The following is a 72,089-nucleotide window of genomic DNA, read 5'->3' on the forward strand; positions in this document are numbered from 1 at the left end:
GTCAGCAAATTCACTGTGCTACTCAGGGCAGGGAATCTAAGGGAGGGCAGTTTTGCTGCTCCCACAAAAGACTGTTAGAGCAAGGCTCTGGTACCTAACAGGTTATGCTGGTGTAAGAGCATGTTTTGTGTATTGCTCACTGATGTGTTTTGTGTTCTCACTGTGTGTTTTTGAGTTTACTCCTCACACTTTCTGTTCATGCAAGACAGTTATCTTCCTTGTGATTCTGTAGTGAACCAAGAAGCCAAGCTTTCAGTGAAATGGCTGAAACACGAGATCTGGCCCTTTGCTAGCGCTGTATAAATTCTTACCTATATTAAGAGTTCTAATTATTATCTATTTAAAATTTAAAGGTCATCTAACCCATACGGACTAATGACATTCTTTCAAGCACTGATCCTTCATCATTAGATCCTTTGTTTTCTATGACTGCTTTGTCTGTTAGCTCATTGACATTCAGGCCCAGTGACAAAGCCTGCAAAGCTAAAATCAGGTACTATGGATGTGATAAACCTCACATGGTGTTCGTGTGCATCCTCCCCGCCAAAAAAACAAATTGTGAGAAGTAGCTGGAAAAGCTGTAACAAAACTCCCAGATGCACCATCACTCACAGCCTTGGGTGAAAGAAAAGGTCAATTTAGTCCTCAAGTGAGAAATTTTAGATAAAAATATAAACAAATGAGTGAGAAATAAGTGCCAGGCTTGGAGAGCTTAAGAGACTCAATGAAAGATGAAACTTCAAAAAGTGTTTGAACCTGCTTCTTAAACTTTTAAATTCAAAGTCAGAGAAAAGTAACCTCTTAATTGTTATACACCTGTACATGCCTTCACCGCTGAGTGCAAAGGCTGCTCAAAGGCCATTTTTGTAAACAGAAAGGTAGACATCTCTCCACCATTGAGCTGTGCACACTTTCATTTAAATAAACTGTGAACTCTGTATCCAGGTATGAGAAACACAAATTGTCTCTTACAAGTATAAAGTCTCTTTTATGCTTTTGTCTTGATACCCTATTTAAATTCTTAAGGCAATGATTGTGACTTGAAGCACAAGAATCAGAGAGTGGAAATATCCATGCCAGTCTTAGATGGAAAATCTAATTATGAGAATCATTAAAGCCTGTGCAACCACATGCTTTCCTGGGAACTTTCAAATAAATGAGACTAACTACTTGGATTGCCAGAAAACTGTTGCAGCCTTCGGTGCTGCAACATTGAAGGACAAAATGTTCACTAATCCTGACTGAAATTCAGCTGGAGGGTAGAGATAGGAAAAGAGCAATGTTTTTGTCTGCACAAAGGCTTTTTATATGATGGGTCAAATAGGAAGGCCTCTGTCTGTTGGAAGACTCTTCTTTCTAAACCAGTATACCATTAATGTATTTGAAAGTCTTTTCAAACCATGGTCTGGTAGTTCAGTGGCCTATGTCAACCCTTTGGGACACAACGAAGAGCAGCTCAAAGTATGGTCTGCAGACCACAGAAAGCAACTAGCAACAAGGACACCTGTGCTTTACTTCTTGCCTTGCTATGTATTTCTGCAGAAAAATGTACACATTAGTGGTATTGCTTCAGTTTAATCCTGAAAATAGAGTTAGCAGTAATTTGTGCTGTACAGAAAAGCAGTGAGTGTTGATCTGGAAAAGTCACCTAGTCTGTTTTAGTCTTTTATTAAGTTGAATTTCTCCTGCAAATGACCTTGTAAGCTGTTGGTGCAGCAGGCAAACGAAACTAATCCGTAACTAGATGGCTTCCAGAAAGAAATAAAAATGTCTGCTGTTTCTCAGGAATGTTGGGCAGAAGATAAAGATTAATGCTGTCAGTGCAGTTGTCTCAAAGAATGTTTTTGACATTTCAGGAATTAAGCATGAAGAATTAGCAGATAAATTGCACAGTGTTGTGCATACAAAACAATCAACCCTTCACACATCCCACAAATACATGTGCATGATTTGGATGGATAGTGAAGAAGCACTAGAGAGAGGGCATTTGGCTTTCCTTTTGTCATTATAAAGGATTCATATTTGAACAAAGAATCCCAGGGAAAAATAGTTAGGTGGTGGAAAATGGTGGAAAAATTGTAAATGTTAGGGCATATGAGTGATGAAGGAAGGACTGCAGCAGTGGGCATGCTGAAAGTTTTTTTTCATGACAGGTAATGGATCAGAGGGAGTGTTAGCATATGTTTACATGCTCCAATTAACAATGAGGAGATGGAAAAGTGGCTTTCAGGCCACTACGGCAAACAGGGAGACATAATGGAACGATTATCACTGTGGTGCTGCTCGGGATTTTGCAAAAGCAGTGATGCAGCCAATCCTTGCCTTAGCTCAGGAGTTCCTCATTAATTCCTCATTAAAAAGGCCTATCAGCATTGTAAGTGGAGCCTGGGAACTATGTTCCTGGACAAAGAGGAGAGGAAGAAGACAAGTAAAGAGGTGGGGTCTGCGGAGGGTAGGTATGAAAGCATATGAGTGTAGAAATGAGGAGACAGAAAAAAGTGATAGCACACAGAGAGACTTACCTAGAAATCCTGGGAATCACTGACCCAGTCCATTCTTCTCTTTTGAGGCAGAACCTGAGAATTTTTCATCCAGCCTCCTCTTAAGACACCAGTGGAGAAGGTCCCTTGGCTTCCCTAAATAATTCCAGAAAGAAGGTGGCCAGAATACCAGTAATGTCTTCAGTCCTGTTAAAAGTGTTGTTCAAACTTTAACTTCTGCAAACAATATTCACATGAAAAAGGAGACCAATGCAGCATCCTTCATGCTCTGGGAAGCAGCTGTTCCACTTGCTTGATCAATGTGAGCCAACAGCAATCACTATTTTGCTATCTCATGTCATCATATTTGACACAGCCAGTAAGAGCTCTGAAAGGATCAAAATGTGAGACTATGTGACTATAGCTCTGCAAAAATTTGATGGAAGATAGACTGAAAATTAGGCAAGGATAAATTATCCTTGCTGAAAGGGAAGTTTAATATTATCATCTTACCCTCGAAGATTAAGCTATAGTGATTTAAGGCTACATGAGAGCACTGAATAAGAGTATTAACACAATTTACCACATGCATATCAATCTCACACACTTTAACTAATGTCCATTTTCCTGAATAGATAAATGACGGTCAAAGGTCAGCCAGAAGCTAACTAAGAGCTAACAAATGTAATGTTAGTTCCTGCAAACATTGCTATGTTTTGCTGTTTTGTTTTTTTTTTTTTTTTAATATGTATGTCAGCTAAGATTGCAACGTATTGTACACCTCCTATTACAACTTCTGTTATTTTTTCATTATGCTGTTTTACAAATCTCTCCCAGGCCAGCTTTTAGTGAAGAAGTTTAAGAAGGCAGGTCCTTCCTGCACATCCAGTTCCTTTTACAACATTGAAATACTGTCAGGTCTTAACATGCTCAGGCTGTACCAAGGCCGAGTCAGATAGCAATCAGTTGACATGTTTTGTGAATGTTTGCTGGTAATATGGCTCTGTACATTTATGTGAAGGAAGCTGCAAAAGGGGTGCCCTGGGAGGGCAGAAGAAGGGTGCAATGGGGAACTGCTGTCCTGCATGTATGCTAAACACCTAGAAAATGTAGAAAATGAGGAAAGTGTCTTTGTTCACTTTTGCTGTTGGGGTTTGCCATGGTGTTTTCAAAGCATCCGTTTTTCCTTTGGGGTTACCCCAGAGTCTGCATTAGAACAGTGTTACCTGCCCTATAGATTAGACACAACTTGTAAGAGTAGGGCACAATTGTTATCTGTTATCGCTTTTGCGATGACAGCAATGTAAGCATTACAGCTGCACAGACCACTCATCCTTCTTGCTGCTTTTTTTTTTTTCAGTTAGTAGTTCATATTAATTTTTTGTGCTTGTAGAGCTTATAGATCTTAGAATCTTATAGATTTTAACAGGTATTTCAATTTTCAAACAGGAACAATCCCTTTATTTATATATTGTGCCTGAAAGAAGTCTTTAGTGCTTAAGCTGACTGCAGTCTTCAAACCTGAGCACCTGATAGGGTAAATTTTAGAGCGTGATTCCCATTAAGATAAATCAAATCCTTCAAGATACATGTATGATTAAGGTATGGGAAGGTAGGTATCATCTAAGTGGTTCATCTATCATTACAATATTATTCTTGAAATTAATACAATAACCATCCATAACATAATTTTTAGGGGAGAGTATCAGAGAATCATAGAAACTATGATTCAATACTAAACTCTGATGCTACTGCTAGTTGTTTTCTCATTTCCAAATTACTGAATCATTGGAATTGACCTGAATTGTAACCCATCAACTTAATTCTGCTGTAAATTGCACTTAATTCTTCTGAATTTTAATGAATTAATTGTGTACCACATAGGCCCAGTGATCAGCATCTTTTTGTTGCTATGTTGTTGTTGCAGAAATACTCTGCAATTACTAGACTGAGATCCAATCATCGCAAAAAAATCAGGTGACCTAAAGGCTCACGTTTGGCCTCTATTCTTTGCAATCTTTTTTCCTAAGAAAGCTTGTGCATGTGTAACTTCATGTGCATCTTTATTGTCTGCCTCTTTGTACCTTTTAAAACTATTGGCAAGTTTTAACTGTATTTCACACATCAGTAGCAGTTCCAAGGATGCTAGAGATTCAATGGAAATGGTCAGATGAGGAAAAAGAGGGTAACTTTCATGTCCTTCAATAAACGACAACAAGTAGGAAGTGCTGCATCACCTACTAGACAGGAGAACCCAGATAAGCTGCATCTACAGCTAACAGTGCTGTTGTGGGGATCTCTCAGGCATTGCCTCACACAGGTTTTGAGAACTGCATCAAAAGGCTCAACACCACAGAAAACCAGGATTTCTTTGTCTCACTGCTTATAGTGCTAATCCTTCTGATCTTCCCCTTTTAAAGAAACCCAGTGCTTCAGCAAATGAAGATGGGAGGACTCCCCAGGCTTGGAAAGAGGATGAAGGAATAAAAATGTATGAAGACAAAGTGTCAAGGATGAATTTTTCAGAGGAAACACTAAATGTGTATGTGCTAGTATAGAATAACAAAAGTTTGAATCTAGATAATTTGTATTTTTAGAATTAAAGTAAAACCCTGATTACTTTTTTTTTTTTTTTTTTTTTTTTTAAGGCATACCTGGATCTGATTCTTCTCGGGAATTTAAATCAAAACCACCCTTAAATTCCATGTCTCTCAGACTCACGGACCCATTTTTGTGTTACGTGGTGAGTCGCACATATTGCATACATCAAGTGAGACAGATCTGATCTTCTGTGACAAGTAAGCCGTGGATTCCCAGTGCTGTGCAAAGTGAGTTAGAGGCAATAGTAACTCCATTCTTTGCAAGACGACGATAAAGATCAGAATCACTGCTTTTAATTTTGTCTTGATATCCACTAGATGGTGCTCTTTCACTTACCCAAAGGTGTTTGTTGGTCAATCCAAATCAATCCCCGGCCATATTAGCACTTCTGCATCTCTCTGTCTGTCTCTGCCCACCCTGTTCACCTGCATACATTACACTGGGTGACTGCATTTGACCAGCCTTGCTTTCACAGGTCCGACTTGTTGTTGTGCATACCTGCTATACAGGATGTTTGGAGTCTAGTTCTTCAAAACTTTATGCTTCATTGTGAAACTGATTCCAATGACAATGTGTCGATACAACCCAATGTTTTATTGCCACCATATATATTCACCTTTATGACACTGTCTGAGACAAGAAAATCAAGAAACGGGGTATCGTCTCTGCAATATCACATACCTCCATGATTCTTAGAGGTCACAATGTATTGTTCAAGTCTGAGATTATGACCTGCAGTAAAATGTGTTAGCTCTTTGGAAATCATGTGTTGGTTCCTCCAGACTAGATCTGTATCACTGTAAATAAGTGGAAGACATGCCAACTTAAAACGAAGTCTCAGTCAGTTTAAATGTTTTTTCATGAGTTATTTGCCTTATTTATATGCTGTTGTGGATATTTACTTTAGTTAAACAGCAGAAAGCATTCTATTTTCCTCACTGACAAGCAGCTGGGTCCTACAAATAGCTGCTTCACAGGCTGTCCATACGCAGGAATGGGGGACCAGTTGAACTGACCTTGAGAGCTGTTCTGAGATTAATCTTCCTTGAAAAAAATTTAAATTGGACATCATTCTTGATGTTTTAGTGACACAATAGATGATGTTATCTATTGTGAGGTCTATGCACCCTACTTGTTCAAATATCTAGGTGCTATAACCTTTATGGGTAGATTCACTGTTAAGCAAAACGATATCAAGCTGATAGAATACTTTGTACTGAGACCAAAGAAATTAATAGCCTTCTCATTACCAATCTCAGGCATGGACAGACGAAAGAAAAGGTAATGTTAAGATTTGAAAAGAGTCTAGAGATCCTACTTCCTCCCTACATCAGCCAGCTGGGGGCAGTGGAAGGATAGATCAGTTGCTAGGCCTAGTGCAGTCTATTTGGACTCCTGATGTTTATCCATTTCACTAGTGATAGTTACAAAGAGAAACTGCTTTTGTCAAGTCATAGACTCACATAATATAATTAAGAAGACAGATAGTCTTGCACGGACAGAGAGAGTGGTAGGTTGATCTAAAGCCTTAGTTTTATCTCAACTCCAAAATTAACAGGAAGGCATTAACACTGAGGAAAGAGTAGACTCTTCCTCCCAAAGGTTACCAAGGAACTGCTGTGATTCAGAGCTTATCAGAGCTGATGACAAAACAAGAATGCACTTTCCAGAAAGCTTCCAGCTATACAACTCAGATGGACATTAATCCTGGCATGGAGACATGGTATTGGTTGCCAGGCTAGCACTATATCAGGTGTCCTTGAAGTTGATGGCCCATGTGTTCTGACTTTGGCCTCTGCATTTAGATTTGGGTGCTGGATGTTAGAGGGCTCTCTTTTTTTTTTTCTTTTCCTCCATAGGCTCTATGGCAAGTACTTTAATTACCAAAATGAACTTAATGTCTAGGCCAAGATCTCAACCATCACTAAAGTTCTCAGGAAGGGTTTTCAGTGTTGGGGTTGAGGAGTATGATACAGTTGTGGCAGTAGCATTCCTTGGCACCCACTAAGATGTCATATTTTCTGTGCCTGATGCACCGTTTTCAGAAGCTATGAGCATTTCCTGAAGAAATATATCTAGCTGGAGGCCTCTCAACCACAACCCCTTTTCTCTTTAGGGCAGAAGAGCCAACAATACTGTACTGTATCCATCCTGCATATGAGTTCTCTCTCTCTGTCTCTCCCTGTCTTTCTCAAGGGAATCTGGAAGAGTGATTCAAAGAGCTTTAGTAATGTATGTTTTAATAACAACCCTGGACTATACTTGCTGGTCTTTGCATTTGGCTTAACACATTGTTTACTATAGTGTTTATGAAATAGGCACAAGCCATAAACATCCATCTAGCTGCACCTCTGCAATGACATGCTTTGACATGCACAAGTATTTTCAGTGGAAGTATTCCAGCAGTCATCTTAGATCTTTGTGGGTTCTAGAGTCATCCAGTTAGGGAGAAAAAGAGACAACATTACTGACATCACAGAATGAATAAGACATTATGAATACTCATACTGGAAACAAAAACTTCAGTGGCTACTCAGTGAGAACTGTGAAGGTTGACAAAAGTTTGCAGAGCAGTTCAAAATAATGAAGCACATGGAAAAATGTGGATAGCTGAGTTTCTGAAGAAGCTGGTCAATGTGGGGATTTCACTCACCCTTATTTTCATCTGAGCTGTGAATCATCCAGTCATAGTCTTGAAGGTAAATAATTAAGTAAAAAATTTAACAGGGGGAAATCAATGTGGCGTGTTTACCCTATGTTCCAGAGCAGTGCTTTGTGTTGCTGTAGCAACTGATGGCTTAATCCCCTTAGCTTAAACTTCACTCTAACAGTGTCAGATCTTCTGAGTGGGTCATAAATAAATGTGAATGTGTATTCTTTGCAATTTTGCCAGCAGATAAAGTACCTTTCTTTCCTATGCCCTTTAAATGAGAGCCTATACAAACATGTCTACACAAATGGCTTGTCCATTTGTGACAAGCTTTTTTCCATATAATGTCTTGGTGTTGATTCACAACTTCCTTCGCAAGCTGCTGAGATTTTATCCGGAAGGTTCAACCAGATGTGTATCTATAAGCTTTTCTCAAAAATAGATTGTGAACCTCTATACATTTATTCTCTCAGCAACTGCACAAAATGATATAATATTTCACAGGTCTGAACCTGAAAGACAGGTATCATATGACTTACCCGTAGTCTTGTAGAAAGTCTATGGTGGAAAGAGAAATAAACTCCAGATTTCCTAAGATAAACCCCAGAGCTTTAAATACACAATCACCCAAGCTAAACATCAACTTAGCAATCATGAGTCCAGGCATATATGTCCCTAATATGATAAATGGCAGAAATATACCAGCACAAAATGATGGGGTAAGGTTAAGTGTTAGAATATTTTCTTTCCTCAGTTTTACAAAATCCTTGTATGTTGACCTGGTTTTCCTCCCTCTGAGATGACTTTTTCTTAGATGGTGCATTGCACTTCAAGTTCACATCGGTCCTTCAGTCCATATTTTCCCTTTCTTCCACAAAATATACAGAGGTTTGCTACCTCTCAGAAAGAACAGAGTTGGTAGCAGCAATCAGCTGAAAGGATGAACGTGGTTATTACACAGAAGTATATGCTTAGCAATTAAAATATTCTGAAAAAAAATATTGGTTTTGTGCTTTACATAGTGTCTTAAAAATAAAATAGTTTACCACAGGTAATTTATGAAAGCAACTAATAATGAGTTCACTATTGCATAGCAAGCCAATGTTGCAGTCGTGGTTATAGGCTTAGCCAGCGTCTTTGATCTTCTGGTTCATTAATGTATAAATGAAAAGACTTTAGCTTTCATCTTGCATTCATTGGCTAATTATCTCAGTGGCTGGTCTCAGTTAGTTCTTATTCAAGGACTTACCCTTTCATTTTCTGTCCTCTACACCATGAGTGAGTCACCAGAGTTATAATTTATTGTCCTTTTGTATATAAGATTTGTTATTTTCACAACTCTATCCAAGGGACTCATCTGTCTAAAATTTACAGTTAAAACAATTTGAAAAATATCATGTGATGTAGCCATATGCAATGCCATCATTGGATATTAGTTAGGAGGAATTGATTTTGAAAAGGTAAATGCACCATTTGTGTTCAACCAAATGTAGGGCTGAACTAAGTGTCATCAGAGCACTACCACACTCTTTGAACTTCTGCTCCCTATCAGGACATGAAACTCACAACTGTGAATAAGATTTTGTTAAGAAGGTATTTAAAAAAACCAATGAAGTTGAATTCTTGGATATGCTAGCCTAAATATCAGAGTGCACTCTGTCATAAGTGATCAGCACATAATTTTCTCTTGGAAAACTTTGTATTAGTTTAAAATTTCCTATTAACTTTAGGATCTACACATAAGAACAATGTACAGTTTAGGTCTTTCATTTGCTCCCGAACATTGCAAATGACCACTTCTATTCAGATCAATTTCAGTCAAAAATTTATATACAATATTCATTCTCAGTTCTAAATGAATGAAATCTGATCTGGATGATGAATTTAAAGTGTGGTCTTTGTTTTACACACAGATTGTCATTTTCACCTTACATCTCACAGAATAGCTAACAAAGACAAATAAATTGTATTGAAGAGATGATTGCCAGTCTCTCTACCTACCCATCTTTTAAGATATTTTAATAATAATAGTAATAATAATTCTATGTCAGTAAATACGAAGATTAAGACTTAGAACTTGCACACCAAATACTAAGATGCTAAGACATACATCCTGTGTTTCTTATTACTGTAATGAAAACACATTTCTTGAAGAGTTGTCATTAGAAACTCACATTAAAATGTGTTACTCTATTAAGATGACAAATGCTTGAAATTATCAGATTGCTGATATGCCTGCAAGTCCTACTATCATTTCTTTTTCATTGTGTCTTTCAATGAGTGATGAATCCATGTAGGAATATATCTAGACTGCCATTGATTTTCCAGGGATGAAAGCTGATTCTGGGAATGGAGGCCATTCTATGCAACTATGCTATATGCAGAAAAATACTAAAGATATTATTTGACAATGGTCGGATGGTATAATTAACCATCATTTTCAAGGGGATTTTCTTACTATGCATAGTTACACTTGAATAGGTGGCTACTTTCTTTTAACTTATACTCTTATGGACACTGGATTTCATGGTGCCTCAGTGCCTCTACCTATAACATTAGTGAGACGCGAAAAAGGATATGATGTTCTGTTTAAAAGATTAAGGGACTTGTCAAGAGAAATATGACAGTGGATTATAACTGAAGCATACTTCTGAAAATGAGCAGGACAAAACTTGAGACATATCCTTGCCAGAATGTGATAAATCATTGGATAGTCACGTAAAGGAAGAGCTACAAGTACCATCCTTAGCAACACTTAATATGAGTCTAGATGATAGACTATTTACAATGGTAGTTATAATAGTATTTTCAATTCATAGAATACATATGATTGATCAAGAAACTTATTTAGAAGGACAAATAAAGACCCAAAGCCTATAGCAACCTGGTCTGATTACTTATCTGACTGTGGTTTGAGACGAGGTTAAACTAGAGACCTCTTGAAGACCCTTCCAGCTTGAATTATCCTATGAAATAGGTACATCTAAGTGTCTGGTGAAGAAAAGAAATTCAGAAAATAGCTCTACCATTTCCTATACAGTCTGTAAGTTGAAACTTTCCATTCCCCCTTTTTTTTCTTCTTTCCTTTTCTTCTCCTCCACTTTTCTTTTATAAGTCCTAGGCATATGTACACGCTTTTCTGTGTGGTTGTGTTGTGAACTAAGAATATGCTTTTTGTACACTGTCTGTCCGTATCTACGAATGCTCAAATATAAGCTTGTTGTGCGAGTCACCATTTAGTTTAGATTAGATCATCAAGACCAGTAATTAAATTATGTAACTGACACTAGTGACAGAATAGCTAATTCATTTTAGTCGCAAGTGTACAATCTCCTAGTACAGAAGTTTACTTAAAGGCTGTGTCCATTCTTCCCTCCAGATGTGGCTGCCCACAGTTGCTCCTTTCTGGTATACTCTTGAGAAGCATTTCTGCAATATGTGTATAGGTGCAGAGGTGCATGGTAAAGCCACCTGTCTGCTTAATTAGCAGCTCACTTGACAATTTTGAGGGGATTGGCTCTCACTACTAGAGTGATTGCAGCACACATTACTGCCTGTTAATACATCCTGGCACTTACTTTCACACAAAATAAGCTTGTAGTGTTTTCCTGTGCAAATTGCATGTGAGTAGGAGGATTGCCTGCAGAGCATGAGACCAGTGATGGAATTTCCTGAAGATCACAACTCTGGCTCCAAGGCATTCGCTGGCTTACTAGAAGACTAGGGAGAAACTCAAGCAGAGACTCAGTTCTTTGAAATTCAGGTTGTGTTGCTGTAGGTCACTGAGTCTAGTTTGAAAGCCACAGAACTAAGTCCTAGTAAAGTCTATACAATTTTTCTCATTCTTTCCTCCCACAGATATACCATGCCAGCTGCTAAAAGCTGGTTTAGAAAGGACATGGGAGAAACCTGGGAGACGATTTTTCTTTCCAAATAAATCAAGTAATTAATTCTGAGTCATGCAATACTGCATAGTGACCCTGTACCAGGGTGATGAAGTGCCAGCTGACTAATCAGTCCACATAGCTGAATAAAATTGGCCCCTTCTCCTGGCAAAAAAAGGGATATACATGCACATACTTTCACTTGGGAACAATATACCAAATGTGAGGATTTGAAAAATGAAATCTTTGCAGAATAAAAGGCATCTGAATAATATTATAACTGTCAGCATGGACAACCTATCTCAAGGAAAAACGAGCAGAACTCTGAGAAAAAAGACTGATCTTCTTTGCCCTTCAAGTTTAACTACCATAATAAGCAGTAGTACAATATATGCAACACCTTTGTTTATTGAGTCCCTACTTAACTCTGTAGACTCCAGAAACCAGAGATAATAACTCAGGCCACTGAAGCCCTGTCTGTGTCCTGCTTAGCAAAAGCATCTTCTCCCTGGCGCAAGTTTTGTAGTGGGATCCCACTGGTTTTCAGTGAGGTCAATGTGAAATATTTGTTTAGTCTATCCTTTAACTCTAGTAGAACAACATGTCCCCTAATCATGCATGCATTAAGCATGCCTGTTCTCTGGCAGGTAGTGTACTTGTATGTACTTATATGTCTTGGGACATATAAGCATATGGCATATATATCTAACTGAAAGATTTTTTTTTAACTGCTAGCAAAGAGAAAGTACGTTAAGAAAAGGGTACATTGTTTCAAATTCATTATACAAACAAATAAAAGTACTTGTAGTTCCATGGAATTTTAATACAGTTAATCATAAACCTGATATTTGCTTCTCATGGGCAGTGAGCATTGTGTGGATATTGGAGTTGGGTTAAACTGGTTTGGAATGGTTTGCCTGCTATAGCTATGTTCAAGGATTAACCCTCGCACTCCTACTCAGATGCTGGCAAAGCAAATTCTGTCAGAATCACAAAGATTGGAAGTTAGCCAATGAATTAGTCACACCTCATGATATCTTTCAGGTAGTCACTTGTTTTGAAATGTCCCGAAAAGATCTGTTCTGATATGAGTCCTAAGGATAACTTGAACCACGAAAGGTTGGAGTTGTATTTTCCTTTGTACCTATGCAGTTCTTAGATCTGTTCAATCACCTCTATGAAGCTATTCCAACTTTGCCTCATGGCAAATACATCTACTTCCTAACTCTAAATGCTGAAATCTTGGAGGCTTTGTTAATAGCCTTTCCCAAATAAATGAATGTATGCATTTGAATGCATTCAGCTCATACTTATGCACCAAGACAGATGTATGCATAATGAGTTTCTTACTTCATCTCCTCCTCAGTCATTCAGTCATGCAATGCTCACCCCACACGCACACAGACATGTGAAAATGTACTCATACAGAATCTTAATTTTCTTCAGTGTCACGAAAAGTAAGAAACTCACATTGAAGATATTAATCATCCACTTATTCACGGTGCCATGGATCTCTGTTAGGTGTATTCCTACTTGAGCAACTCAGGCAAGCAGCGCTGGTGCCATAGATTCCTTATAACTAATCAAAACCACAATGTCCCCATCAGACAATCTACACCCCAGTCTGACTGTCTCTGTATTTTCAATTAGAACCTGTGTTGTGCTGTCCTGTCCTTGAACTGCTTTTGATGTAAATCTGGACATGGGTATTTGTGTCCAGGGATGCTCTTGTCTCCTCATCTTTATTTCATTTTGCCTCGCTGCATAGATTATAAGGGTGACTGCCTTGAAAAGGAGCAGATTTCAGTATAAACAATTTTCGTTTAACTAGCCCTGCCATCCCTATTCATTCCAATTTTATTGGCTCCTTGATCTGTCCCTATGTCATATAACTGGTCTTTTGGCAGCCTGTTGCCCTTACTTTTTAATTTCCTGCTTTCTCATCACATGAAAAAAAGCCACTTATGTTCCTCTTAGGTCTCTGCTGGAAATTATCTCAAATCAAATCTTCTACTCTGAACGGCTGGAAATTATCTCAAAACAAATCATCTCCCCTGAACAGCCTTTAGGTTTGGAAATATTCAAACCATTTAGATTTACAAAGACTCCAGCGGGCTCTTAGGGAACCCAAACTCCTTAAACTCGGAAAAGTTTAATTTGATAAGAAACACTATTAGAATTAGCATTCTGCAGCTGGGAGCCAGTTACATATTTGTAGGTTTCCTAAAAATTTTGTCACGACATGCTTTATATAAAATGCCATGTTGAAATACAGACACAGAGTCAATGATGATGACTTGAGTGCTGGAAAAAGCTTGAATGGTTATCCAGCCAACCTACAGTGCTTATCCCCACTTTTTCTTATATTTGTAGCTCAATAACAAAGTATCCACTTGGCAAAAGAACTCTTCTAAGCAATATGGCTGCACTCCAGTTCCTACCTTTGTGAATCAGTGGCACCTGCAGTACTGCACAGTGGTTTTTGTTACAAATAGTCCTAGCACAAACATACTTCTTTATTCACCAGATTTTCAGAGTGAGAGGTGCAACACTCAGGAATGGTTGTGCCTTTCCTAGCCCCTGTCATTTTCTCATGTCCTGGTTTATTAATACAACAGGAAATGTATTTAAACCCTGCTAGAAGTTTATCTTGTCATGTTTGTGCTACATTGCTTATCTTCGTGCATTACTTTCTGTTTGCATTCAGTGAAAGATAGTTTCATGTTCTGAAAAATCAAAGGTTTTGATTTTCTTTGGTCCTGAACGCATCAAGGTGTTTGCTAAGAGATTCAAACCGCAGCAGGTAGAGAAGATACTTTAAGTCATTTTGCCCTGCTTGTTGTTTAACACCTACCATTGCATAATTACAAAGCTTTTTCTCTGAGAGATAATTGCATAGGCAATATAGCTTCATAATAATTTTTTGACCCCTGAAAATGCAATATAAACAATTGTATTAAAAAATTCTGCTAGATATGCATTGCTAAAACCTCTCAGAAATCCATGGAACTGCATCAGTTCATATGGACAGAAAATAGTCTTATAAAATTTCTTACCTATTGGTCCTGTTGAAGCCTCATATTTTTTTTCACATTTTTCTTTCAAATGAGAAACAAAACTTAATGGATTCTGCACAGGATTTAATGGTGTCCTTAGTGCTACATGTATTTCTAGTTGTCAGAGACATTGTTTCTTAATATTTATCTCTCTCTCCCCATTTCTCATAGGAGTTGACTCCCAACAAACAGATTGAGCAACAATGGAAGCTCTTGCACAAAGTAGTAGCTGGATGCCACTGTGCTGCTACATACAGTTGGCTTGACCTGCACACTGAGGAGGCCAAACCAAACACATAATTAATAGTAAGCTAAACTCTCTCTAGAATTTGCTTTTTTTTTTTTTCTTTCAGTGTTTGTGTAAGCAATTCGTGTTTGCCTTGGTGGTTTATTCTAGTCCTTTTTTACCCTTACCTTTTCCTTGGAAAACTTAATTTGCAATTTATAATATTATTTGATTTCTACCCTAGGCCTATTCTTTTTCTCAGTGCAAGTGTCTATGTTTTTATTCTGTGAATATCTGCCTCAGAGCATGGACAGTTTTGCCGTGATCCTTGCAAATATTCTTGTGTATTTTTTCCTTCCAGTCCTTAAATTAACAGATGCATGTAGGATTTTGCCTTTTCTTTATTGTTAGACTGCCATGATCAGAGAAACCACTGTGACATTTCCAAGAAAATGTCTATCCCTTGAGCTGTGGTATATGGAAAAGGGAGACAAAAGAGTCAAGATGGCAGTGGAGGATCTCCTCCCCAGAAACAAGAAGTGGTGCTTAGGTGCTATTTTCTAAGTGGCAGCTGGCTTTGCTGGGGGAGGTATTTGAGGGGATTTGGTTTTATCCCTTTTTTCATCAGGATGTCCTGTATGCCTTTTGATGAATATCTGAATTTGCAGGGCAGGTCTTTTTCATCAGGAGAGCATACAGAACCAAAGGTCTTTGTTAATCAACTACTCCAAGTTCATCAGTTCCAGCTTACAGCAAGTTAGAGTCTGTTGGATGACTGGGATGTGTGTGAAGAAGCTGAAGAAATATTAACATATATAGCTGTATTGCTTTAAAAATTGAACCTTTATAGAACTGAATGTTTGCAAAAATCCAGACAGAACGCTTAAGCTATTTTCTAGAGTAATGTCACCACTTCTTCATACTTAAAATAAATAAATAAATAAATTGGGTTTTTTTCCTAGGCGAAGAGGAATCTGATTTACAGAACTGCTGAGTGCTAACACCTGAAATGGAAGTAAATGAGATCTGTGCTTTCTGTACTTTGCATAATTATAGAATGCTAAATGTACCAAATACGTGGTGCTTAAGTAGCTCAGAATGAAAATCTTGAATTTTTAAACACTTTAACCTTGATCTTTTTAGGATTCCATTTTAAAATAGGGATAATAATTTAACTTCTCACCTCACTAGCAAAGCATAAAAGTAAATAAAGATGCTGGTGTTAATAACGTGATATTAGTGATAATGCATTAATATAAAGTAATACATTAATGTACATATGTTAAACACTTATTTTCATTATAAATAAATGTGCTACTATAATACCTGAAATACCATGAGGATGAACACTATAGTAAAAGACATGCGGAAATGAATAGAAGTTTCCAGAGCAAGTTTGATTTGTGTATTCCAAAGCCAGCTCCTTGAATGCATAATATTGGCTAGATTCTGCTTGAATGAGTACCATCTTGTCTGTGTCTAAAGTATCTTGGATGGTTATATTCAGAGAGTAGTGGTCAATGGCTCGAAGTCCAGATGGACATCTGTGACAAGTGTTGTCCCTCAGGGGTCTGTTCTGGGACCAGTGCTGTTTAATGTCTTCATCAATGGTATAGACAGGGAGATTGAGTGCACTCTCAGTGAATTCGCAGATGACACCAACCTGAGTGGTGCAGTTGCCACACCAGAAGGACGGGATGCCATCCAGACAGACCTGGATAGGCTGGAGAAGTGGGCCTGTAAGAATCTCATGAGGTTCAACATGGCCATGTGCAAGGTTCTGCACCAGGGTAGGGCAATCCCCAATTTCAGTATACAATGGGGATGACACGATTGAGAGCAGCCCTGCAGAGAAGGACTTGGGGGTCCTGGTTGATGAGAAGCTTGACATGAGCTGGCAATGCATGCTCACAGCCCAGAAGGCCAACTGTCTTCTGGACTGTATCAGAAAAAACGTGACCAGCAGGTCAAGAGAGGTGATTCTGCCCCTCTATTCCTCTCTTTTGAGAACTCATCTGGAGTATTGCTTCCAGTTCTGGAATTCTCAACATAAGAAGGATATGGAGCTGTTGGAACGGGTCCAGATGAGGGCTACAAAGATGATCAGAGGGCTGGAACACCTTACATACGAGGACGGGCTCATTCAGCCTGGAGAAGAGAAGGCTCAGAGGAGATCCTATAGCCACCTTCCAGTACCTGAAAGTGGCCTACAGGAAAGCTGGAGAGGGACTGTTCACAAAGTCTTGTAGTGATAGGACGAGGGTTGATGGGTATAAACTGAAGAAAGGCAGATTTAGACTAGACATTAGGAAGAATTTCTTCACCATGAGAGTGGTGAGACACTGTAACAGGTTGCCCAGGGAAATTGTGGCTTCCCCATCCCTGGAGGTGTTCAAGGCCAGGTTGGATGGGGCCTTGGGCAGCCTGATCTAGAGGGAAGTGTCCCAGATTTTGGCTAGATTTTACTGGGAATGCTGAATAACACATCTTTAATTGTAATCAGTTCTCGCTTCAAACATAAATGTTCCTGAACTTTCCAAAGAAAAAGCAGGGATTTTTTTTTTTTTACTGTTAATATAAAGAACAGCATTTTTTTCCCCTGCTTCTTTTCTGTCTGAAAACATATACTATTATGTATATTATTTAAAATTTAAAATTATTTATTATTTAAAATCTAGTTGCAAAACAAATTCCCATGATGGAAAATTTCAATTTAGCCAAACAGCTGAGGGCTAGGAGTTAGCAAACTGCGTTGAAAAAAAAAATTACAAGATCTTGAAAACCTAAGTAATAGACAACCTTAGTAATATGTTGTGCTTGCCTGTCACATTGAACAGTTTGGAAACAGCAACCATCTTGGTCCTTCTGGCTTCTCTGGAGATGTTTTTTACAGAAAGTATTTTATCTTACAGCAAACTGTATGAATTGCTTATGACTTTACTGCAGCAGAATGAAGGAAGGACCATGATACCCTGAATTCTCTGATTGCTAGGCACATCTAACCTACATATCAGCTTCTTACACTCTTGATATTCCTCTTGATATTCCATTGGAATTTAACGAATGGAGCAGTGATTAATACGAATGGAAAAGTAGAAGTTAACATTCATCTGTTCTCTCTTTTCATCAAGTGTCAGACACTACAGGAACAGACACCAAATTAAGAATCTAGACAGATCTAGATAATTTCCTTGATGCTTGATGGATATAATTAAATTAATTCTGGGAATCTGCACTGACACTCCTGCCATATTGTGAATAGTTCTAACTTCTAATTATAGAGGTTTTCATGTTTTGTCTGCCACCTAGAATTGTGTGGGGACCAAAATCATGTTAATTTTGTGGCTCCAGTGCTGGAGAAGGATATGCTTAGTGAAAGGTCTGCCTGTTCTGAAAGCCACCTGTAATCCTTTTCAGCTGTGAACCACATGTAAGTGTCAATAAACATCCTTGGGAGCATGGGGGCAGCATAGCTGTCCAGACAGGGCAGAAAATTTAAGGAGCCACCACCCTGTGTGGCACTCTGCATTTGAAAATAGCACACTACTAAATAATTCATGCTTGTGTGCTGGCCAAGTTAGCCTCGCCTTGCCCAGACCTGTTGGTACAATGTGCTTTTTTGTCTGGAAGTATTCTGGGTCTATAGCAACCAAAGCTGTCTCTGCCCTTAGGGGCTGAGACAGAAAAGACTTACAGCCCCACAAACAGAATATGACACATCAAAGTATTATACGAGAACTACATTTCTGTTGCTTTTGCTGGTGTCCATTCTAGCAGTAGGAAAAGCCTGATTTTCCTCAACTATGTGGTTGCATCCTTCCACAGTGCTTCTGCACCATATTAATGAGATACATTTCAGTGTAGCTCTTTAGTCTTCCACGTTTAGCTGAGTGAGATGATGTAAGAGGTGGATTCCTTGTTAAAGATATCCTTCTTGGAGAGGGAAGTGCTCTTTATTGATTTCTCTGTAATTTTTTCTTGCTCTCCTGCTCTTGACTTATAATTCATGCTGATATGATGACAGGACATTATTTTGTTAATGAAACCATTAGCATACATACTCACCAAGACATGAACTGATATGCAAATACTTAGACTTGGTGACATGAATGCTCAGAGAAATCTTGTAAGTGCTAGACCTACTTATGAAAACTGCAAAGAGATGCCTAGCTGTTGCCAGCTGCATCCTCAACCCTTATTGTTGTAACTATAAGACAAAAGTGCTCTCCATCCTTCATTCTTCCTCAAGAACAACCAACTTCAATAGGTGAGAATCAAGGTAAGCAAATACAGAACTTGACTATAACCTGGGTGAAAAAAGATGGGATATTCCCAAGCAACACATGTACACAGGTGCACTTTATCTGTGTGAACAAAAGGAATACTGGTTTTAATGTAATTGGTGTTAGGGTGGAAGATAAGAAAAAAGATTAAATTCCCTGGATTTGAGATCCACTATTTATCTTCAAATCAGTTTCAGCATAAATAACATGTGTGAAATGTTTCCCCTACACTGACAATAAGCCATGATTAATAATTAATATCATTCCTGTGCTTGGTAAACCCAGCACTGAGAATGCTTGTCAGCATCTGACAGCAGAGAGCTTTGTGATGAGTCCTGGAATCAAAAGTGAACAAAGACTGGAAAAATCATTTCATGTGCTTTATGCATATAAATTAATGAAACCTCAGAACCTTCCGATGTTACTACATTTTTAGCTATTTTCATATTAGATGCCTTTCTGACTAATGAAATAATGAGAGGCAGGTAAGAGTTCGCATTTTCATTTATGCACCTTGTTCCCTGCTCAGGTTCATGGTTGCAAGCTGGAGGGGTAGCTCACACATGGTCAAGGAAAGCTTTTGACTGATAACTCTTAGAACTGTCCTGCGAGCATAAATCTTCTGTGACTGAACAGCTCTTCCTTGCTCTTCACCTCAGCTGAACATAGAACTGATGACTGAATTAGTGAAGGTCTTCTAATGCAATGTGCAGGCTTTGGCCTAGAGGAAAAAGTAAAGGTATTCTGCCTGACTTCCATGGGCTGTGGAGCAGATGCCTTAAGAAAAGTTTTAGCTTTCCTCTGATGATCTTTATCTTCAGAATAAAAGAGGTTGAAAGTAGAGAAATGTAAAACTGAGCAGACCTCTGCTGATTTTCTGCCCTGTTAACCTGCATGTAGCTGAGCTTTCACATCCAATCCCATGTACACATACAGTGAAGACTTTTTTCCTTATTTCATTTTTACTTTCTCTCAGATACCCAGAGCAGCTGGAAGACCAAACGACTCCTCTTTCTGCAGTCATGCATTTTGCAGGATGCTAAGGGTATGAAAAGAAAGAATGGAGTTTGTATATTGACTCACCCATTCCACCTTCCTGCCAGTACATAGTTTTTCCATACTGCGCAGCTCCTAATGTTATTTCCAGACAAATGTTAATTTAGAACATTCCTGCTTTTCACTTCTTCTCATTCTAATTATAATCTCCCTATCTACCTGAAACAGTGTCCATTGAAAAAAATAATAAAAAGGGATAGTCTTAAAAGAACAACTACAAAGAAATCAATCCCTCATCCATTACCAGGTTTTTCTTTTGTTCTGGAGCCACGCGTGTAACCTCGTTAGACCTGTTCTATTTGAATGCTGAGGACTGAGCTGGCCTTATGCAAATGATCCCAACCTCAACTTGGTTGTTATTGTTGCAGACCCAATCAAATGAACAGGAAGTGACCTAAGGAATTTCCCTATTGGCTGCCTGAGTGTTCAGCAAAATATTTTAAAATTAATATCACATCCATTTATCTTCACTCTTGGGAGTCTTTAGGAGTCGTAACCCAGTACCTGTGTTTACCCAGTCTACTGTTCTGTAGACAGTTTTCTCATTGCCTCAGTTAAGGATTTCCACTCCAGAATCTGCAGCTAAATGAGGTAAGGTGTTTGGGGTATTTTTTAGAAATGTACTTCTTTAAATTAACAACAGTGAAAAATTAAAAAACAAAACAAAACAAAAAATAACAAAAAGACACGTCTACTGGACACGTGCCCACCCTACCGAGTGTCTCCCTTACCACTTTGGAACAGCATCTAAGCTCATTTGATCAAAAGGCTTTTAAAAATTACAATAAAGACTTCTCTTTTCCTATTTTGAAATTGTATCTTACTTCTGTTTAAATATTAATGTTGTTTTTATGTTTGACTAAGCCCAGATCTGCTTCCCAGTGTGTCTTTGTCTTTGAAATGAGTCAGTGGCTTCAGCAGGACTACTTAAAGTTTCCTGAAGATCCTTTATATTAGGATGTACCTAATAATATTCTGGGTCTTAAATCTGTTTTTTTGTCCACAGAGCTATCATCTGTTCAGTAAGGCAAGGGGCAAGAAAATGAACTTTCTCAGTACCATTGAGAGTGCTAGTGTCGCGGAGCTGGGAGACACTTTACAATGACCGTGTTTCTGTTGATTTTAGTGATGAGATTCTTGATGGAAATTGTGGTGATAACAAAAAAAATCCTGAAGTACATTTATAACTTGGCTTGGTTTTGTCCTTAAGGACATTTTTTGGCACTTCTTATGGTGAGGGGGCTTCTGCAGATCTTATTCCCTTCTAAGCTAAAGCAATGCACAGAACGCAGCTCATTGAGTGGGTAAATACAGTGTGAGTAGAGGTCTGCAGTGTCTTTAGTTGTTTAATTTGTTTCTGTTCCAATGGCAATTTTAATTGCATAGAACCAGAATTGGCCCCTTAAGGTAGAGAGACAGCTGTTTAAATGATGGTAGGAATGAATGCAAAGGAGTTTTCCAAAATCTGTTTTGTAAAATATGTGTAATGGACTTAGTGATAAATATTTGCATTTCACTACATGAAACATTTTACCACATGAGTCATATATGTCTTGTATGTATCATTATAAAATTATTTAGTTCTACCAGTAATGTGCTTTTGGATTACTTCATCTAAAATTATCACATGTCACCTTTGCTTCTAAAGTACATCCAATCGTCCTTTTCTCTTCTGATTCTTTAGCCAATTAAACCAATTCACAATGACAGAAATGAACATTGAGTTAAAAGTTTCATTTAGTAATTTTATTTGTACTTGTATCACAGAGATCTCTGCTAAATATACATAACTTGAACCAGTATTTCCTGTGATTTATGAAAACTTGAGTGGAATTAAAAATTGCACTCCTTTACAATTCGTTTTGATAGCAAATTTGTGGGTAGTAATTTGAGACAGTGTTCTGATACTTTTTATTTTCTGTAGAAAATACCAGAGCGGGAAAACAGCAGTTTTATATTTAATGCAAGTACAGAAACCAAAGAAAAAGGTTGCAATTAAAACCAACCAAAAAAACACCACAAAACCAAAAAGATTAAGGTGTTTCTTCAACAAATACCACAATTAATGACAGTTTAATTCCTTGATCTTACAGTTTTCAAAACCAGAAGTGATTGCTATAATAACAATATAGGATTTCCCAGATTTTTTCAGAGTTTAATTAGGCAACTTGAAGTAGAGGTAATGTTCTAGAAAAATTCCAGTCTTGAAAAAATGCACCAGAAATTTTTAAAGTGCTCCAGCAATTAAATAACATTCTTCTTAAAATATTTTCTGTTATTTTCAGCCTAGTGTGGTCTAGCTTCAACATTCAACCACCTGATTTTGTTGTCATGTTCACCAGGGTGCTAAATTTCTGTTTCTTGTAAAGATAGCTAGGAACAAGTCCTTCCTTAGCCTAGTCTCTTGTAACTGTGGTGTCCAATCTACATAGGCTATTCTCTCTCAAGGAAAACTTTTCCACTACAGCAAAAACCCCTAGGACCTTGACCTGCTCCACCGTAAGATTTTTCATCTTTTAATCACTCAAATGGTCCCCTCTAACTTTGCAACAACTACTCTGAAATTTGGGTGTCAGGACTGGACACAGGCTGAAGGAACAGCTGTGCCAAACACACAAAAATATGAGTCAAAATACTGGAAGTTCAGAGTCAAGGGTTTATAACGTGTGCCCAAGACTTTTTTAGAGTCTGGCTCCTCACCTTCAAGTATTGGTCCTACATTCAGAGACATGGTTATCATTAGTAGAGTTAACATTGTTTGCTTGTTTGTTTTGATTTTTTTCCTATTTTTTTTCTAGTCCTAGTGTCATTTCTAAAATCTATAAATATGGTAAAAGGAAATATTTTTTCCTATGTCGCAGTAGTAAAGAATAATGTTTTGTTTATCCCAGGACAAAATTGGTAGCCCTTCACAGCAATTTATAGAGTGACAACAATACATATTACCCTAGTAGTCATGACATCAGTTAGCAGAATGTGATCTGTTTAACACTGGGTATTATTCTCCCCTTGTCACCTAAGAGAACAGTTCATAGAATTGGCACAGTAATTTCATATTACTTCAGACACTTACAGGGTGTTGTAAGTTTTCAGCAGTGGTAGAAGCACAATAGGTAGAAGACAATAGGACAGTTAGACAAAAACAAAATTAAATCATTAGGCTCCCCTGAACTTTCTTAATTTTTTTTTTCATTCCCAATGATGTTTATTGTTAACATCAGTTCTTGTTCTGTCTTGGAGGTGCAAGGCAACAAATTGCAATGGATATAGATCAAACCGAAATCATCCAGACACAGAGATGCAGAGACATTAGAAAGGAAAAGGAGGATTTCTATAAGTGCGTCTGTGTCCAGACAAGATTGACATGTTAGTTTGTTGCCTGTGCCACAGCAATTCGCACCAAAAGAAATCCCTGTGAGGATGAAATTCTACACCTGCTGAAAAAGTGAAAATTTATGTACAGTTCTCACATAAGAGAATGTATTGATTTTATTCCCTCAGTAAACTTGGAGAACTGTCCATGAACGGTGATACCTTTGCAGAATCAATGTCTATCTTCCCTCTCTTGTTCCCACCTTACACACTCTTTATATACATCTGACTTACTCTCAGGACCAAGCCGTTCAGTCTTATCCCAGACAGACTGCAGTATCGTCTGGATCTCTTTTGGAGAGTCTACATTTATGGGCTTTCTATTGATGTTTACTTGCTTAGATTCAATTCCCATACAAGTATCCAAGCTCTTTCTGCGCTATGATGAATACTATTTCTGTAAACTGGAGCAGTGACCTACCATATAAAGAAACGGATCGGAAAGTGGATGCTACAGGACACAAATTTGTCTGGCTCACAAATTGATCAGTGTGCCAAGACCAAGCGATGTTTAGAAATTAAAGACCCCTTCTTATTCTCATGGTAATGTGACTGTCCTTTGAAGGATTTCCTGTGGCCTTGCAGGGCTCTCTTTCTCATCAGTCTTGCTACAGTTGTGAAATTGGTATTCTTGTTTAAGACCAAGCATTCCTGCATCAAGCAGCACATAAAAAGAAAAGGGTCACAAACTTAATTGTCAGTTGTCACTGCTGATGACACATGACATTAGGATGCAGTAGAACCAAATACAAAGGCTTTGCTGTACATGAGGAAATGAACAGAAATGCTTACAATTTTTGCAGCTTGCATAGGTTGTGATGTTTTGTGAGGTAAAGCCTGCCCAGTTTCACAGCTTGGTTACAACTAAACTTTCAAGCATAAAACCGTGGAGGTTTTTTTTTCCTTTTAAGTGCCTTGTGAGCACCAACGAAGTCCAATACCATCATCAGGAAAGCATACTGGCTTCAGCCACTCTGCCAGCCTAGTGCTCAAGAGTGCTTTGTGTTCTCTAACCACAAATGTCTGCTTCTCTTTCTCTGTCCTTGCATTGAGCACACTATGCAGTTTACATGTGTTTTGGCCCCTGATGAACCAAGGATTTATTTCAGTAAGTTTTCGAGAAAATGCTACGTTGCAAACTTGGTACGGGTGAAATTCATAAGTAACATTGCTGATGGGGTAAGCAAAGAAGGGTTTATTCACACAGTTGGTAAATGGAAGAGTAATTTGGTTTATATGGAAGTCATGAAGACTTTCTTAGTATGGCAGCTGTTTTGAGCTTTGCTAGGGATGTTGCTTGCACCAATCTCTCACTGAATACATAAATACTTGAGACATCTGTTAGTCACTGGTCTATAGACAGGCAAAAATGTGTAAACAAGGAGTCATGTAGCCAGTGGAGCAATCAACTGGTATTTGGCATTGTGTGTATCTCCCTTTGAGGAAGAGTCCTCCGTGGTTCCCTTTCCAAAAGTTGAGAGTGTACATGGATATTACCTATTCCTTTGTTGATCTTGTAAAATGTGCTCCACAGGAAAGATCATGAGAGCTAGTAGACAGCTAGTTGTGGCTGGATAATCAATGGTTATAGAGCAATAAGATGGGGCAATAAAATAATTACTTTGCAGTGGTGAAAAGGAAGTTGTTCTACTTCAAGGATCTGTAAAGATATAGAATAATAAAAAAGTTCCTGCATATTATGGAGGAAGGATACATAAACATTTGAGATTGTTTCCTCAGCTTACAATCAGATGTAGCCAGAGCAGACTCCTAAGCTCCAACAAGTCTGTAAAGATTAAGCAGCTATGTGTAAAAATATGCTCTGTTTTCCAAATTACTAATGCCATCATCAGAAGGAATGTTTTTGTTTCTTTTAAATTGCTGTGAGTATTCTTTCATCTAGCAATGACCATGTAACTAATTTATATTGCTATATAATGAACCAATGTAAAACTGCCCAAGATGCTATGGTCAGGAATCAGACCAAAAGTCCATGATATAGTGATTACCCCCAAACTTTCTTAATGATTTTTACTGAAACATATAATTATTATTACACAACAGCTTAGAAGCTTGCATCTTGATGATGCACTCACAAAATACGCTTAGTTAAGCAATTATCTCATAGATTGGCATGACTATGGAGGGGTTTTATCAGGGAGTCAAATTCTGACACATTCAAGAGTGCTGTTCTCATCTCTTTTGCAGTCGTATCTAACACACTGCTCATGCAAAATAGTCTCTACTTGTAATATTCCCAGGCAGCTGCCTGGACAGAGGAAGGTGAAGAAGACTGAATTAATAGGTGATTAGATGAGTAAGATATCCTTACAGACTTACCAAAAACATGATGTGCAAAATGAAATATAGTTTTTCCTTCATTTAGTGACTTGGAGACATCCTTACCCTCTCTAAAACTCTTTTTGATGGATCTGTAAGATCCATTTGTAAGAAGAGGTAGAAACTTTTCTTCTTTAAAAATCTCAAACAAATATTTTTGGATGACAGTCAAATTGTAGACAATCCAGTAATTTTTTTTTTTGGTCTGCTTGTAGCAACTCCTGATATGCATACGCTCACATGAATATACTGCACGAAGTGGGCACATCCCTTATCTCCTGAACAGGCTTTCTTGCTTCAGTTTTTAAAATAGGAATTGAAATATTTGCCCCAATTTCAAACAATTTTGTTTGCTAATCTGAATAACTCCTTAGTTTAATCCTTTGAAAGAGAAAGCTATTTGTATTTGGTATATACATGCATTTCATCCATACGTATAAACGAGTTACAAGCATTGACCTGCAGCAAATGAGGGACTGCTCATGCCAGGAGACCTTGCCCAAGCTGTATGCAACTTCCAAGTGTGGTGGTTTTGCCTTGTGCCACAGTAGGTGTTTCTGCAGGAATATGTGTGCTGCCTGAGAGCTGGTGTGCCCAGGACTGTCCTTCCCCGAACCCTGAACTATGAGCAGGAGTGCAGCTCTAGCTCTTCTATGCCAGCATTGATATAATGGAGGGATGCATAGACTCAGAGTTGTTAACACAATCAGTGCTACTATACATGTGAAAAGTTAACAGGGCTTTGAGTCATTTAGAACCAAGGTATCAGCCTGCCTTATGCTATGATACATTATCAGTATTAAAAATCTTAAGAAGATTTAATCATTAGAGATAAAAAGAAAAGAAGAAAAAAAATCCCCAGCAACTAAAAATAGCTCTTATAAGGATCACTGCTAACGCTTCCTTCCTAGAACAATGTTAAAGTTGGCATAATTCAGACAGTAATAAATCTCCTTATAGTTGTTTGAAATAGTCCGGAAATATTTTTATTGGTTTTGTTAGTGGAAGCTGTTCCAGTTACCTTGAGGAATAAATGAGATACATACCAAGGGATCAAGAAGAACTGAGGGAAGTGAGCTTTTTTCACTGTTTCTGACTGCTCTAGCCTCCATCCATTAATGTAAGACTCAGCACTCTTGTACCACAGATAGGCAACGAAAATTATGGTTTTGTCTGTTTTGCTTTTGACAGGCTTATGAGGGGGGTTGAAAGAATCTTCCTTGGCCAGGGTAGATATCCTGACTGAGTAGAAGGCAAAAAATGAGAAAGAGGGGGAAAAAAAGAAAATAAAATAAAAAAAAAGAGAAATAAAGAAAATAAGAAGGAAGAGAAGGATAGCAGCAATCAGTGAGAGAGAAGGGGCAGGACTGCAAGCTTCACATCATAGGTACCATTGGAGACAGCATATGGTCACCCACAGAGACTGAATTTCACGATTACCACGGTGATGTTCTGCAGAGGATTCACTGGTGACCATATGCACGATAGCCATGTTAGGCAAGTTTATTGCTCCCAGCGCAGCTGTTTTGTGGTGACATTGCTTCCTGTTTGTATTAATATCTTGGTTTGGTATTTGACACTTTTTGTCTTTTATAAACAATTCTGCATAACAGCTTAGTTGCACTTTGTTACTTGGACAACTTGAATATAGGGTATCAGATATCAGGGCTGGGGATTCTTCCTTTCTGTTGCTAGCAAACTTGCTTTTTAAAATTCCTTTATTTCATTGTGATAAAAAAAAAAAAGAGGAGGAAATAAGCATCCTGAGATAGTTCCACAGCACAGAAATTCTAAATTTCAGCCAGTTCTGCTTAGGAATTGGTAGCTAATGTTCAGTTTTTTTCTTTAATACTTCAAGTGCAGATTTAATTGTTTGTCGAACTTAACTTTCAGACCTTTTCTAGGGATGTAATAGCCATGACGCAGAGAAAAATATTGGTTTCAGTCCGAATAGGTCTCTTTTTTACAGAAAATCCTTTCTATTATGTAATACCTTCTTTTTGGCCTCAAAAACCCACAATCATCCTAACCCATCTGTAATGCTGAAATTTTTGCTAGAGACATGGTGCAATGGATAGCAATAGAGCTTGAGCTGGATGATACGAGTTGGACTGACTCATCAATTGACTAGTTAGATGGCTCAAGCAAATAATTTTTGCTCAATTTTGGCTCAATTTTTCTGTTTGTAATAAGGAGATAATGCTAGTTTCTTCCTTAATCTATGTTATTCATGCTATTCACTACCTTTGCCATCTGTGTGGAGTCTTCCTGTTCTACTCTACGGTTGTCAGTATTTCAAGAGTTCCTCCATCACTACAGATGTTTTTTACATTAAATGAGCCCTGCAGGCTTAATTTTCAGAAGAACTTAAAAGTAGCCCAGTTCCAAGCTGAGTACCTTCTTCTCATGGATTTTATTTTCTTTCTTTTCTTTTTTTTTTTTTTTTTTTCGGGGAAAGCATGGGAAAGCAAACTGTCCCGGTGCTTCAGGTTTCCTTTATTTCTCAAGAAAGTTCCTTTGCTGCCTACACTTAATTTGTTACTTTTTCCTGCTGATTTTTTGAACTACTGTGTGTCAGATGATTTTTCTTCATATGTTTTGTATGATGCTTCTGGCTTTTGTCTTAGAACAGTGTGTTACTTTGACCTGTTGAGGTTTCAGCTTATGGAAAAGTACTGTATTAAACTCTTCTCCAACATGAGGCTGTTTCGTAGCAAAGGACTATTTATGAAGCAGGAAAGAGTTCGTGTAAGAATCTAAAGAGTATATTTGTACAAAACCCAGTGGGAAAAATTCTATTGTCAAACCAGCCCAGGCTGTTGAGGCAGATGCCTGGCTTTGCTCTTTTGTTTATATTCCAACAAATCAAAGCTGACCTGTGTTGTTGTCGGAATAGAGCAACAGGTGCAAAAAAAAAAAAAAAAAAAAAAAAGGTAAACCTGTGCTGCCAACTCAAATGACAGGGTAAGACTAATACTTGCTGGGAAGTATTGAGAAGATAAGAGATCCATGCCAGCAACTGATTTAACGGCTCTGTTTATGGTGGGTTTTACTCAATAACCTGCTCCTAACACTGATACATAAATACTCCATTGTATTGTTTAACACAATAAGAAAATCAATGGAAACAGGATGGGTAGCTCTCACTGTGCCAAGTGAGAAGGAGTGACACTATATAAGTGTTGCTCCTTTAGCCATAGACAGGAGAGAGGAGGAAGCTTCTCTCAGATTTACAAAAGTGGGGAGATTTTTTTTTTTTTTCTATAGCTTCTTGCCTTACCTCTAGAAGGTGGCTGCAGAGCAAAGAAACTTCATTCCCACTATTTTATTATTGCTTTTATTGAAGGTAGGAAGCACAGATGAGTCAAAGTATGTATGTCAACCCAGTGACATGCAGCTCTGGGAGGCTCAGGGATTCCTTGAAGTCCTGGGTGCATAACATGAGTGAGCCTGCTGCTGCACCCAGGAGTGAAATAGACAGCTCTTGTGCAGTCAGTGGTGTGGGATGCCAAGTTAGTGGTCTTGCAATCTTATTCTTTATGCAATAAATGCACTATGAAGAGACCACATGCATATAGGTGGGCTCCAAATAAATGTTTACTAAACACAGAAAAACATGCTAGCCTGGATGACAATGAAAGTAATGATCTGCTAGTAAGTTTCAGAAACAGCATCAGTGAGCTCCATTATACTATTTCAGTGACAGCTGCCCATTTGGGGACACTTCTTTGCAAACAGCTGTCCACCTTGGGATACTTGGTAGTCTAGAAAGACAGGCAGGGGAAATAGACATCCTGACTGGAGCTATCACACAAATGAGATCATCAAATCCCATTTTAGCACTAACGAATGTGGCTGACCTGGGTGGAAAAGTTAACTGTCAGTCACAAAAGCCCTCCTTGATCATCTGCGCAGAATGTCCTTCCAACTGTGAGCCTCTGTCATGACTCCTTGAAATATTCTTTCGCTATCATGCCAGCGAAAGAGTGTGATCAGATTGTGGTTGATCAGGCAGTGGGTTGTAATAAGGTATAAACACTGCTGTTGACTGAGTTAATCCTCCAGCAAGCTCCCTAATTTAGGATAATATACTTTACACTCAACTTCCATCTTCCCTGTCCTAGGTAATTTTGTGCTGTGCCCCTGGTGTATTTAATGAAGAATCACAAGTAGTTTGTTGACTGAATGAATCAATTTGTGTAAAAAATATAGTAATCTCAATGGGAAAATTCGCATGTCTCCCAAGACGCTTGCCTGGGTTTGGTCTCCATCCCATGCTCCTCATTGTTTAGTTCTCACATAGAAACCAGCCCCAAAGAGAAAACTTTAGGTTTCCAAGCAGTTTCCATTTATAAAAACAAAGTGTATTAAACAGCATTTACAAAAAGGAAAAGAGAAAAAAAGGATTTTTTTTTTTTTTGGAAGTAGACAAATTAGGGGCTGTTACTCTTGTAAACCAGTCTAGTCCCATACAAGAGGAATGCTGCTCTTGACCGTGGTTAAAATAAACTCCTCCATGAAATACTGGCTGCTGCAGCAGCATATGTCAGTCTCTGTATCTGAGTGGTTGTCACATCAGAAATGCTTTGGAACCTAGTGAGAGACAAACATGAATACAAACACAACTGTTACTGTTGTTATTGTCATTATTGACTAATAACTAAACAGTCATACAGTCTATACCACCAGTACGGAAAGCAGTTCCCTTGATACGCTGTTAGTCTGCAAAGCAATGCAAACAGAAGCTGTCATGGAAGGTAGAGGGAAGTGGTTCAGGAGCTAGAGTCAAAGGAAAAGGAGAAGGTGTTAGAATATGATGGTAACGTTTTGTTAGCTGATGAAGTTCTTGCCTAGTTGCAGACAAGTGTCTTGTCAAGGTGCAGGGGCATTTAGAGTGCTTTTTGGTTATATTTAGTTTATTGCAAGCAAAAGAAAGGTATTTAGCAAAAGGAGATTAGGGAGATGAGCTGTCTTCTGGTTAGAGGAAGGATGTAGCAGAGAGATAGGAAGGACTTGAAAGAAGGTGTGGAGTTGTTCCATGAGGTGTGGCATTAAGTGCTGAAAGAGCAAATAAATAAAGAGCAAAGGCAGATTTTTCCCATTATTGTGTTTATCAAGACTCTATATCCCCGAGGCTACACTGGTGGATCTATGGCAAATGACTTCTAAATATTCAAAAAACATGTCTGTCAAGCTATCTTGAACTTGCTGCGGTGGTGCAGACAATAAAGGAGTGCCATAGGCCAGTCAAAGCCTGGTTTTGCAGCATCAACTTTGAAGAATAAAAAAAAAAGAAAAAAGCCTGTTTATTTGCCAGGTTTTAGTGATTATATCTACTTGTTCCAAACATCCTAAGGATATGCTAATGCAAAAATGACATGAACATTTATCACAAGAAATAAAACTTTTCCTTTACTTGCTCTTGTCTTCTCTCTATGACTAGCAATTCCAGCAGTAATAAATAGATTTTTGCACAGATCTGCAAGAGGACAATGAGTAAAATCAGTACTGATATTCTTTTTTTCATTTTCAAAAACTGGTGGCATTGTAGAGGAGGCACACCTAGCCTATGGTGTGGATCCCAAACACTGAATCGTTATTGAGTGGCAGGTTCTGGTTTACTGTTTCCTATGCTTAGGTAACATAAGTATGGGTAAAATTTGCAGAAGTACCAACTTTTGGCAGTTAGCACTGTCAGACACATCTATGGCTTGAGGACTCTGTTCACAACGGACCTCCTGTTTGCTTCTGATTTATCAAAACAAACAAAGAAACAAAACCTCTTTTAAAATTCTTTCTTTTATTTTCATTATACTAATGAATACCTTGAAAACTGAAATCAGCTCATATGAAGATGGTTGATTGTGAAAAAAGGGGTCAGAATAAAAACAACCTGTGAGACTTTGCATATCATCAAGTAAATTTTCTTTTTTTTTCTTGCATTCATAAAGTGAACTTTGTTCTCTCTCAAAAAGGAAACTGAACTGTGGTTTTGTCTTTAAATTACATCATTTAAAAAGAGATAAGAACCAAACCCTGGAGCGGAGGGATAGCTCAGATACAGATCTAGATCCTAACTTTTCTACCAAAGCTTCTCTTTAGTTAAAATATATATGCAAGATTTTGAAGCACCCACATGAACATGTCAAAACAACCACCACATAGCTTCCACAAAAGTTGCCATGTAGTGCATCGTGAAAATCAGATCATTAGTAATAAAACATTCCATAAGCTTTATTTGATTCTGTTTATTATGATCCTATCTGTAATGTAGGTAAATGCTAAATGTTTTCTATTCATCTTCCTTTTTCTGGTCTTACAGTTTACCTTCATGCATACATTTAATATACGAGGTTCAAAGAAAACAAAAGAATAAACCAAATCCTTCCTTTGCAAAAGCCCACAACAGTAAATGATAAAGGTCTCATGTAGTAAATGATAAAGGTCTCATGTAGTCCCTGAAAACTCACTGAGTCAGTTTTGCACATGCAAAGGTTTGTTTATGTGTATGAACTACAGCTGTATACACCAAAAATATAGAAGCGTAATGGATGTGCAACTCAGAGAGTTGTAGAAGGGCAAAAGATTGGCCCCAAAGCCCAGACCTGAAACCTGAATACAAAGGGTTTGGGAGATTATTTAGAATATATTCTTACAAATATGATACCTTAAACTTCATACTCTCAATGTGGATTCAGTACATGTCCTGTTACTGTGACCCAAAGATATGTATGATGGACTAAACACAAAATGCATCGGTCTGTATGTTATACAACAAATATTGGGTGTTATCTTAGTGTTTCTTCACGTGAACCTTCTTCAAACCTTTCAAGGAGTTTGGAAACACATTTTTATGGGATATGTTTGCAACAATATTAGTGGTGAGTCTGAAATCATGATCAATCAGGCCAAGCTGCATAGGCTTTCATCTGGATGGTACCTTGCAGGCCATAAAAAATTGGTCCACAGTCAAGCATATTGTTTTGAAGTGGATCCTTGCCAAGGATCAGATTGCAGATGAGTTGTTTTATTTGAGGCTTCTCTCTGCTTTTGGGGCATTAAAACAAAAGGATGGAAATAAGTGTGTGATGACTACATGTGGATCCACATGACCCAAAGGGATCTTAATGCACTGCAGAAAAGGTCATAACTGAAAGAGCTGTGACTGGGATGATATCTTATCTGGGAGTTTGGCACAGACACCAAGGATGAACCTCAGACCTTTGCAAAATAGACAGATAGACATGATAGGGCAATTTTAAGGTCAGCCATAACTGTATCCATAGGCACATGGGCTCAGAATAAGACCCAAGAGGCCTGTTAGTAATGCACATTAAATGAGAAGGGAAAATATCCTAAAAAAACAGAAGACCCAAAGCTCCCACTAACATGTAAGAAGGCTGTTGACATTCATGTATTCAGTTTGTGCCTGCCCTTACAACCACTGGAGATGTAAAATAGGTGGCTGAAAAGCAAAGCAGATAATTGACCATACACATTACAAGTACAATGCAATTAAGTTTCTGAAGTAACCTTATGTGTAAAGCAGGTCTACCTGCTTTGTTGTGCATGTCCTTTACTTCCAGAGTTTTGAAAACTTGGCCCACTTAGTTGTCTTTTGATTTTTCAAGAAAAAGGTTAAAATCCAAATTCTGTTCTCTAAATCTAATCTAAATTCTGTTCCTCTGCAGCTGCAGTTATTACCCTGTATCATTCATTTTAGATTGCTATTTAAGTGCTTGACTGTAATCCAAGGTGCAGTAATGATTTAAAATATTTAACATGCTCTGTAGATACTTGTTCCATAAACTCCAAGCCCTGAAAACCAAGGATTGTGTGCTTGCTGTGTACATAACATACTTCAAAGAAAAAAAGGTGAAATCTACATTTGAAGTTCAGCCATGATGGTAAAAAGGGAAACATGGGGAAGGATCCCATCGGTAAATATGCCAAAAGAGATCCACCCTTTCGGACATCCCAGGAGGAACTACACTGAGCTTGTCTCAGCTAGAAGTAACTTTTAGTCTTTGCATAGCTTGAGACTGGAGTCATAGTTTAATAGTTTCAGTCAGTTTTGCCTTACACATCTTTATTGTGTGTGTTTTGCATACGGCACACAGCTTAACAAACGAGAAAGTTATAGGGCCCCTTCCCCTACAGGCTTCACATCCCCTCATATTTGTAATTAATGAAACCCTTAGTTCAGTTCAGTGTTGTAACAAAAGCAACCATACTAATCAATGCTACAGCAATTACTCTGGTTGTAGAGCTTTAGAATTCACTCATTTTCTCTGTATTCGCTTTTCATACAGTGTTCAGCATTTTCCCGCTATTTAATATGAGCTATTCTTGAAAGATTCTGGTTCAAAGAAAGGAGAAACTCATTATCTGGACGTTAGGACTCATTGTGTTGAATGTGGAAATGGGGATCAGAGTAATTTATTTTCAGAGCACACAAGTAGTGCCATAAAATAATTTGCATAGAGTGCAATATACGGTGTTCAAGGATTCGTAAATTTTTTTTCTGCAGTGTTGGATTTGCTTCATAGGCAGACAAGAAGAACAGAGCAAATGACCTCCTGTTACTGCCAAGTTGCTGGGTTGTGGCTCAGTCAAATCTCCTCTTAACTCTTTTGAGACCTTTCACTAAGAAAGTCCTTCAGGGTTTGGTCTTTCAATACCACCTGATATATTGAATATAGGTGAAAGACTCTTTCTTTTTGGATGCATTCATCCCTCCTTATAGTACTCCTAAGAATGCTGCTGAACACCAGTGCGCAACTATGTGTAACCTTGCTGATTGAGTAAAGCATTCGTTGCTTCCTCTCATAGCTGTGCAATGTGCCTAGCAGTGTTATGAGATTATTGTCCTGAGATGGTTCCTCTTAAGTGGAAAAAAATGAAATGTGTCTACAGATACCTGCAATGTACAGATACAGAGGCTTACATGTATATAAATACATGTGTCTAGATAAGCATATGATATTTCGTGTGTGTTTTCATTTTCGTTATACCATGTCTCAGTTGAGAAACAGATCCCAAGATCTCTATATTGTTTTCCAAAATGTCAGCTCAGCTAGAATCCATTTTTAACATGGTTTCCTGAGGAAATGAGTGTTCTGTGGTTATTCTCTCGTGCGTTGGCTTTTGCCTTTAGCCAGCAACAATCCTTGAGTCCCATCACTAATTTTAATTAAATTTGATAGAGGGTTCAAGTCTCAAAGTTCTTACTGAATTAATGAAAACTGTCTGCCAAGTACAAGATGAAAATTTATAAACACTCCATCTGAAAGAAAGAGTGAAGCTTGAGCTCACTCCTTTGAGACAATGAGGTATTATGAATGCCCCAACCGTGGGAAAAACTTCAATCAGCACTTGCATCTTACTAGACACTAGAGAACCCAACCACAAGATACACATTCATAGGAAACCAGGATTCATTAATTCCACTGTTTCCTTTGATATATGGCATATGATTAAAAGAAAACTGAAAATATTTTGTATCCTTCCCCTTGAGGCTTCGCACCCTTTAACCAGGTTTGTCTGTTCATAAGGAAAGTTTAAGGATTTGGCCCTAAACTATTGAAGAGAACACCCCTTAAAGTGTCCTGACACAAAATCTTTCCAAGTATGGGATGAGACACAGCTAATATAAATCTTCCATGAACCTGTATCAAAGAAAGGCATATAGAAAATGAAATGGAGAAAATAACAGTTTAGTTTTCGTATGGAAAATATTCTTGAGCAAGATGCCTTACCTTACACTTGCAGACACAGGCATAGAATATATGCAAGAGGGACTGAATACTCACCCTCAACAAAGTGCTAGAATAATTTCCAAATAAGGAACATGTTTGCATTAAGAAAAAAGAGCGAGACTTTTAAAAGTTACGGAATTTTTTAAGTGACAGACAAAAATACCAACTCTATTCAGGGTGTTTAAAAACAAGGTTGTGAGTGTTTCTATTGACTCATTTTTTTCTACTAAAAAAGTTGCTTGTAAGGTATCAGGCTGTGCTCTTAGTGGAAGTTTTCACATTGGCTTTGAGATAAAAAGCCAAGACTAGTAACTTTAACTTCCACAAGTTCATTTTATATTTCATCCTCTTTTAAATTCCAAGGTGAAGTCTACCTTCATGTGTATGCCATTCTGATGTCTAAGGTTTCGTTTTTACATATTTTATGGCTTTCAGTTTAGAATAATTTTGAACAATTTTTTCTCTGTATTCATATAAGAATATAAGTAATCTGAATCTCCTATAATATATAACAAATTACTTTCTGAAACTCTTGAAGAATGCCTATGGTAATAATGTATGTTTTTAAACTTTGCAACTTCAAACCGAAGATAGTGTAAAATACTTGGAATACCTGTAATTGGGAGAAGTTTGTATACCTTAACTGGAATGTGATAAATATGTAGCATTTTTCTAAAGTAACATATTAGTGGTTTGGTGTTTTTTTAAAAAAAGTATAAATAAAATAAAGGATAGCTTTACTCATGGTGTTCATGCTCAGATAAGTAGAAAGGCAAGTTTGTGTTACTTCAAAGAGGGAATATTTTCCTGTGAGGAGTGTCTCTCCAAAATGCTGTTTCTCTTACACCAGTGGCTGTCAATGGACCAATTTTTGGGTGGTGTGAAATGTATGATCCGTGATATTTGTAACTGAGATGTGTTATGGACACTGCTGACAGATCAGATAAGAAACTGGGTTAGCTGACAAGACATTCCCTGTAGCATTACCTCCCTGTAGTATTAACACGTGGGTCCTGTGTGAGGGAGTTCCCGAACTGTTGTTGTCAACTGTATAGTTTCGTTTGCAATTATTGAAAAACCTTTTCTCTCTCCTAAAAAAGGTGATGAGAAAAAAAGAAAGAATGTTTGATATATATTCACCTTTAGATTAGAAAAAGAAAAAAGTAAAACTATTTAGTGTTTTATTTCTCAAAGTTTGGCTGCTTTCCTGTATTGCTCTGTGTTTTCATTCAGCTTCTTCTCTGATTACGGATTATTCATTTATGGATGGGCAGCTGTAGAAACTTGCTTCTTGCATATGCAAATCAATCATGGTAACGTTTACTGTAAGGAGATTTTGTGGCAGTTTTTGACTGCAAAAAAAAAAAAAAAAAAAAAAAAAAAGGGGTCGTGGCAACGTGTTCTTGATTCCAGTTTTATCTTTTACAAATGGAATTGGCTTCCTCACTTCATCTTCAGTGGATGTTTTGGGGTTTTTTTTTTTGCCATTTACCTCTTGGACTAGACGCTGCTCACTAAGCAAGCCGTTTGATTCGTTTACAGATCATGATTTTGGAAGGAACTGCCAGAATGAGTATTAATTCCAGCAGCAATCTACTCCACCAGCAGCCTTCCTGGACAGACGGATATTCCACATGCAATGGTAAGAGGAATTTAATGGCTCTAAACCATGTTTTTTTTGGGAAAGGCTGGGGAGAAGGTTCTAGTACACATTCAAGTATGCACAAGTATTATTTCTCAGTAATACTAATTTACTGGGGTTTCACTTCTGGTAATAAAAATTTGCATTTGTTATATCGTTTGTAAAAAGCTGAATTTTCAACACTAAGTTTTTAACAGTAACTAATTTACAGTTAATTTCCTTCCTAGTTCTTTTTTTAAAAAATGAATTTAATGATATTGAAAGTGCTTAAAGTTCCCTCTCCTCAGTCCAGGATTCTTTCTCTCTTACCTTTACCCTTCACACCTTCTGTGGACCAACCTTACTCTTCAATGCTTCAATGATTCCTTTGGTTTTCCAGGGGAAAAGTCTTTTTGCTCCTTTACTGTATCTGCTTTTACAGCTCAAGTTGCCAGAGTACTTTCTAATTAAACTGTTATTAAAGCAGCAGACAGCTTGTGATATGGGAACTTTTCTTTTTTTCTTACTGTTTTCTGACTATATATAGTTGTGTATGAAAAAAAATATGTTCATAAATATATATTCTCACTCAGTATAAAAATACATAGACATATATGTATATATGTAGAGTTTGATATATTTTTAAAATTCTTTTTACCACTCAGTCAATGGATGAACCTTAAAAAGCAAACACATACTGCAATTCTAATCCAAATAATGCTGCAACAATGAAAGTTCCCACTCAATGAAACGCTTGTTCTTTTTGTGTGTAATTTCTACGTAAACAGGAATACAGAAGCATGCACTTAATAAATGTGGCAACCTGTCTGTAACGGATTCACAGGGAAAAAAAGTCCTGACCTGAGTTTTGCATTGCACAGGATTTTGTGAAGGGAAACAGTGGGGTCTATTTTCATGTTTCCAGTGTGAAACTCCTCAGGATTCACTTATGTTTTACAGGGACAGGAAGACAAAAGCTCAGAGCAGTCTCTTTAATCATTTACTAATTCATTTTCATTTCCAAAGCTACTCTTTCCCATCACTAAATTCTCTCCATTTACATTAAGAGTCTAGTGGCCTCTGAAATTCCTTTACCATTCTGAATTGATGGGAACACATATCAACCTTCTTTTCTTGGTGGCTCCACCAAACTTCTACTCCCTGACATACCACACTCTTAATCATTTCCACACTCATGCCTTAAATCCTTCAACACTAGGATGAGAAACAGTCCTGCAACTCCCTGAGTTACTGACACAGACCTTCTTGGCTGATATTGATAAAGAAACCTAAGTAACCATAGGGCTTTTTTGTGTTTAGCTTGAAACTAGCATTGTACACTGTACCTTAGTTGAAGATAGCTGAGGGGGGATGGTTTCCTAAAATATGCCAGCTGTGTTGCTTGCAGTCCTCTAGCAATTTCCACTGTTTTTAGTATTTCTCACAGCTATGTAGGTGATCTTTTTCTCAGGGAGACTGAGGACAGACCGGTGCCACATCCTGGAGTGGTATTGCTGTGGAGCTAGGCCATGGCAGCACTCTTTCTGTAATTCAGTCACCTCTGTAATGCCTCTTTCCCTCATCCTTAAGCCTTTCATATAGTTGTGAGCATTTTATCATGTCACCGTCTCTGCCTGCCACAATCAATTGTCCTTTTTTCCCAAGGAATAAATTATACTGAACTCCTTTTGCTGGCCCTTCTACAAGGGCAGACCAAGCAGCCCTGCTTTTTCTCTTATCTTATATAATTATCTTATCCCCACATACAATTTCTTTCATTTGTATGTGTAAATTCTTTTTGTGCAGTGACATTCAACTGAGAGCAGCTTAGAAGACTTTCAAGAAAAAAACTCAGACATTGTAACAAGAAAATGATGCAGCTTCCACAACTAAAAATGAGATTTACAGCTGTGTTCTGAAATCATCTTACCTGACTACAGAAAAAAAGTGCTTCAATCAGAATGAAGCCTTTATCATGAAGCTGTGCACCATATTGATTGGCTTTATTGTGGAGCAATATGAGAGTGCCTTGGCTGTTCTTTGGTTGAATTTCACAATTCATATTTAGTTTTACTAAGTCCTTATTAAAAGAAAATGTCTGTGTCACATCCTGAGAATTTTGCAATCATTTTTTTTCCATCATTTTCTGATGCACTCAAAATTATTTTCCCACACAAGGATAAACATATCTTTTCAACAGTACTTCCGTAAGGTAAGTTCCATCAAACAATTTTGGTGCATTTAGCCAACATCAATAAATTAATTCCTACATACAATGTGATCATACACGGCTTTTAACTGGAAAACTGATGCAAAAAAAATAACTTTTCCAGCAATATTTTTTAATAATAATTTTCCCAAACTCAGCAGGCTGCTGGAGCCAGTGTGGCTCCCACCTACAAACTGCAAGGCTGGGGGAACAAGAGATGGGGAATGGCAGCAAGTTCCTGCCTGGTGCAGGAAACCTGCTCCCCCCACTCAGACAACAAACCCCCAAATCACCCTCAAAAATAAATATGAAGCGGTGCAGGTAGAACCTATCCCCAGGGAAGAAGAAGATGGCTCCCACAGCCTAGAAACATTCCCTAGGCTCAGGCATCCTCAGAGGACCTTAAAAACATCCTCTGTTAATAAAAAGAGGAGAGTGATTGTCCTAGGGGATTCCCTTCCAAAAGGAGCAGAGGGACCCATCTGCAGACCAGACCCACTCCACAGGGAGGTCTGCTGCTTACCGGGGGCATCAGTAAAGGATGTCCCTAGAAAACTTCCTTCCTTGGTGAAGGAAACGGATTATTAACCCCTGCTAGTAGTTCAAATAGGCCATGATGACTTACAGTGCAGAAAGCTGAAAGCCATCAAAAGAGACTTCAGGGCTCTAGGGAGAATGATGGAGGGCTCTGGAGCACAAGTGGTGTTTAATTCCATCCCAACACTAAGGAATAAGGAACAGGAGGTCAAAGACAAACAGCTGTTTAATGCTTGGCTCCGAGCCTGGTGTGAGAAGAGAGGCTTTGGATTCTTTGATCATGGGGTGACCCATGCAACCCCAGGCTTTCTTACTAGGGATGAGACACGCTTGTCTCCAACGGGGACTAAAGTACTTCCTAAAAATCTAGTTAGGCTCTTAAATAAAGTTTTAAACTAGATGTGAAGGGGGAGGGAGAGGAGACCAGGCTAGTTGGGAATGAGCCTGGAATTGGGACTCCAGTGACTGAGATATGGTGTGCCGGAGTGGACCACCAGTACACCACCACAGAGCAAGGGGAGCGAGTACAGCTGGGGACCGCAAGAATGAAACTGGAACTGTGGAGTTAGTTATTCCAAGGACCAGTCAATTGGGAATGAATTCTATTCCCTTTATGAGGGCTGAAGGTTTGTCAGCCCAGCTGAAGTGCATTTACACCAATGCACACAGCATGGGCAATAAGAAGGAGGAGCTGGAGGCTGTTGTAGGGCAAAGTGACTATGATGTCGTTGCCATCACAGAAACGTGGTGGGATGACTCACATAACTGGAGTACAGCTGTGGGGGGTATAAACTCTTCAGGCAGGACAGGAAGGGTAGAAAAGGAGGCGGGTAGCCCTCTATGTTAAAGAGTGATTTGATACCCTTGAGCTGGATTACGGTAAGGAAGGGACTGAGTGCTTGTGGGTTAAAATCAGAGGAGCCCACAAAGGGCAGACATTGTGATGGAAGTCTGCTGGGAGACCACCCAGCCAAGAGGAAGCAGCTGACAAGCTCTTCTATAAACAGCTGGGGATGGTCTCTAGATCTCTACCTCTTGTCCTTGTGGGAGATTTCAACCTTCCAGATATATGCTGGGAGTACAATACAGCAGAAAGGAAGCAGTCTAGAAGGTTCCTGGAGTGCGTGGAAGACAACTTCCTCACACAACTGGTTAGTGAACCAACAAGGGAGGGTGCCCTCCTTGACCTGCTGTTTGTGAATAGAGAAGATCTTGTGGCGGATGTGACGCTTGGGGAACACCTGGGACTGAGCGATCATGAGATGATAAGGTTTTCAGTTCTAGGTGGGATAAAGATGGGGATTAGCAAAACAGTCACATTAAACTTCCAGAGGGCAGACTTTGGACTGTTTAGAAGGTTGGTGGCAAAGTCCCATGGGAGACAGTCCTTCAGGGCAAGGGAGCCCACAAGGGCTGGGTGCTCTTGAAAAATGAAATCCTAGCAGCTCAGGAGCAAGCCATCCCCATGTTCCAGAAAAGGAGCCGGCAGGGGAAAAAGCCAGCTTGGTTGAGCAGGGAGATCTTGAGACACATCAAAAAGTAGGTCTATGAGCTTTGGAAGAAGGGACAGGCGTCTTGGGTGGACTCGTGGAGGAAGTGAGATCATTCAGGGAAAAAATCAGGAGGGCTAAGGCCCAACTAGAAATCAAATTGGCTAAGTCTGTGAAAGATAACAAAAAATCTTTCTACAAATACATTAACAAGAAAAGGAGGACTAGGGAGAATATTCAGTCCCTATTGGATGCAGAAGGAACAACAGCGACAGGGGATAAGGACAAGGCTGAGGTAGTGAATACCTTCTTTGCCTCAGTCTTTAATAGCAAGAAAAGTTGTTCCCTCTGTGTACAAACCCAGGAGTCAGAGGAGCAGAATGAGGTTCCCATGATCCAAGAGGAGGAGGTTAGAGACTTACTTGCCCAGCTAGACACCCACAAGTCTATGGGGCTGGATGGGATCCACCCAAGAGTATTGAAGGAGCTGGCAGATGTCCTTTCCAAACTCCTTTCCATCATCTTCCAGCGGCCCTGGCTGATTGGGTAAGTTCCACTAGACTGGAGGCTGGCTAATGTTGTGCCCATCTACAAGAAGAGTTGCAGGGAGGATCCGGGGAACTACAGGCCTGTCAGTCTCACCTCAGTGCCAGGGAAAGTCATGGAACAGGTGATCTTGAGTGCTATCATGAAGCACATGCAAGAGAACTGGGTGATCAGGCCCAGTCAACATGGGTTTACAAAAGGCAGATCTTGCCAAACTAACCTGATCACCTTCTATAACAAAGTGACTCAACTGCTGGATGGGGAAAAGGCTGTGGATGTAGTCTTCTTGGACTTCAGTAAAGCCTTTGACACAGTTTCTCACAGCATCCTGCTTCAGAAACTGTCAGCCTCTGGCCTGGACAGGTGCACACTCTCCTGGGTTGAAAACTGGTTGGATGGCCGGGCCCAGAGAGTGGTGGTAAATTGAGTTAACTCCAGCTGGAGGCCAGTCACAAGTGGGGTTCCTCAGGGCTCAGTACTGGGTCCAGCCCTGTTCAATGTCTTTATCAATGATCTGGATGAAGGCATTGAGTGCACCCTCAGCGAGTTTGCAGATGACACTAAGCTGGGAGGAAGTGTTGATCTGCTGGAGGGTAGGGAGGCTCTGCAAAGGGATCTGAACAGACTGGACCACTGGGCTGAGGCCAATGGCATGAAGTTCAACAAGGCCAAATGCTGGGTCCTGCACTTGGGGCACAACAACCCTGTGCAGTTCTACAGACTGGGGGAAGAGTGGCTGGAGAGCTGCACGGAAGAGAAGGATCTGGGGGTAATGGTTGACAGCCAACTGAACATGAGCCAGCAATGTGCCCAGGTGGCCAAGAAGGCAAATGGCATCTTGGCTTGTATCAGAAACGGTGTGACCAGCAGGTCCAGGGAGGTTATTCTCCCTCTGTACTTGGCACTGGTGAGACCGCACCTTGAGTACTGTGTTCAGTTCTGGGTCCCTCACTACAAGAAGAATGTTGAGGCTCTGGAGTGTGTCCAGAGAAGAGCAACGAAGCTGGTGAGGGGGCTGGAGAACAAGTCTTACGAGGAGCACCTGAGAAAGCTGGGGTTGTTTTGCCTGGAGAAGAGGAGGCTGAGGGGAGACCTTATTACTCTCTACAACTACCTGAAAGGAGGCTGTGGAGAGGAGGGAGCTGGCCTCTTCTCCCAAGTGACTGAGGACAGAACAAGGGGGAATGGCCTGAAGCTCCGCCAGGGGAGGTTCAGGCTGGATATCAGAAAAAAATCGGGCACTAAAACAGGCTGCCCAGGGAGGTGGTCGAGCCGCCTTCCCTGGAGGTGTTTAAGGAATGGGTTGATGAAGTGCTTAGGGACATGGTTTAAGGGAGTGTTAGGAATGGTTGGACTCCATGATCCAGTGGGTCCTTTCCAACCTGGTGATTCTGTGATTCTATGAATATCTACTATGCTAGTGCTAAGGACTGAGAAAATAATCTAGATCTGTGAACTTCGAGAAAATGCAGTTTAACTTTAGCTCTCTTGTCTTGTCATAATCCTGTAGTGCTAACAGTGTGGCATGTTGACCCTGACCGCATGCTAGGTGCACACCAAAGCTGTTCTATCACTGCCCTCCTCAGCTGGACGAGGTAGAAAGTATAATGAAAAGTTCATGGGTCAAGGTCACTCCCCAGTTACTGTCGCAAGCAGAACAGACTCGTCTTGGGGAAAATTAAATTAAATTTTACCTATTACTAATCAAATCAGATTAGGATAATGAAAAATAAAAAGTAAATCTTAAAACACCTTCCTCCCACCCCTCAGTTCTTTCCAGGCTTACTCATGAGAGTTCTACTTTCTCTCCACCAGCAGCCTAGGGGGACATGGAATGAGGTTGTGGTCAGTTCATCACATGTTGTTTCTACTGCTCCTTCATCTTCAGACGGTGGACTCCTCATACTTTTTCACTGCTCCAGTGTGGGGTTCTTCCCACAGGAGAGAGCTTTCTCCAGTGTGAGTTGTTCCCACAGGCTGCAGTTCTTCATAAACTGCTCCAGCGTGGGTGCTTTCCATGGAGTGAAGTCCTTCAGGAACAGAATGCTTCAGTGCAGGCCCCCCCCACAAGGTCACAAGTCCTGCAAGCAAACCTGCTGCAGCGTGGGCTCATCTCTCTATCCACAGTTCCATGAATCCACAGATCCTGCCTGGAGCCTTCTCCAGTGCAGGCTTCTCATGGGATCACAGTCTCCTTCGGGAACATTCACCTGCTCCAGTTGGGGCTTCTCTATGGGCTGCAGGTGGATATCTGCTGTACCATTAAAGTCTGTGGGCTGCAGGTGGTCAGCCTGCCTCACCATTGTCTTCACCACAGTCTGCAGGAGAATCACTGCTCCGCTGCCTGGGGTACCTCCTTCACTGACTGGTGTCTGCATAGTTGTTCTTCTCATGTATTCTCACTTCTCTTTCTGGCTGCCATTGTTCAGGTTTTTTACCGCCGCCTTAAATATGTTATCACAGAGATACTACCACTGTCGCTGTTTGGCTCAACCTTGGCCAGTGACAGGTCCTTCTCAGAGCCAGCTGGCATTGGTTCCATCGGACATAGGGAAATGCTCTAGCATTTCTCACAGGAGCCACCCCTGTAGACCTGTGCTACTAAAACCTTGCCATGCAAACCCAATACATAGAGAAGGTAAATACCTATTTTCTTTTCTAGTGTCCAGCAGCTTTTATGGAACCCAGTGGCATGAAATACACCCACAGTACTGGACTAAGTTTCAAGTCTGGGAGTGGCTTCAGCATCTCCTTGATACCAACCAACTGGATGCCAGCTGCATACCCTTCCAGAAGTTTGATATCAACGGGGAGCATCTGTGCAGTATGAGCCTGCAGGAATTCACTCAGGCAGCTGGGACAGCAGGGCAACTTCTTTACAGCAACCTTCAGCACCTAAAATGGAATGGTAAATAGATATTAGGCAGAGATGCAAGTACAGTGCGTCTGAATTCTGGGACCTTCAGAAGTTACTTACATTCCCCAGAGACCTACCTGGCAGATCTCGCTTGCTATGTTTCCTAATCTCCTTATGCTTCGTTCACTGTATTGCTAAATTGCTTAGACGCAATGTAATGCAGAGGTATGAAAAAACAGGGGAAACTCCTGTTCCATTCCAACATTAGCCCTCTGGCTCATCTGTAGCAGTTGCTGGTTGGAGCTAATACCTTTGATTCTTCTGCGCTTATTGTCATACATTCTATCTACCATATGATTTCTTGCAGGCCAGTGCGGAAGTGACATATATCAATCTCATAATGTCATTGTGAAGACAGAGCAAGCAGGTGCGTAACAGTTGGGTAACTTGTCTTTTGATGGTGACAAAAAGGGGAAACTGTCCATTCCAAGTAAGAGATATCAGAATGACATTATATAAAATGGGAAGTGCATCATGCAGAATAAAAGAAACAACACATACTATGTCAATGTCTACTTTTTTAAGTTTTGGATACTACTACTATGTCTTAGTTTGTATGGTGCCACTTCTGTGAGACTATTGCAGTACCAGCAGTCTTTATTGATATTCAGAGTTTGAATAATTTGCACTGCTCAATGAGCACAGCTTTGTAGAGGGCTTCATTCTATGCCTTATTCAAAACAAAGAGAAGATTTCAAAACAACTATTTTCCGCTGTATGTCAGTTTAGAAAAAGGGGGGAAAAATATTTTCTTGTGAAGTGTTAACATTTGAAATATGAGGAGATTTCCAAACAAAGTAGCTCTGAGAGAAAAAAAAACAAAAACATTTAAATTTGTTCATATTTAATAAAACAGAATTCAGGTAGTATTTTAATTAGACTAAATCTGCATTTTTCCTATAACAGTCTTTTTTTCCAGTTTGCTCAGAGCTGGATTCTTTTCCTCACAGGACTTTGTTTCACTGAGAAAAGAATTTCAGCTCAGTTCGGTCCTCCTTTTCAGGCATGATTATTTTCCTGCTTCCTTTGCCAGAGCACCTTTGTCCATACCCAAACCCTCTCTATTCCACTAGTTCCAGCCTCTTTGTACGTGGCTGTGTTCACGAGACACATTTTATTATCTTCTGGCAGAATGAATTTGTACATGCTACAGATATGTAGCATGCCACGTCTCCAACCAATACTGCCAGCCTGTTAATTCAGCTAACCCAGAGGAGCCCAAGCTCTCCTGTCAGGGCCACTATTCACCTTCTTGCAGCAGGCAAGCATTGCAATCTGTAATACATGCCTTGCCTGTGCCTGTGTAGTGCAGTGTTGTGTACACAGCAGCCTCACTGCTTGCCATATAGAAAACCGTAATACAGAAAGTCCTGATTTACGAGAGCTTGGTATAATATTAGTTCTTCCTCCCACTAGAGATACACAATGAAGTGCAAAGTACCTCAGCTGCACATCCTGGAAAGATCAAAGTCCAAGACTAACTGATGGTTCTCCCAGTTGTGTTGAATCAGGAGTGGCATGGTGGGGCTCAGTGAGGCTGACCATGGATAGTCATGAGGAAGAGCAGGTGGCTCAAGTTGGGATTTCTGAGGAAGGGACTCCTTGTAAGCAGACATGGAAGGGGATTGTGGTTTAGAGGAGAAGCCTGACTTATCCTATTAGACTGTTATAGTTGCAAAGACATGGTTACTGAAAAAGGCCAAAAATGGGAAGACAAGCTGACTGCCTGTGTTCTGGTTAGGCAAGACCTGTTTTCAGAGGCAACATTAGGTAGATTAGGTGTCCAAGCAAGCAAAAGGTTTGTGCTATTGTAGAAAGACAAACTCTGGGTGCCAAAACATGCAACTCTTACTTAGCATGCCTGATAAATTCCTATGTCATAAGTGGTAATTCAGCCAGATAGGATAATTTAGCTATATATTTTTTAATTACATTTATATGAACTTGAAAAACATTTAATAAAACCTAGATTTGAAGCTAACATATCCTTTCTGGTCTGGATTCAAAAGAAAAAGAGATTTTTAAGATCTCAAAAATATGCTGTGAAGAGAATAATTTCCAGATCGATGTACAGGTCATAAGAACAATACTTCTGCTCTGCTTATGTTGATCCAACTGACCCAAATTATTCCTCTTTAATCGGGAAAGTAGGATTTAGTATAAGGATGGGGACTTGATGTACCTAGAATAAAATGGCCCTTCATATAGGGTTAGGCTTTTATGTTTCTCATTCTGCGCTTACTTACAGATCTGTTTCAGAGGGGACTTTTGAGTTCTACCACTATAGAAATAAATACTCATTATAACCATCCTCTTGGTTTACTAGATATTTGAGAACACTGTAACTGAGACTCTGTGGCACCCCAGCAGTGCTGTAATTGTGAGGGGCTCAGAATTCAGGACTGGATTGGGTATAATTAGAGTTGCCAGCAGTGTGCCCAAGTGGCCAAGAAGGCAAATGGCATCTTGGCTTGTATCAGAAACAGCATGGCCAGCAGGTCCAGGGAGGTTATTCTGCCCCTGTACTCAGCAGTGGTGAGACCACACTTTGAATACTGTGTTCAGTTCTGGGCCCCTCGCTACAAGAAGGATGTTGAGGCTCTGGAGCTTGTCCAGAGAGGAGCAATGAAGCTGGTGAAGGGGCTGGAGAACAGGTCTTACGAGGAGCAGCTGAGGGAAGTGGGGTTGTTTTGCCTTGAGAAGCGGAGGCTGAGGGGAGACCTTATTGCTCTCTACGACTACCTGAAAGGAAGTTGTAGAGCTGAAGGTGCTGGCCTCTTCTCCCAAGGGACAGGGGACAGGACAAGGGGGAATTGCCTCAAGCTGCACCAGGGGAGATTCAGACTGGATATCAGGAAAAAATTTTTCACAGAAAGGGTCATCAGGCACTGGAACAGGTTGCCCAGGGAGGTGGTTGAGTCACCATCCCTGGAGGTATTTAAAAGACAAGGTGCTCAGGGACATGGCTTAGTGGCAGATAGGAATGGTTGGACTCAATGATCCAAGAGGTCTTTTCCAACCTGGTGATTCTATGATTCAATGATTCGATGATTCTCAAGTTGATCTGGCATAGGAAACCTCCTTCAAAGGCAGGGTTAAGTGATATATTAGCCAGGAAAAGGAAAAGCCTAGTACATTATCTCTAAAAGTCAGTGCTTTGTGCAAGTACATTTGCCCGAGTATGCAAAACCCCATCCACAACTTCAATGAAAGGAAGTAATTTCATGCATAGTGCCTTTACTTCCTGATTCCTTCCACAGTTCTTTTTTGCCCATTTTTTATTCCCTCTAGTGTTTAATATTCACCTCCATGATAAAAAGTGTTCTTTTAGTGATCAGATTTTACTCTTGGTCCTTTACCTTCAGATCCATCATTAATGGTGTCCTGGAAAGAAGAGAATTACCTGTTTGACAGTGGCTATGGTAGCACAGTAGGTAACTAACATCATGATAGTTCATGCATTTCTGATTTTATTATGTCTGAGACTATTACTTTAAATGTCTTGTTTTTAATTTTCAGAGCTATTGGACAGTAAAACATTCTGTCGTTCTCAGATTTCCATGACAACACCTAGTCACCAACCTCCTGGTAAGGAAGTTGTAACTATATTAATTGTTTGCCACTTGTCCCAGAGCTATTGATTTATAATAGTCTCTGTGGCCTTCTGCTGTAGGATTGAATCTGAGCCTCCAGTAATTTTAAACCAAGCAGTACTGATTCTGACAGCTCTTTTAGCTACCATTATTACAATAGTTTGCTATCATTATTACAGTAGTTTGCTTTAAAGAAATGCTTCTCTCTGTCAAGACAATGATCAAATAATCTGCAATCCCACATATCTTTTAAAATGGCTAAGTCAAAGAGGAAGATATCAGTGTCAGAGAGATGAGACATTCCAGCACCACCATACTTATCTGTGGTGTAGCTGGGTATGGGCAAACGAGTGGCATGTTACTCCCCAGAAGTGTCTGCGCTTCCCTAGTGACCCAGTGGTTCATGCTGAGTAGGTTTCTAGGTTTGGAGTTGTGTTGGGGTTGGCCTGGGGGAGCTGTTAGTGCAGGCACCAAGTCCTCTACCCAACTACACCAGCAGAAGGACTTCCTACTGGAGCCTGTCTCAACCGACAGCAGGATAGGCACCACACACCTCTTCACCTCTCCACAGTCCTTCCACAAGGCACAGATACAATCTGCCTGCTAAAAGGCATGGGAAAGAGCAAACCATTTTGCCGTAGTGCCTGGCAAAAATGCAGTCCAGGTACATGTGTTGGAACGCTCTATGAGCCTTGTCCCAGGGGCAAGGCACCAGGGGCAGAGATGAGGGATCAAGACAGTGGGGAAAGGGGAGAGCAGAGTTGGCAGAGCAGTGAGAAAGTGGAGAAGGAAAGGCACACCTTTCTTAGGAGGCTGTTAAGCAAACAGACCTGAGGGAGAAAGCAGTGGAAACCATAGGTGGATGAGAAACGAAAGCACAGCACTGCAGATTCAGCTTCACAGACACTGTCTCTGCACTGGGGGCAACCCTGTGCCTCTGAATATATGTGGTAGTCGCAGCTTCTGTGCCTGCTGGTTCGCTGCATTATTCAGCCTCCCAGCACAGCCAGACTTGCCAAGTAACATACAGTTTAAACTAATGCACTCAGCAATGATTTAAAAAGAGAAAACCTGACCAGAAGAAGAAACCACCAAACCTTAAAAAAAAATTAAGCAAATACTCTGTTTGCTTTCTCTGAAATCTCCACCTAATATTACAAGACAGCTACCAGGATTTCAGACCTCTCTGACAGGACTGGGGACCTGTCAAGATCCTGGCACGAAGTGTTTACCCTCTGACTGCTTAAGCCTAGAGCTAGGGTGGCACGCCAAGGGCACAGCCTCCTGTAAAAACTAAATTTGTATATCCCATTAAAAATGGCTCATTCCTGAATCATATGCAAATACTGTGCAACCTTTTGTCAAAAGTTTTGCAAGACAGCTTTGTTGAAACTACATCACAACTCTTTTCATGTCAGGCCCCAGCCTCCTAACATAGCATGTTTGAAATCGGTCTTAACATAGGAGCGGGGGCAGAACATGAGGCTATTTACACAGCTGAAATCCAGAATAAATTACCAGCTAGGCAAAAGGCAACTGAACTTCCAAAAATAAATATCCAGCTAAGTGGAGCATAACAAATCTTTGCAAGCAAACTGTGGGATATTAAAATGAGAAGGATTTATGTAAGAGGGCAAATAAAGGACTGGGTCTTGCTGTCCTCACCTGGAGTTCCCACAGACTTCTAATATCATCAAGGAATCATAATCTGAGAAAAAACAGTGAAATAAGCTCCATTATATTTCCCACCCGCAAGCTGAGTAAGGTTCAATCTAGTTCATGGTCTTTGAAAGTGAGAATGCAAAATGATTCAGAGCATGTTTGCTGCTTGGGGGTCAAGGCCAGTAATTATGTCAGGTTCAAAACAGTGGAGGTTAGGCTTATCCTCACTGACCGGCTTATGTTTCCAGTTATGTATGAATAAGGCAAGTGTGTGAATAAATTTGCGTCTACCTTTTCACATGCAGTTATTGCTGTTCCTTGTGCAAATCCAACAAGTTTCTATGCAAATGAATATTTCCTGTGAGTCATTTTCCCATGCAAATGCCCAGTTTCTATGAAAAGTATGGTAATAGTGCATTCATAGAAGATGGGAAAACATCCGTGGGACCTTAAGCTTTACTTTGTTGAAATCAGGCCCAACATAAGCTGAAAAGCAAAGAGAGAAGGGGGTCCCTCTCAGGACTATCCCACAGTTTTTGTGAGACTTAAAAGGATTAGATGAAAGCTATTAATTAATGACAAGAGTAGAGTCATGCTGCAATGGTTTGAAGACGAGAGGGTTGAAGATGCAGACTGTGAGGTATGTTACAGCCATGAACAGGCAGAATTTTTATTTCTCTTGATTTCTGAAGATACACTTGCGCCAGAAACCCTATTCCTCCTCTGGCTGACTGCAGGTGATAAAGTACCAGCAATAAAAAATGGCTTGTTTCTATAGCTGTGAGCCATGGAACAATATATGCCTGTCCAGCTGCCAAAAACTCCTACCAGCACAGCCGCATTCCCCCACCCTGCCCCCCCAAACAACAATGCTTTGCCAGTTTATTATGTTTTAGTCAGGTAGGTGTTCTGTGTGTTAGTACCAGTGCATATATTTTGCATTAGATCATCTTCTCAGAAGCAAATAAGCCCCCAAAGATACATGCTTCTGCAAAGACTAAGACATAATGGGACAATTCAGGATTCCTTTTATAGACATGATCATCTTACTTTTCTCTCTCACACACATAACATGAGGTGAGGTATTTGTTAATCAAATTTAGGTTTCAAAAGCCTCTGCATTCATCCTTTATTCATCAATGGTCTCTTTGTGAAGTGTGCTGATTAACATATAGTGCAGAAAACTCTCCCTCTTCCTCCTCACTTAGATTACCTTCTGAAAAGTGATTATCTTTAAAAGAGATATTAGTTCTTTTTTGTGGTTTTCTTTCTTTCTACCTGCTAGTCAATGGAAAGACTTCAATCAAATTTACAAACAGGCTCTATTTTCCTTCTCTGCAGATACTTCAGATGTGAAAAAATCGCAAGATCGTACCCCAAAGTCCCACATCAAGAAGCACAGTAAGTCAACAGCAATGTTTATAATTGTTTGACTGAAGGAAAAGAAACACATTAAAAGCTATTCCCCTTTGGGAGGGAATGGAAGCATTTTGGAAGCAAATCTGGTTAGATAGTTATAGTGATTGAATCCTCCAAGGATCTGACTGTTTCTAGTGCTGTTTACATATGTTATTTTTGACTCAGTATTGTTAATACTTTCCGAATTGTTTCTGTTAGTGAGGGCTTAAGGGGAAGCAACCAAAACCCAGTTGCTTCTGCCCTATTTTGAGCTGAACTGGGGGACTGGAGTAAAGGAATGATGAGGGAGACCCAAGATTAAATCAGGAAGGTCTGTATATGGGCATGGCTGTGCTCCTACCTGTGCCTGCTAGATGCAACACGCACAAGACACCGCTCAACATCACCTTGCTGAATTTCTCATGCACAGCGTCACAAGCAAGCACATGCCCCTCTATCCTGCCAATATAGTTCTGAAGATAGGTTACCATAATTGTGATTTCCGGGCACAGTTACATTAATGTATTTTACTGAGATTTTTATGCTGAAAATATATTGCATTATGTTATTCCTTGTTTATAGTAGAAAAACTTAATCTTGGTCCTTCACTGCCTTTTGAAGTATTTGAATTCATCCTGTTTCGATATGGTCTGCAGACCATTTGTCTCTTCCTGACTGCTCTTCTTACCTTGCTCTGTGACTTTGCCCAACCAGAACTCCTGAACTTTTTGTCTGCAAGCAGGTATTTTTTTCTTTTTTTGTGTGTGTATCTCAAGGTTGCTAATGAAAGGACAGGTCTGAAGAAAGACCTGTGAAAAACTGAGGTCACTTGATTTGTTAGAGAAGAGAAGAGAAGAGAAGAGAAGAGAAGAGAAGAGAAGAGAAGAGAAGAGAAGAGAAGAGAAGAGAAGAGAAGAGAAGAGAAGAGAAGGCTGAGGGGTTACCTTGTCATAGTCTACACCTTCTTCAAGGAGAGTAGCAGAGAGGGAGACATTTATCTCCTCTCTCTGGTGACCAGCAATAGAACATGAGGAAATGGAATGAAGTTGCATCAGTGGAAGTTCAGATTGGACATTAGGAAAAACTCCTTACTGAGAGGGTGGTCCGTCACTGGAACAGACTCCATGGGGGAGCAGTTACAGCACAAGTTTGTCAGAGTTCAAGGACTGTCTGGATGAAGATATCAGTGGTTTAGTTTTAGGTAGTCCTGCAAAGAGCAGGGAGTTGGACTCAACAACTCTTACAACTCCCTTCCAACTTGGGGTATTCTGTGACTATGAGAACTCAGGTCGTGGCCTTGGAGTACAGAAGATGTCAGATGCTGGGCTGATTCTCTGCATTTCCAGTTTCTTCAGTCCTTCTCCATATCATGATCTATAGACTATATTATTGATGTCCAAATAGACTAGGCCCACCACATTCGGTTTGTTCTAGAAGAAAAAAACAACTGAAAATATAATAAGAAATAAAAATATTAGGTTAGTTGAGTGAAATCTACCTCTATTCATGTTGCACTCTATACCATTTTCTCTTTACATTCACATCTTTGACTGGCTTGTTTCCTTCTTAATTTGATCTAAACAATCACATGGTTTTGAAGCCAGTTTTGTTGAATTATTTACTCTTTTTTTTAGTTTGTGACCTGTTTTTTTTTGGTGCCATTTCTACACCAACTGTAGGATGCAGTTACAATTACAATTTTGGCTAGCCAGTTTTGCTACTAAACCTCTACCCACTCTACAACTTCTTACTTCTTTAAGTCTACATAAGAGACCTAGAAACAAATACTCATTGATGTAGAATGACATTTCACCCTCTTTGCCTTCTGTCTATATTTTCAGTGTGTGAAGGTTCAGTGGCTACTTCAAAAGTATCTTAGCTGTTTTACGTACTGCACAATAAAATCAGGTTGCATGTCATGCTGTAGAAGAGTATAAGGAAAGATGGACAAATGAGATGAGGGAAAGACTTAAACATTATCTTCAGGACAGAAACAGTGTTGAAGGCAGAATGAGGCAGTGGGTGGCTTGCACACCGGTTGCTGGGGCTCCTACCTGCCTTACATGGGACTCAGACTGCTGAAGACTGACACTTACCTCCAGCCTCAGTGGTCACGTCAGTATTCACCTCCAGCTGTCAGTGGGGTTTGTGCCTGTATGTCTCAAAGGTGTGCATTCTGTTTTCCAGGATCTATGGCTTGTCTCTGAGTGGCCACCACTCATAGAAGACACACATAAAAATGAAGAACATGCCATAAAAATGGCAAGCATGTCTTGGAGACCTCTTTAGACACTCCTTCCTCCTGCCTCCTTTTGTCTTTCAGACCCTCGAGGAACTCATCTTTGGGAATTTATTCGAGATATTCTTCTCAGTCCTGAGAAAAATCCAGGATTAATCAAGTGGGAAGACCGATCAGAAGGTGTCTTCAGATTTTTAAAATCTGAAGCTGTGGCTCAGCTCTGGGGAAAGAAGAAAAACAACAGCAGCATGACTTATGAGAAACTCAGCCGGGCTATGAGGTGAGCTGAGATATTGCTGTAAAATTCTGGGGCATGTAAAGAAACTATCTGAAAGGAGAATCTGGTTGACTTTTAAAAATAACTTATCTGCAGCACCAGTTGCTTTCTTTGACAGCTGAGTATCTCCCACTAATTTTGAGATTGCAACATTATGTTGTTCTTTGTATTTTCTTTCCCCTCCTGTTTCTGTATACTATGATATAATTAAGATATAGAACATATATATGTGTTACATAGATAATATACATTCCATTACTGTCCACAATTTAGGAAGGAAAACACAAAAACACAATTTAGGAAGGAAAGATGGTTGTAGCAAGCTTAAAGTTCGTGTGCTTCTGAAGTGGGAAGGTTGAAATGGCCCAGTAATGGCCAGAGACCTTGTTATTTCCAGCAATACTTAGAAAATAGGCATAGCCCCCACCCATTATCTTAAAATAATTATTCAAATTCTATGTGAGTACATTATTTACTCTTTGCTTTAACATTTAGAGCATGTTTCTGTAATCCGTGAAAGTTAAAACATATATTTAAATGGAAACTGAGATTCTTTTGAGGTCTGATTTCAAATCCTGGGTTGTCTGAAAAAAAACCCCATGAAATCTCACAGAAATGTGTAATAACTAAGGCAATTCACTATGACTGAATATAGACGATTACATAAAGTGAAAAGAAAACATTTTTTTTTTTTCTCTCTGTCTTTCACTTATAATAAACTTAGGTATTTCATATATATTAATAGAAAACAGACTTCTCGGGTAGCTGAGGGATTGCATAGTTGGCAGTGGCCTTTTAGGGTGCTAGGTAAATTTATTCTTAAATGTTTTTCTATGCTTTTATTTTAACAGATATTATTATAAAAGAGAAATCCTAGAGCGTGTGGATGGTCGGAGATTAGTATATAAATTTGGAAAGAATGCCCGTGGCTGGAGAGAAAATGAGAATTAAGTATGTCAAGCAATAACATTTAAAACACCTGGATGTAGATATTCAAAGACTATTTCTGATATTTATGTACCAAACTGGGGTGAAAAAACAATTCTGCTTCTCTTGGGAAGAAGGAACATTATCTTCGTTGATGTTAAAATTATTTTATTTGAAGTATGTCCTGTATGGGGAGAAAATGTACACAGTTTTCTGTGATATAAGATAACATTATAGAATTATGATTATTTTTCCCTTCTCATGAAGTTTTTCTCTTTTTTTTTTTTTTTTTTTAATCGTACAGGCATAATGTGATTTATGAGTCATACAAAGAAAGGGAAGGAGTGAGATACTAGGGCATTTAGGGAGTATGGTAACCCAGTTTGGAAGGCAACCATAAGTAGAGGAAACAGTAAAGCGCCTCTGAGCCAAGTTGTCTCCTTCCATAGTCAGTTGGTTATAGCTTTCATCGGCCAATATCACTTGTTCCTTCCCTCCTCTGATTTCTGAGTGTCTTAACACTTTTCTAGTTTTCAGTTGCCTTTGTTGAGTCAGACAGCGATCCCAATGATTTACCTTATCCCAGCCACAGAGAACAGTGACTGTCAGCATCTATTTGGAGAACCTACCTCCAGTACTGTGGCCTTCTCTTGTGTGCAGAAGTTTAGGACCTGAACTTACCCAGTACTGAGTATCCTCCCTTAATCTCCAAAGGGCATTCAGCTCATCCCAGGAAAAGTGCTATTTTGTGTGTAACTAACATCACATTGAGGTTAACTGCAGAAATAGTCAATCTCAGGGACCAAAAGCTATTGAAGGAAGATTATTGCTTTCTAACTGGGAAAACTTACTGAAAGGCACCATTTTCCTGGTAGTAATATTAATATTTCTCCCACACTCTCATATTCCTAATTAAAGCATTCAGAATCGTGCCATATGAAGCAGTGAGGAGGTGGGCAAGCAGAACATATGTTATCCCACGGCATGAGGTAACAGTCTCCCCACTTCCTTCCAGTTCTATGGTCCTCATGGCAGGTCAAGTCTCACTTGGACTGATACTTTCCAAAAATCTTGGAGACCTTCCAAAACCCTTTACTGAATGTAAAATATTTGTTCCCTTTGCTTTTCTCAAGTCTGACTCTATACTGTATTTGTATTTGTTATGCTTGGGATTATTAGTTGGAGAAAAAAATCACCAATATAAAGACACTGAGATTTTGGGGACATTTAGATCCGGGTCGGCATTTTGAGGTCATGTCTAGCAGCGCTGTGCAGAGACTGAACATTCATTGGCAGCATTTTCTTTCTGCAAATCACAAATGCTTCCTGCTGGCATCAAGCTCATGTAGAACACGGGGAAATAAAAACTAGAGGAGGCACCACTTCACCAGGTCATTGAGTACCTGAGATGTAGGAGTTGAGAAACAGGATTTACTTGATGATGTTAGCAGAGATGAAAACAAGAGATGGATTCCAACTCACTTTTTCAATTTGGAAAACAATAGCGGAGGGTGAGGAGTCCAGGACAAAAAAAGAAAGAGGAAGAAAAGAAAATTAAAAATCCTAAATCTTTGCAATATCCATTTCTTCAGGCATTCCCTGGATTTGAATCCATACGCCTTGAAATGCAGTGCAGCTGGAGATTATAGGATATTCCTGGTTTTGTTTGATTTAAAAAGAAATAGAGATGAAACTAAAAGACAAGGGAATTATCAGTATAAAGTGTATCAAAAGTGCTGAGCAACAATTTGTAGGCAGACATGACAGCCTAACTTGTTTATCTACACATTCAGGGTATGTCAAACAATAACACCGCCTCCTACACTGTGTATGTCAGAGCTGTCGCCATCAGTTACTCGTACATGACAATTTTTACTTTTCATAACCTGGGTGGAGAGAGGTTCATCTTATTTACAAATCAAATAATAAGCCTCTGTACTTCAAAGCATTTTTTTCTCTCAGTCTATTTATCTCTTTTTTTTGATTGATTGTGCTAGCTTTTGCTTCCTTTTGCGCAACTCAATCATTTCCTTTTTTTAGCTTGATTAGCTACATTCCTCTTCCTTTACTATCATTTTGTAGTTCATATAACAAGAACCAAGCCACTAGATGGGGAGAGCACCTTCATTTTGCTCCAAATACCATCCCTTTCCCCTACTCTATTATTACTTGCAGCTACTTGTTCCATGTTCTTCACCCTCCCCTGTCCCCCCAACCCATACATTAAGTGAAAATCTGCAATCAGTGGTACAGTCATAAATCTGCAACAATCTGTTGTCCCTTATCTCAGGTTAACATACATCTTACAGCAGCAGATTGTAACACCTTCATAACCCTGCTTTCTACCAGATCTCTCACCAAACTTCTTGGGACATGAAATAAACTTAAGATATACACATATCACCACTTGATTACAGAGCAGCAGATAAACCTACTTTTAAGGGGTTTGAAAGATAAAATTTTTTAGAAGCATACCTTATAAATCTAGAGAGTGATTTACACTAGGGTGTAGTATAAATGCTGTCTTCCACTGTCACATCTTTCAGCACGTGGAAATTGTGAAAGTTTCTGCAAGTTTTCTCTGTAGAACTTTTCAGATCAGGTACTTGTCATTCAGCATTACAATAGCACAAAGTCGAAATACAAGACAGCCAACATTTACTCCATTTTACAAACATATTAACCTTTGCCTAAGACAAACATGAAGGACTGCTTAAAATTGCAGTTCTTGCCAAGGACAGAGGTAACCAACCAACAGAAGTCTTTTCACAAAACCTAAGCAAATGGAGAAAATGAAAAGATGAACGTTCACATAAATTACTATTTAAACAAAAATCATTTCTGATTGTTCTTTTATTTTCTATTTCAGAGGCTGTGCAGTCATATTTTTAGATGTATCTATTAAGTTAGGAGCTGCTGAACTGGTAGCACTATGTGTATAAATTTTTACTGTACCATAGTTTTTCATATGTATAAAGCTCTACACAGGAAAGTATATTGTATTTATATAGTTACATGCAAATCACAGTGTCAAAGGTGTTGGCGTGAACACTCTCAAATTATATTTTCTGCAAAAAATAAGAGCAACTTGCTCTAAAAACTTCCTAAGACTGTGTGTAGGCTGGTGAACTACACAGACATTAAAATGTTTAGTTACATTTTTATCTTTCTTTCTTTAGCACTTTGCATAATTCCTGCTTGCTTCTCACAGCATCATCTTCAATGTGTACATGTGGAAATAAATCCGTGTTAGATATTTCACTATTGTTACTGTAAATCTCAGCTTGGAGACTATGTATCACAAAATGGTTCTAAAGACAGTTTCTATTTTTGTGGATATGATATTAATTTGAATAAAACACTCATGAAAGGAATTCTTTGATAGATGTTTATCTTAATTTCTTTATGTCTGGAGATTTGAAGTGACTAATTTGAATTATTTCAATACCACACAACATTTCAATATTGGCAAAAGGACTGATGCAATTACCACAAAATCCAATAGCTTTAATTTACTAGTAGATGGGCTGAGTAGCCCATCTATTGTGAAGATACCAGATTTCCAAACCTGTTTTATGTCTCACAGGTCTCTCTGGAATACTTAATTAGTTTGACACAGCTAGATTGCCTTTCCTTTTAAGCTGCTGAACTTTACGAAACTCTTACTTCAGCACTGATTTAACTTCAAGGTATTTTGAAGTGTGCGCAAGTGTGTGCCAGGGCTAGGCTGATAAAGAATGCCATTACTCACATTCAGCTCTGAATTTCCTTTACTGAATCAAATAAGTTAAAATTGTGAAATCCTGTCCTTCATGTTATTTTTCCATCGAAGTGCTGGCTACAAAAACACTCAATGAACAAAGAGAACATGTCTCCTGATTTGTTCTGCAGCTTGATATAAAAAAAGTGAAAACTCGTATAATTAAGAGAAAGTCAAATGCTTGTATGGCATTTATACTCTGTGGGAAAATGTGGCTGTATCAGTATGGCGCAAGTTTGTAGTACATGGACCTTGTAGCCCCTGTCACTGCTGCACTGGGCATCCTGAACTGGCTGGCAGCACGGGGGCCCACAATGGTGCCATGTGGTATGCCTGCTGTGGTAACCTGTGCTTGTTACTCCAGTGCGTCCGGAGTCGGGCTTGAATTACAGACTGGGAGCTTCACTGCAATGGGACAAACCACAATGTCATGCTCTGTAATATACAAATATGGTTATTTTTAAGCAAACAAGTAATTCCACTACATTTCAAACTATGTATATGGGTACATAAGGATGGTGGCTCTAAAAGTGTTCAGTCAACATTGAATCAGCCTGTGTTCAAACCCAGAATTTCAAGGGCCTCAAAATTATGTCCACCTAAGTAGGAGACTATGTTTGAATTTTAATGACAGGTATAAGGTTGTATGTGTGTTTGCATGCAAAACCAATCTCAATACAGAGAATAAAGAGGGAAATGGTTGATTTGTAATGCTGTATGTAGGTATTGCAAAATAAGTGAGCAAATGATAGCTTCTTCTTCCTAAGATTTTTGGTTCCTTATTCAGCATTTATACTGTCCCTGGGAGCAAAGTGCTTTGTGTGAGAGGTTGAGGATAAATTTATTCTAAACATGTCATGTCACAAAAAAGAAAAGGACAAATAAAATTATTTTTATGATTGCAAATATTTGTTTTTCTACAATTGTGGTTCTAATGCGTCTGCCCCAGTTCCTTACTATGTAGTATTATTTTTTTTGAGGTTATAACTGTTAACTTGAATAGCCAGTCTGATTTAAAAACGCTGATTATTTGTTATGGAGTGCCAAACAGATTTCCAGCATACCAGGAAAATAAACAACACAAAATCAGGAAATAATTTTTTTGCTATTTCTTTTTAAATTTGAAGAAAAGATTACTTAGTAACCTTCCTTTTATGATTTTGTTTGTGCCTTTTACATTAGAGTCACTATACCAGCAGTGAATCTGATTTAATGAATGGATTCACCCTTTTAAAAATACTTTTTTTTCTATATCCTGTTGAGCAGATGAAGACAGAGAAATTTTAATTACTGACAGCACTTATTGAATATCATCTCTGTAAAGTAGGCATATAGGTTTGGGACATAAGCATGACGACATACCCTAGATCGGATGTTCCCACAGGAACTGGTTTGACTAAGTCTCTTAAAGAAACAGTTACATTAATAAATTCTGAATCAAGTCTGTTAAGTGAACCATTCAGCAACAATAACATAAACTCAAATCTGATAAGAAGTGCCAAAAGCAGATAGACTATCAAAGGAAGCTCCAAGAGGAGTGCTGATGCCACTTCCATATTTCTCCAGTAACTCATCTGTTTTTAGAAGTTACAAAGGTAAACATAGAATTGTAAGCAACTTTAGTCAGGAAGCTCGAGACTGTATGAAAATGCCATGCTTACTACACCGGCATCAGTAGCTCAGCATTCTACTGCCCCTCACTGGAATGTTTGTTCCAGTTTGCGGGGTTTTGGGGGGAGAACCGTATTGATGAAAATTTTGGGGTAAAATCAACTGCACCTGGCAGTTGGAATTATATTTTGGTTTAAGTGTTATCATTCACAGTAGATCTGACAAGTAGTGATATTTTTTTATTAAAATTAAACTAATTAGGATCTCCTCTGTGATTTTTACATCCTAAAGGATCTTTGCTGCTTCCTTGCTTATCTTCCTTTCAACCACAGGACCTCCATCACATTTTACTGTTTTCTCCGATGCATGCCCTTAATATCTTTTTGATAGAGTATTTGATCAAAAGCATTCCCTCAAACGTCAGATAAAAAGTAGGAAAATCTGGATGCAACCTACAAAAAACACAGCACTGCAATTTTTTTTTGCCTTTTAAACTTTTTAGGAGGAATGGGAAGATGGGCTGTTTCAGAGTTGTAGTTTCTGTTCTTGGAGCAGGCCTGCAAGGTCCACTTAAGAACAACACAAAACATGTTCTTGCACTATGCCTTTGTAAACAAGACTGCTGCATATGCAATACATTTTGGCTCTGGGGAAGTAGGAATGCTTCATAAACTGGTATTACACATTTTATACATGTCGTGCACTTGATTCTTCATTTGTATATGAGACTGAAGTTCTATGCCACTCTAGATCTTGAAATAGAGTCTTCTTCCAGTGATTTTGTTCAAGTAATTTATTAAATTGATCAGATCACAAAATGAGATTAGCATGTGAATTACAAATATCACTTATTGTGAAAAACACGTTATTTCCATTGGCAGACTCTTCTTGCCTTGTCCGAGATTTTTATGTAAGTATATGACATATGCTAGGATTTCCTCATTTCAGGCTGAGGGTATTCAATAAGGAGTGAATGTTTTTTTGAGCAATGACTTCAGTATCAGTGACATATCTTGTGAATTTTGCAGAGGAGCCTCTCCCTCTCTCCTCTAGAGTGGTGAAGAGATAATCATAGTACGAAGGTTCTTTGAAAACGTCCTTTTTGGAACTGAGGGTACTTAGGTGATGAACACAACACCTTATTTGTGTTGCTTTTTAAAGCCCCTTTCTGAATCTTGAAAAAATCAGGTGATGATGTGACCTGCAGGATTGTGTGGCAAGGAGGATATTGTGCTTCACAGCTCTCTAGGGAAGACTGCAGGACAGTTCCATAGCAACCTATGGGTGAGGAGAGGTGCTGCATTTATCCAGGTTATCCTCTGTAGACTGTAGGATTCACTGTACAGAAGTTTACTGCCAATGTACACCCTCATCTCCCAGGCTGCAGGTCTTGCATTTCTCAGATGTATCATGCAGATATTGGGTGAAGATTTTTAATATTTTTTGAGAAACACCCCAAATGCTATGACTGCAAGTGCTGCAGAAAGGTCAGGATATTGATGGTATCGATAGTACTGTTGAAGCTCCTGGAGTTGACACTGCCATGAGAATACTGACACATGGTCCTCTGCTGGAGATCATGAAGTACTCTGGGAGAGTGGACTGTACCTTGTCTTTTAAGTCTTGCCAGTTTTGCCCAATATTTCTCAGCTCCTACCACCAATGTTTTTTCCAATTCCAATTTCCCAAGTTATGTTGCTGGCTGTACCCATGCAAACCCTGGAAGAGAATTTAAAGAGTTTGTCTGTCAGTCCCTTGGTCTTCTGAGTCAGCTTTCATGGGCTAAGATCAAACTAGCCCTAGCTCAACGTGGTTGTGGGCTGTGAATTGGCAAAGTCAGGGAAATTCAGAAGTGCAAACCAAGTAACTGCAGTTTGGAGAGTATGGAGGCTTACATCACAGGTCTGATATTGTCCCACTTCCTGTGGACTATGATACCTCTCCTTGACACAGTCATTCCACCAAGCCTATGCCTGAGCACTGACAGGAGGAGAAACAACATTTGCCACTGAAGACTCACAGATTGTTATGCTAAGATGCCTGTACTTTCAAAAAAAAGTTAAATAGGCAAAAAAGAAAGGGAGGCAGAACACCTTGAACTTCATCCTTCTTATGGTAGATACAATCATAATGTCTCAGGTAACTAGCTTTGCCTGAGATGATGATTACTCATTTTAGGAGTATCTATGAGTTGTGATGTGAAGCAAACTGCAGGTCACCTTGCATCTTTCTAGAATTCCCTCTCTATTCATATCTCTTTCTAAATTATACCTCCTCTCCTGGGTAAGGCTTGCCAGAGCTTATCAAATTTAATTACTGCTATTTCATATCGATGTTCTCATGTGAAACCAGAATACAAATAAGACAAAACTACCTCCATACCCCCAAATAATTACAAATGCCGATGATTCACCAGTTATTCATGCCAAAACAATATTTTTCAGTATTTTATAGTTTATTGGTTAAACATTTCAGTATGTTGAAGCTGAAACCATTGGTATACCAGGAGATAGCTAATGGATAAGGGCACTCTGCAAGGGGATGCATGAAATATTCAGCAGCTGTCACACAATCACATATGGCTTATGGACGCTCTTTGGGTGTAAGGACATAGTAGAAGTTATATTTGCTTTCAAGGACTTTTAGAATTAGATCATAAAGCTAATTCAATCTATTACCTTGCTGCTACTGGAAGAGGGACATGCTTTGCCCTTGCACCTCCCCGGGCTTATCCCTGATGTAGTTTGGCTCCTGCCCACTGCTGTGACCCCTGCCCTGCCATGCTGGTCCCCACAGCTCAGAGGCTGCCTTATGACTCTGCAAGGTTTGTAGAGTTCTGATTGAGCTGGCATGGGTGAGGGAGCAAAACACCTCACTGTGCCAGCCCCTGTTGTACCAGCTACTGCCAGCAGCTGCAGAAAACTGGCAGCAAGTCAGAGGGAGCAATTATTTAACTGTGATATAAAAACAGACCTCAGGGTTGGCAGTGCTGAAAATGTGAGGGGCTGGAGGACTGCAATAAATTTTGAGGCTGGCAATTGCTCCTTGGCTCCCTAAAACCTGGGCTCACTGCTTCCATGAAGAAAAGTAATTCACACACTTGGCTATATGCTTGTACTGGTGAGGAGCAGCCTGATGCTATCAAATTTAAGGCAGCAGAACATAAAGACTCGTTGTCAATGTCCCAGAATCTGAGCAAGCACCATCTCATACCAAGTATGTCCTATTGCCATGAAGTTTGGTCTCTGTGGTCAATTGTAATGAGACCTGACCTTTACCTTTTTTTCCATCAGATGTAATTTTTCAATGTATGTGCAATGAAAGCTTCATAGTGGAATTTAAATCCCTCTTCTCTGTTCTGTAGAAAGAATTTACTATACTATGCGTGAATAACCCGTTTGTTTGTACTCAAGTTAAGAACAAAGATAGCTAAAAAGCTTTAATGTTATCTTTAATAAATTTTTTCACAAGATAGTAACACCATGCAGTTACACCCAAAGGCCATCAGCATCTTTTCAAGAAATAGCCATGCTACAATGGCCAGCAATATTGGGAGAAATATTACAAACTGGTATTTTAGTGGGACATCAAGTTTACAAGTTACAGAGGACCTTTGGGCAGAGAACCTTTAAGCAGATCTCAAGGGAAGGTCCTAGCAGTTGTATATGGTTTGATAAATATAACACCACCATTCGTTAAATTTTGTATGTTAATGAAATAATTTTGTATTTTTCTTTTGCCACGATGTTTCTCTGGCCTTAAGAATGCTTTTGTATGAGCACAGGTCTCCAGGAACCAGTGAGACTAGAGTGTGAAACTAGGGGATTGCCCCCTCCCCTGTCCCATCCCTTAGCACAAAATATGGGAACCCAGGGAAATTTTTCTTCTGAAGGTCCGGTTGTGTATCTGCAGGTGCTTGTGCTACAAAGTTGCACTGTGATCTCTATGCTGCAGTGCATGATCAGAATTAGAAACCATTGTAACTGTAATGACTGAAATTGTGATGTGATGCATCTAGTCCTTTTGAACTCTGGATGCAGCATTTGCGCATTAATACCCTAGAACAATTACTTCACATCTTCTAAGGGAAGTGGTTAAGTACCTTATCACCAATAGGGCCCGCTTTTCAGAGGTAGTGAGCAATCACCTACCCTATGAAAAAACAAGATGGAAAATAAACTGCAGATAGCGATCTGTTACTGGCAGAGGGATAGGATAGGTGTGACCTATACTGTTTTTTTGCATCTCTAAATTTCATGATTTTGCTGTATTTGCTACCCTGATATGCTAGATAAAATAAAATAAATAAAACCCCCACGACTGTGATCTACCCACAAGACTCCACTCCTCAGTCAGTTCCCACACCTTCAATTCCTAGCCCATTCAAAGAGCTCATCTACAAAAAATCCCAGAGAAACCACAAGTGGAGCAGATCACCACAACACTGCAAAGGCTTAGTTACAGACACTTGATTTTTTGGAGCTAGGTTATTCCCTGGGCTTACACTTCTCACCAAAGAAGTGAAGCGGGATAAAGACTCTCCCACCTAAAGCTGAACAGTGACTACATGTTTGGGTTCAGGTGTGATGCCCGGGTCAGGCATGTTCTTCACATGCCTTATCAAATGCAAGGGTGCAGGGGTCAGACGGAGTCATAGTGATGCTTCTCTGTCTCAGGCAGTGGAAAAGGGGAGATGGGAACTGCTCTGTGAAGAGTAAAAGATGCTACTGGCTTCCAGGAAAAGTCAGGAAAGAATATGTGACTTTCACTGAGTAAATTTGAGGGTGTTTTCTGAAGCAAGATAGCTCTAAGTATCCTTCGAATCTTGCCCTACATATGGAGCTCAGGGCATTAAGGTCTAAGGTCTAAATGTTTGGTTAGCAGAAAATGGACCTCTTTATAGGGGAGGCTGAGGTACTGCAGTAATAGTGTCTTTCCTCCTATGCCTGCCATGTTCTAGTGAAAAAGCAGGTACATGAATTGAGAGTGCCTTGCAATGGAAAGGGACAACACTGAGAAAGTTAAAGTTCTGATATTTTAAGATGTCATTGAGTGTGTTTTCTACCTTCTAAATGCAAAAAAGTATAAATATGAAAACATACCCTTGTGATCAGACACGAGTGGTTTCTTAAAAAAAAAGCCAATTATCTTAACTATGAGGTCAAAACTTGTTAATCGCTCTGTCATAAGTACTCTCATTTTCTCATCAGCAATGTCTGATTTTATTCTCCAGCCATTGTCTTAAGATAATGGAGCTGGAGGCTTTATGCTTTTTTTATTTTCCTTTAATGTAATTGTAAATGTGTCTCTTCTAAATAGATCCTGGTTTTGATAAAGAGGGTAATGTGTTCATACCTGTATGGAGTTCTATGTAGTTACTTATTAAGAGTCTTGTTATGTGTGCGGAAAAATAAAATGTGTCTGTATTGGGTTTGATCACTTGGGGGGATCCTGCAGTGGATAGTATTAGACGTTTTAGATGGAGATTCTTGTATTTATCACTATGCCATGTTGTATTCCAGACTCAACTCTTTCTCGATGCCTCAAAAAACTGCAGCTGGAGCACTGCATAAAGAAAGCTGACTTAGAACAAATATATATGTGCAAGATGTGAGCGATCTAACTGTGACATCTAGTCTCATTAAATTATTTCTGGAGTCAGATATGCTTGAAAAGATTTTTTCTACGATGCCTTGAAAATAAAATAGAATAATGCTTTTCTGTTTTATTATACAACTTTACTTTCTGAACTAATATGGAGAAAGCAATAGTTTGCCAAGGGGAATCAGCATAATAGATGAGACATCTAAAGTGGTGGTCTCTGGAATTGTTTGTTCATAAACACTTTACTTTATGCCTGTCAGGTTTTCTTTCACCATGTAGAAATTGTAGCCCAGGTATTGATTAGCAAAGGTATATAACACAGCTTTTAAATATTGATATACATCGCATGGTATGGAAGAGCAAAATCATTGCTAGTAAGTTTTCTTTGATGTGTTACCCAGGGAAAAACAGAAAAGAAATGCTAATCTTCTTAAATTAATCACAACATCTTTTCTTTTCTTTCTTTTTTTTTTTTTTGAAGGCATGTTACAAATAAGTAAAAGCAGCCAAGACTCACAACTTCTGAAATTTAAAGGTTTTTTTAATTCTCTTGAAATTTAAAAAAAATCAAATTACAGTGTGAAAAAATTTAATTTTTCAGTTTGAAATAGATTCATAGATTTCTTTTTTTTTTTTTTTCCTTTTTTCACTGTCCATCTGACTAGTGATAGCATTTTGAACTTTTGAAACATTCCCACTGGAAACTTCATTGTACTTCTGATCAAAGGATTTCATTGTACTTCTGATCAAAGAAATGAGATTTCAGACTGGAAAGATGAAAGACTGTGAGTTAGAAGATTCACATGAGCTGGTCTTCTCAAAATCCATTCAAAACTGCTTAGGAAAGGGCTGATGCAGTCTTTGAGTTATTAACAATGATGTTCAAAAAAGAAAAGCAGAGATCTGGTAAGCAGAACAATATAAATACAGAAATTATACTTTAAAAGGGGTTGGTGAGGATAAGCTGACCGTGGAAAATACAGGTCAGGAAGAGTAAATTCGTCTCCTTCAAAACTATTGTTACAAATAATCAATATATTTGCAAAACACCTATAGAAATCACAATGGATTTCCAAGCACCGTTTCAACCAGTTTTATTCTGTGATAGTATGACATGCTGACATTTCTGTAGGAATACAATGTTCTGGGTTCAACATGCTAGGCTTTCAACAGGATACTTTCATAAATAAGGTATGCAAAACGGTCTTGAATAAATTGCTCTAAACTGTGACTAGCTGCAAAATTGTACTCCAAGAGTGGTTATTAGAGATTCACTGTCAAACTAAGTTGGATTCAAGATGGCTCCACTGTGATCTGTCATGGGCCAACTACTATTCAATGTTTCAAATAATGACTTTACTCATGAAAAGAGAGAGTCAATTTACTGAGTTTGTAGGTCATGCCAGCTGGGAGATGCAGAAAGCCCTTTGAAGAGAGGGATGAAAATTCCAAGCAATGATGACACACTACAGATGTGATCTGAAATAAGTAAAAACTCACTGCACACAGACAAAAGCAAGATCAATGGGTCAATATGTTGCATATGGAAAAACTATTTTTTTTCCAAATATTTTGGCCAAGCCTCATGTATTGACAGTTCATAAAGTCTTTTGCTAGGATTTCACTGTTGTATTCAATCACTTGTTTCTCTGGTCTGCAAGAAATCACAGGTGTTTCTGGGGCGGAACAGTAGCATTATGGACATCTAAGTCAAATTAGAATATGTGTAAAATTCAAACTGGCCATAGTGGACAAGGGAAAGAAGAGACCAGAATGACCTACTCTGAGTTCTGTTTGAGTCTCACCTATCTAACCTGTTAGGTAAATGTTTATTGTGTACTTTTTCACTGCAGGTGAATGTCCAAGTTTAAAAGCAATTAGGAGAGGTTGTTGATGTTATTAGATTGTAGGGAGAGTTAACCTACATTGGTCTATACTTCTAGACTGGCAGCATCATGTGCTGCCATTTACCTACTGTCCATTTACCTACAAAAAATATAAGGCAAAAACTTTCCTGTATACACGTAACATTCATAACCCATCCTGGTGTAGGACACCTTTCAATACTGTCCTCATATATCGGTGTCAGAAACAGATATACTATTATCCTATTTTTACATGCCACTTATACACAGAAAATACAGTCAAGATGTATTTGGTAGTTTTGAAATGCTTATGTATCTGTGTAGACCTGAACTGAAACAACTTACTCAAGGTAACATAAGCAGAGAGGTTCTGAATGCAAATATATCTGCCAGATACAGGCTGCTGCCTTGCACTGTTCTTTCATTTAGCTGTCATGAAGCAGTAAACTGCCTAGTAGATGCACCCTTATTTCATAGTGAAATGCTTTTGATTTTTCTGGCAGTCCTAAAAAAAAAGATTTTATTATTTCTGTGTGTTTGATTTAAGAAAATGGTCTTAAGAAAATTTTACAGTCTGCAAAATGAACTGTGGTAAATGAATAGTGCAATAATTTAGCAAAATAATAATAATTTTTAAAAAATACAAAACCTGGAAAATGCAAAGTAACACAGATGGTTCTTGTTTGACAGAAAAGCCCATCTATCCTACTAATCAGCCTGCCAAGTTGTTCTCTTTAATAGAAAATTAAAAATTTTAGTCGATCTCATTCTTCTTGTTGACTAGTGGGAGACAAAGGAGTCTTAGTGGGAGGTAGATCTGTGGAATAACGTTTCAAAAGAAACAGGTTAAGTTAAAGGTTTTTATGCTATTTTTTCCTTTCACATACCATGTGTAGATCCTCTCTCTTGCAATGCACTTTCACTCTCTGGTTTCATTCTTCAGTTTCAGTCTTTAACTGAGTTCTCAATAAGCAGCTGAAGAGAAAAGGAGCTGAGAAAACATCCGCATTGCTGAATATTCATATCACTGTCAGTGAAGCAACAACAAAAACAAAACAACAAAAAAAGGAGACTTAACGATCCAGAACACAACTGATCACAATAAAGAAATTATGTTATTATCAGTCTTCCTACTTGTTATTTGGGAAGGTAGTTACAAAAGACCGGATGCAGCCCGCTAAGACTAATCGTTTGAGGATTGTCTGTAGTCAATGAAAGCTTTGTGTTTGTATTTGAGTTTGGGACAGTCAGGATATGTGATGTCTGCGTTGGGAGAGTCAGCAGACAAGCTCATCACAAAGTGGTACACTCTGCACAGCACTCCAGGAAGAGTTAAAAACCCGTGCAAAACATATGCTGGTTCTGGTGTCAGACCAGGTCAGCTAGCAGCAACTATAGACAAAGTGCTAATGACTAATTAACATAGTGCTACTAAGTTATTCCTGCTTAGGACAAACCTCTCACTGTCTTGATGTTTGGAGAATTTCAGCACAAAAATCAAATGTGAGAGGATGACCCAAAAGTTAACAAATCAGAAACATCTTACTGAACTTGCCAGACCACAGCAAAAAGGATTTGGGCTATCTAGAATGACTTGGCACATGGTGCTGTTACATTAAGGCACATGAAAAGATGCGGGATTTGTATGTCAGGAAGTAACAACTGAGCCTCGTGCTGGTATCTTCTAAGGATAACTTGTTCTCTTCCTGATTTATAACAGGAACTGAGATATGCCTGATCAGACTAAGCAAAAGATGTAGAGATTAAACTGCACCATTACTATGCAGTAATGAGATGTCTGGAGATGACCTCTTACATGCAACAGGTTCATTTCCATGCTTAAATTATTTACTTCTGTATTAAGTTCCCTTGAATCAGCATTTCATCCAGGGAAATTCAATGTATGTGGAAGAACCGTTTGGTATCTTGACTATAAGCTGTGCTATGCATGCGGATTTAAATATACAAGGCTGCAGAGTTAGATATTGCTAATAAATGAAATAGAGCAGAAAAACTGTTTGCATGCACTTACTCTTGCCAAAAATGTTATAGAATTCTTGAAAGGTAAATGAAGACTACTCAAAAGATTTAAGAAAGCAGAGCAATTACCAAACACAATTGCTTCCAGCACTGCCTTTTCACTTCAAGAGTAAACTGTTGATTTCAGCAAACCAGGAAAGGAGGCAGAATTATCTGCTTATAATCATGATCCTTTGAGCTTTAGGACTCTGCTTCTTATTATCAGACATTCTTGGGAAAAAAGTTATAGCTTGTGAATATCTCTGTTTTCCTACACTCAAAACCAGAAGCAGTCATGATATTTTGTCAGGAAACTTTCTACTTCTACAAACTGCTAAGGTGAAATTTTGCATTTGATTTCTCTGTAGATTTCGATATCATTTTAAAATCAGCTTCCGTCTCACCCCTCCTCAACTGCAGGAGACAGAATGAGGGCTGGAGAGATGGTGCTGGAGACAGTTGTCCCATTAGGCACCATCTTTGTGCATCAGGGATGATGGGCACTGCATTGGCACCACCTAGCAAGAAGTTTTAGTTATTCCTAATGTGGGCTGTGAACTGAAGTTGACTCCGCATCCTAATTACTCACTGCGTAGCTATCCAAATAACCAAATTTTTCTGTTTGTAATAAAAATACACTTTGATCTTGATTCTCTAGAAAGAGTTTTTGACTGCAGCAGTGGCAGTGTCCTTCGGCCTTATGCCACTCTCACAAGCAGCCCAGTTGCACTTGCTACCCAGAAAGGTTATGCTGCAGTCTTGCTGATAGGGAAAGCAGGTGCAGAATTGTATCAGAGATTTGCCACAGAGGTCCATGGAAGGAGCATCTTTCCTCCATCCCAGTTCCAGAACTTTCCTAAAAGCACCTTGCAGCCCACCAAAAACTATAAATAATACTCTGCAAGAGTGGCCATTTGCAGCACGCCCAGCATCCTGGAGGAGGAGAAGACCAGAGTCCAGGTGGTGTCCTTGCACTTGAACTTTGTTCTCTCTCTCTCTCCCTTTCCTGCCTTTTCCCTCTTTCTTTATTTTACCTTAACACAGATTTAGCAAGCCAATGCCAATCTTCCTAAGAATGCCTGTACAAATAAATTCCATTTTGGACAAGTCATTTGGCATTGTTTTGCCTTCATTTAGCCTGGTGGCTACTGAAACTATAAATTTTACAGGGAGACCCAGGGTCTTACCCTGGCAACCCCTGGATTGCATCATAACACTGTAGTACAGAAACTGGGATCTTTTCCTGGTTAGAGTTTCCAGTTGCTTTTACAGGGAACTCACTTGAAATCTAAGACATCATGTAACTTTTCAGCACAGATTTCAGTTGAAATGTCATTGAAATGAACATGACAGAAAAAACAGTAAAGAGGCTTTGCAAGTTGATTATGGGAGAAATCTCCACAAACAACTAGTTATTTGCATTCATATGAAGTGTTTCAGATTAATATTTATTTAATTATGAACTGATAACAGATTTACTCTGCTATTGTTACAATGACGTTACAGAGGCACATGGAGAATCAGTCATCACAACTGACTGAGAAAAGTTAAACCTTTCCCAGGAACTGACAAGGGGCACACAAAAATGCCAGGCAGTGTGCTTTGATAGTTGAACTTAAAGCAAACAACCTGAAGTAAGCCCAACAAATCTCAGCGCCTCACAGCCGTCATCACATCGCCCATTGAACCTTGTCTGGCAGAAAACAACTTATTTTACCAAAGGCAGATCTGCACATTTGCACAGGGAATGGCAGGGGCTGTCTCCATCTGTGCAGGCAGAGCCAGAGTGAGGACATTCCTGTGGCTTGTTTCAGCTAATCCGATACGTTTTTGTTCATTGTGTGGAAGAATAGAGTCTAAAGAAAAATGCTGCCAGTTGGGTGAAATTTATGAGGTAGTTCAAAATAGCAGTGGAAGAATTTTCCAAATAAATGCAGGTGATAGAGCATTGGAGAGGTTTTCACAAGAAAATGCCAGCAAACTACTATTTTTTAAATGGTGAGAGGAAAGATTTAGCAAAGTGACTGAGGGTCACTCAGTAACTGCCTTGGAATAACACATATATCTCTCATTTGCTGCAGAGTTCCTGTAGGGCACACAAACTTGTT

The 72,089-nt window shown here is 39.2% G+C and overlaps 1 protein-coding gene across 2 annotated transcripts; it reads left to right on the plus strand.

The window, feature by feature from the left end:
- Positions 1-20,708: 20,708 nt before the first annotated feature.
- On the plus strand, positions 20,709-59,756 carry EHF (ETS homologous factor). 2 transcript variants are annotated; one of them, XM_009571885.2, is made up of 9 exons: positions 20,709-20,827; positions 37,249-37,348; positions 44,772-45,017; positions 45,334-45,393; positions 48,392-48,460; positions 48,546-48,614; positions 51,623-51,682; positions 54,003-54,198; positions 55,047-59,755. In XM_009571885.2, exons 2-9 carry the CDS (start codon positions 37,252-37,254, stop codon positions 55,144-55,146), a joined length of 897 nt encoding a protein of 298 aa, XP_009570180.1. In that variant the 5' UTR covers positions 20,709-20,827; positions 37,249-37,251; the 3' UTR covers positions 55,147-59,755. The 2 variants fall into 2 exon arrangements, with proteins under 2 accessions (XP_009570180.1, XP_053924874.1); XM_054068899.1 differs by lacking the exon at positions 48,392-48,460 and having other exon boundaries at positions 55,047-59,756.
- Positions 59,757-72,089: the final 12,333 nt, after the last annotated feature.

Source organism: Cuculus canorus, chromosome 5, assembly GCF_017976375.1.
Source record: "Cuculus canorus isolate bCucCan1 chromosome 5, bCucCan1.pri, whole genome shotgun sequence".
NCBI lineage: Eukaryota > Metazoa > Chordata > Aves > Cuculiformes > Cuculidae > Cuculus > Cuculus canorus.

Coding starts and splice junctions, on each gene's coding strand:
- EHF (XM_009571885.2), top strand. CDS start 37,252: ATGATTTTGGAAGGAACTGCCAGAATGAGTATTAATTCCAGCAGCAAT. Junction 51,683..54,002: donor GTCCCACATCAAGAAGCACA/GTAAGTCAACAG, acceptor TTTGTCTTTCAG/ACCCTCGAGGAACTCATCTT. Junction 54,199..55,046: donor AAACTCAGCCGGGCTATGAG/GTGAGCTGAGAT, acceptor TTATTTTAACAG/ATATTATTATAAAAGAGAAA.